This window comes from Azolla caroliniana, unplaced genomic scaffold (assembly GCF_043228905.1).
Source record: "Azolla caroliniana isolate FFs.n. ecotype wild unplaced genomic scaffold, voAzoCaro1.0.p SCAF_17, whole genome shotgun sequence".
In the NCBI taxonomy this organism is placed as follows: domain Eukaryota; kingdom Viridiplantae; phylum Streptophyta; class Polypodiopsida; order Salviniales; family Salviniaceae; genus Azolla; species Azolla caroliniana.
The window spans coordinates 13,992,703-14,064,791 of NW_028230452.1; the positions used below are offsets into that span (position 1 = coordinate 13,992,703).

A 72,089-nucleotide genomic window follows, 5' to 3' on the forward strand; every position below is an offset into this window, starting at 1 on the left:
TGCAATATACGACTTAACTGTGTACATCCACCAACTAAAGGAATATTTATAGGCCACCCGATACCAAAAAAGCTACACTGAATATTTATTTATTATTAATATATGCTAAGACATAGCATAAATGATAGTTCACATCATGACCTCAATACAAGATGTGGCACATGGTTTCCATTATTTATGAACCACCTCCTCGACCCATGTATATGAAGAGGATCCCACCTATTGTACATAGTTTTATCTAAAGCTAATATAATTCCCATTGTCTAGAATCTAACCTTCTATCTACTCTTCGCTTTTTATATTTGCTTGAGCATAATGATTAAATCAACATCTTAACCTTAGGATACTACTTTCCCCAAATATCAGAATTCTTTATAGTTCACAACAGAATAATCATACTTGAGTTTGATATTGCAACAAACCATATTATCAATTGATTGCTCTTGAATTCCTAATGTTGTTTGATCAATGTGTTTATTTGCTTTTTAAGCACAAAATGATGCATAGCGGATACGAACATATATGAATTAGGAGAGGATATCAAATGATATAAGTAGAGGATGTAGCAATAAGGAAGTGTACATTGGGTCCTTCTTTTGTAAGCTATTTAAGCATCACCTTCTGGTCTCTATGTGACAACCTTACCACACAAGTTATAACATTCTTGTCATTAGCTACCTTGTGTAACCTAAAGTTATAAATTTGTAAATCTTAATTTATCAAAGTATCTGTATAGAAAGTGAAAGTGAATGGCTTTGTGCCTCTTGTAGGTAGCATATTGTCTTGGCATAGTTACGAAATGTAATTGGTAGTTTATATAAAAAAACATTCCATACACAGTATACATAATTTATTATTGTAAACATGTCTAAATTGCACATAATGTATTAACATGTCTAAATTGTAGATAATAATACATGAATGAATGATTTTTTATCTACTAATTTTGAGGGATCCAAAATTATTTTGGTAAGATTGGCAAGTTAGTGTCTCATAAGTTTAGGCATGTCATTGAGAATACTTAAAGTTGAGGAGGACAAAGTTCAAACAATGGAAAGAATGGGCGAAAATATGATCCAGATAATATTTGTCGAGCAAGAACTTCATTAGCATGGTCAGTAAGATGAACCCCATCCCAATTGATGTATTCTGATGGATTTACACATGACAATGCAGAAAGAAATTGACCATGCACATGGTTGCTCATACCACATTGTACTCCAAAGTCAAAATTGTGTTTGCCACCAACTCCACAACATGCACGAGTCGTGTAGTTAAAACCTATATATCAAAATTTTAATTATTACAAAATTCACCATATTATATTTCAAGACCATACCAATTATATTAAATTGAATCAAATCCAATTATAGTCAAATGCCTATAATGTGTTACACAATATTTGTCAAATGCACTATACATATAGTACATGTAATATGTTCAACTTGAATATTCCTTTTGAGGAAGGATTGAATCATATGGTTTGGCAATATTGTAGTAGGTAAAGGATGATAATCACAACATCTAGATTAAGTGAAACTAGTAAAAAAGTGTGACCCATGATGTAGAAACTTTTTTTTTAATACATTCTAGTTCTGTTTGTTTGCCGATTATGTGTATTTGACTATTTTTATACGTAGATATTGCTTTGCATTACTATCTCGAGTGAAAACATTACAACATTAATGGCAAGATTGTTTAATTGGTATTGCTCTTCAAATCACGAAATAATGTGTGAAACCCTAGGGTTTGGTGGTGATCATATATTTGAGCAATATGTTACTTGCAGTACACATACAAAAAGTCATTGTACAAGGACGACCCTTTATATCATCTACGAGTGGTAAATGGGAGTCTGAGGATACCTTAGTAGTTATAATGAGTGCTAGAAGGAGCCAAAAGATGCCTTAAAAAGTCACAAGACTACACTGCAAGTTGGAGAATACTATAGCTTTATCATAGATGTGGCGTATACTACACAAGTTAAATAATGAAGACTATACTTTTTACAAAGTTGTAATGCGTTATAGCTAAAATAAAAAAAAGTAGTTGTGTCCAAGACATTGCTCTTCTTAGCACCTTTACGTGGTTTTGTGGCTTCATATATAATTGAGAATTGAAGGTACTGACAAAGACATTGTATCAATGGTGAATGACGAGTTTAGGATAATGAAGGAAATTAGTAATTGGGTGACAACTTTGATGACATATAAAAAGAAGGTAAACAATGCAACTATTGGATAATGGGATGTGTCGATAGGTGTCAATTAGTGTATGCATGCTAAATCGTGGCAAGGTAGGTAAATGAGCATCAGTAATGACTAGAGTTAAACCCATTACTCTATAACCAACAAAAATGACACTACACTTGTGCAAGGGAGGATGCTATCTACGAAAATTGAAAGGGCTTTTTAGAAACACAAGCAATTTAATACTTATAGTGGTCCCACTACTACCTAGCCCTTTAGTCTTTAAGTTTAGAGATACATAATGACTTTGGGAACCATATGAGAATGAAGCCTATCACACAATTGAGAAGTCTTAGAGAGAATGGGCTACAACACCTTTTTTTGTGTAAGAATTAGATGCAATTAGGCAGGTATACATACCATAGCGAGGGGCATGTTTGATCATGGAGTATTGGATGTGAAAAGTGTCGACGAATACAATGTCGGAGGTCAGTAACACAGATTGCAAGCGCCGGAGCTGCTCTCGAAGCAGACGATTGTAGAGTGCGACGGCTTCATTGTAGGGGCGAGCACAACCACACTCGTCTATGTCGCTCATCTTTATGTTGGCCGCATACTTTGTGAGTGTCATAGGCATGCACCCTTGTGGCCCCAAATCAAGGACCCAAATCCTCCTAGCCCCTTCATCATATAGTGCCTTACGAAAAATAAAAATTCCCAACATGGTTGGATCGATTTAGGTCACATCCAATAAGGAAGCATTGGTGACATAAAAGACTTATATTTAAACCCACATTATGATCACATAATAAGCTCACACTATACACATTTGTCATAATAGTGATGTCTTTCTTTTTTACTTACTTTAGTGAGTGACTTGACATTTAGCTTGTATTAGAGGAATGGGGATTATTTATAGGCCAATCTCTATTAATTCTCTAGGATTTTTTTTAAATCTTTTGGCTGTTTTTATGGACCTAAGTTCCCCTAAACTTTGCAATGAAACGAAGGAAACTCTTTCAGAATGAATTTCAGCAATCTAGCAAGAAGCTGAAGATTTGGCCCCTTTGTTTTTTTTGTGAAGTATTCTTAGCTCTAAGTTTCTAGATTTCTGAGGTTAAATCATAACCTATAAAGCTTCAGCCGAACCATTTACATTTGTATCTAAATTGCATCAAGATTCGGAATTAGACTGGTTTTCATTCGTGTGTGTATACCGTGATCGCATCGCTTACGGCATTCACTATCTTCGGTAGATAGCTCTTGATTTGTTCGGCGTCCATCTTGAGCTTCATGTAGGCATAGCTGAAATCGTTGCCTCCGATCCCGAGTATGTAGAGACCGTCCCGAAATGCCCTCACCTCCGGCAAATAATTCGTCCGACCTCCTCCTCCTGCACAAATTGATTCGATCAAATTTCATGGCATTCACCCGAAGAATTCATTCGATGAATATGGCCATTTCATCCTTCCTCCACAATTTGTTCTCTTAAATTGCACCTCTGGGATGTAAATCCATTCATCCGAGCCCCCGGATCCATGTCTAATGAATGGAAACATACCCTGAATCGAGAGAGGAGCCCAATCCGATCCATTTTGTATTCGTAACAAAAAATGGAAAATTACCCAATTCATTGCGTGCTCGGCGGGCCGCAACCTGCAAGACTTGTTGCTTGAAGACTTTGAATTGATTGACTTGAATCGCGAGGCTCATGGGGCTGATGAAGGAGCCGGGCATGGCGGTCGCCCCAGACGAAGCGAAGTTGGCCCCATCCGAGAAGTTGGAGTCCACAGATTGAAGGAAAGGGCTGAGGAATGACTTGCCAAGCCCCTGGGCTGCAAAAATCACAAAGCATTTTGGGAACAATATACTTACACACACACCCCTAAAGATTTATCAAAATCATAATGCCTTCCATTATCTACATATATATATGTGTGTAAATGTTTCCATTATATATGTAAAGTTTTCCATTATATATGTAAAGTTTTCCATTATATATAGTAAAATTTTCCATTATATATGTAAAACTTGTTTCATGGGGTACCGATGAAGTCGATGAGAAGCCTGCCATCGCTGAAGCGGTTCGCGGGCCTGTGGAAGAAGGTCTCTCCGTACGGGAACTGCTCCGAATGGGCGATGAATGGGAAGGCCGCCCGGACACCTCCCGTGTCGGACGAAGAATCCCCGAAATTGAATATGGCCGGGAACGCACAGCCAGAGGTACCATGGCCATACCCATTGGCATCCTTACTACTATGCCTACGATTAATGCCCGACAATGAGAATGTCTTCATTGACGATCTATCATCGCCATCATCATCATCTTCGTAGTTGATCGCCTCATTATCCATATGTATCATGGCATTGTTACTACTACTAATCACTATATTCGCATCATTGATGATTAGCATTACTAGTAGTAAGGCTATTATTGTATGTATGCTTAATCCATTGCATAAGTAGCTTGTAGTAGTTCCCCATGAGCTATGGTAGTAGCTAGCTGCCCTGTGACACCTATTGGAAGTTTCATAATCATGGGTCATTCTTCTATCCAATTAAATCTATGGTTTTGAATGATGGCCCCCCCTAAATTAAGTAGTGCTTCTAGTATAGAAGAAGAGGAGGAGGGGAAGATGATGAGGAAGAAGAAGAAGCAAGGAAGAACTGAGTCAATGGGGAGTGTTTTTACCATGTGAACTCATTCATGTGCTTGAAGAAGGTAGGTATCATTTACTATGCACATGAACTAGGTTATTATTACACTAAAGAGTAAGTACTTCGTTGTCTAGTCTTCACATTATTGTCATCCCAAGAGCCCGTGACAATCACAACCTATACATATATACCAAAAGAGTAGTCTGGTAGTTAATCGAAAAACAATTATATTTGTGGAGATTGTCGTCATGTCTGTACTTCAGGCCATGGCATTGTGGCAACATGCAATATATCTAAAGGGTACTTTGGTAATTGGGAAAAGATAAGGACATCTCCTGACGCTATTTGTTGTTCAAGTTGCACATGATTTCACGACTATATATGCGTGTGTGTGAGGGTTTAATAGCCAATGTATAACCATTACACGACTACCGGGAATAAAGTTAGATAGGGTATGGGGGCTTAGTAACCAACATATAATTAGCTACCATTCCATGTGAAACTACGATGAATAAAGCTAGGTCATGAGAGGAATAACATTGTACGATATTGGACATATAATTAGCTACCATTGCATGTGAAACCACAATGAATAAAGCTAGCTCATGAGAGGAATGACACCGTATGATATTGGATGACCAAGAGGTTCAATGAAGTGATAGAGTTGGATGTCCTTTGACGTATGAAAGCTCGTAGTTTTTCTTTTTGTTTCAAAGACGTGATTTTCAAAAGGATGGTTTCTCACTTAGAAAGCTTTCGTATTTACCATAACCAAACATGGTATTTCTTCTCTCCCCGCTTTCATGAACATCTTCTTGGCTTTGAAGTATTTCATTCCCCAAGAAGCTTTTGAGTTTTTCAATCATCTACAAAAGCTCTTTCAATTCTCAGTGATTCTCACAAATGCTAGTACATTAATCTTGTGACCCATAAAGAATAGGGAAAAGTATCAGGATACCCCTGGAAGTTCATCTATTTACCAGAATGCCCTTGGAAGTTCCAAATTTACCAAACTACCCCTATGTCCAAAAAATACACATTATAAAGTAATACTACACTCAAATCTACAAGCCTTATTTACCAGAGTACCCTTAAACCTAAACTTATTTACCATAATGCCACTATATACCTATTTTGACCAATTTATACCACTTTTATTTTTCAAAATACATCATAAATGAAACTAAATTATCCAAATTATATTATATATCAAAAATTTCAATTGAAAAGTCACCTTAAAATCCAATTCTATGAATTTACACTGAGTTATATTGGCTTAATCCCATAAAACCAAATTTTGTGATTGAAGTGACCAAATTTTAATCTTAAAACATTTGATCGCACCCCAAATTTTACCATTTGGATGCCATTTTGAAGCCAAAATCCATGAATTTGCGAATTCACAAACAATTTGCGGCCAAAATGTTAAACCAAATCTCACGAAAAACTTTACTACCAAAATGTCATTTTAAACGAAATCTCACATAACACTTTGCTATTAAAATGCTTTCTTAAACCAAATTTCATGATTTTAAACTAAATTTTGTTAGCAAAATGCAATCACAACTAAATCTCCTCAATCTCATCAATTTCAAAAATACTCGCAACCCAAAATTAATTATCGAAATGTAATAATTACATGTTAATTTTGACGCATCTACAAAAAGTGTAATTCCAAAAATATCCACACAATCAAATATATCTATGGACTCAACAAAATATCTAATAATGCACAAGATAACCCCATATCTTGATGATGAAGACGATTGATAAACCCAATGAAGAAGAAAGAAAAGAAAGACTATATTGTTAGGTACAAAGGACCCAAAGAATCGCTTAAGTAAAGAAATTTGTGTTTGAAAGGTATTTTGGTAAATAGGGCTTGTAGATTTGAGTGTATAATTACTTTATAAAGTGTATTTTTTTGGACATAGGGGTAGTTTGGTAAATTTGGAACTTCTAGGGGCATTTTGGTAAATAAACGAACTTCCAAGGGTATCCTGGTACGTTTCCCTAAAGGATAAGGAAAGGGATGAATAAATGGCAGTGACTACTCATGAAAGAGCACATAATAAACTCCAAACAAATGACAACAATGAAAGGCATTCGGCAAAGTAAAGACAAAATTCAAGGATATTAGAGTTATTTCCCCTTTCAATTATTCTCTTAGCAATTGCGGGAAAACTTTGGTTTATCGTCATTATGTTGGCCAAGGACAATAGAGGTATGTATACTATTATAGCTCCAAAGGTATTAGGGTTCAATATCTTTGGCGCTATCTAAACAAAAAAATCTAATATTATTGTCTCAAAATTCATCACATTGTTTTAATATTTTCTACCTCTCACCACAAGCTCTCTCTCTCTCTTTCTCTCTCTCTCTCTTAGAATTGCTTGAAAATCAAGCAAAAAGATCCAAAAGACACATAAAAGCAAAATTTTGTGTTTCAATTGGATGCAAGATCGTATCTAGAAAATCAGTTTGGAAGATGGGAAGCAACACACTTGCTTCATGATGCATCGCTAGATTCCTCAGTAAATGAGGCCTTTTGCAATGCCAATGTGTCATGACATGGGACTAATGTGGACTCGGCTTATGCTTCACACATTATACTACAAATTTATACCATATTCTTCACTGAAAAGGGAAACGACACACATCAATACATGTTAGAGTCATCCAATTATCTGCCATCTGAAACCATTGCTTCCACATGACTTAGATCACACACATTGTTATTTGAGACGTGGTGTTGGGGCACGACTGAAAAGGAAAATTGTCACGGACACACCAACCATGGACTACGACGGAGCATGGATGACGAAAGTGGAACCGGAAGTGACAAGGCTAGGAACTCTAGAAGTTGTGGGCAACAAGACTATGAAGATAGGAAGCTAGGGTTAACTGGAGAGCATGAAGACAAATATGAAGATGAAGGAGACAATATGGCATGCACTGAAAATACTAGATTGATGTGTCAATGACTGGTGTTGAATCCCTTGAAAGGGACCAAAGAGGTTACAAGCATTTATACAAGTTCTAAGATTGAATATCTCTAGAATATACCTTAGAATATTTCTACAATATATTAACAAAAATATGAGCTAAATTATACAATATTAAACTATATTCATGTTCACAAGAGTTTCCATATGGTCTAACACAACACTATGTACTAGGTGTGTTATAGGTCGGAGGTTCGAGTCTAGAATGTGACAAAAATGACACACATCAATAAATGTTATCTATAGAATCTGAAACCTTGCTTCCATGTGACTTAGTAGTCGACTATGCACACTTTGGACACATAAGTGATAGTAAGTTGTTAGATTTCTAAATGTCAAGGCCTATGGTTCAAGACTCAACTTTCATGCCTCTCAATATTACACCATACTTTTGTTTTTCCTAATATATTGGATGCCACTCTAGAATGGCCTCCTCCTTCTTCTTCTTCGCTCTCTCTCACTCTCTTAGAGAGACAATGCCACCAGGCATACTTTCAAGAGCCACGAACTAAGGGGTGGCTCTTTGACTCATTAGTGACCCCTTCCCTCATGTATGCATCAGTGGTTTGGGCTCCAAGGCTACCATCTTTCATGTGAACGAAATTAGAGCAACCATTGGTGACGATGTTATCACGTCAACTCTGAAGCAAATCGACAGTACTACATGACATTATTAGAGCAGAGTTCACTTTACCCCCGATGTTAGTAGACGCACTTTTCCAACTCGTCGTTTTTATTCATAGGATACATAGCCAACCACAAGATGGGATATCTCGTCAAGCTTTTGAGGCATCTTAATCACTATATCAATCTGGAGATACTAGCTCTTTAGTATAGCATTGTAGTGAGTTGGCTTCTTGCAAATGGCCTAGACATTAATAACCTACCTCCCCTTAGGTACAACCATGAGACTAATAACACTTTAATATCTCATGAGGATCGTAACAAAATAATACACCAAGAAATATAGAAAATTTACACTCGATATAAATAGATCAACCCTCTAGATCCACTCCCATCTAAAACGTTACATACTATAAGGAACACCTTCACACACTTCTGTAAGTTAGGTTTTATTACACGACCAAAATATCTAGATACATTCTTAACAAATACACTAAGGGTTGCCATTGGACAACTTAGAAGATCATCTCACCAACTTGAGATTGAGAATGTTCATACCAATGGAGTCCCTTGTTATGTACACATAACGTTGGTGAGGGTAGGTCACTAATATTTACATTAGTGAAGGGTATGTTCACTATTATTAAAAAGGGGACTAATGATTGGATAGAATGAATGATATGTGCATGCACTATCATGATTTAGACAACCAATGAATAGAGAGCCTTTTAGAAAGGCACATCTATTCAAGGGGCCTAGGAAAAGGTATAAATATGAGGCTTAGCTACCCTCATAGGAATCACGTCAGAAGGCTGCTGTCGTAGACACCGGTGGTGCGGGCTAGGCTTTCGTCTCGACGATCGTGTTTATCTCTTCCAAGGTATTAGTCATCCTAATATCCGGCGGTATGGGACGTCGGTGGTAGGTTGGCTATGTCTAGATCATAGCTCGGGGGTGGTCGGGTGGAACGGGTTCTTCTATCCAATCTATTTTCTTCCTTTTTACTTGATTTGGTCTATTGATTAGTAATAGACTCTTAACATCCCTAGAGAGGAAAAGATATGTAGATTATGTCACATGAAGATAGAGGATGAGTATCACTTTACATGCAAGTGTCCAACTTACACTGAGATAAGGGCAACACAAACATACTCGGCCCCTCTCCCACCCTCCACAAACTATTAGATACTCTAGACACAAATAAATTAGGTAGATATATCTTAGAGCTAAAACAATAGAGAGAATAAGCTACAAAATGTTAACAAAAACCTTTCTAATATTCACCAACATGTAAAGAATGAAAATTTTCAGGGATAGGGAGACAATGAATGTGGACACACCTACACCACTCGGCCTCTCCATTGTTGAAGTAGAAAACCAAAGAACAACTAAATGCCCTTGGATGTCAGGCTTCAAAGCAACTCGACGTGATGTAGAAGCAACCAAGAAGATAAGGGAACATGAGTTACACTACCTAGAAGCTATGGTTGGGGTACCACACGGCAACACGCCACACCCAAATCGAAACCCTTTGACCTTCCGTTTCTTTTTGAGAGAGTTGGATGAAAATGAAACTAGGCCTAGTACAAAGTCATTTCTTTTATATAATATGTTACCTACACCATAACATGCTTTGTACACATGCTATAACTCTTTTGGCTTAAGTTCTATTTTGACCAATTTTGGTCTTAGAAGGCGAACTTAATATATCGTTCTTTCTTTCTTTCTTCTTTCTCTAGACTCTCTCTCTCTCTCTCATATTTGTTGTTTCTCTGCAAAACATGTTTATGAGGGACTTCATCAACCACATACTCGTATTTCAAGCCATTATTTTACTACTAAGCCCCTTTTCTTAGGATCAGATGACTTCACATGTACTCTTGCTTGCAACTTACATGTTCTATCTTAAAATCTTTGTCATGTATTGTGTTGAGAACTTCATAGGAACCTATGGGGAATATCTACAATGCAATCTATGAATATGATATTAAGAAGCTCATATGAATCCCAAATTTGGTGCACATGTAACTGTTCTTATAGTAGTACAACATGTAACAGTTCTTATGGTCTCTTGTATTTGCAACCTAAGACGTAGAAGTAATTAATGGTTCAAAACCACAAGTAACCTATAAATCCCATTTTTCTAGAATAATAGGATTTGGTAACAGGAAATAGTCAATCATTGGGCGAAGGGTTCATGGTAATCTTATTCTTAATGGAATGATTGGAGGTGTGTATATGCATGAGCATGCTGATTTGTGTGAAACCATATGTCATGGACTCTATTTCTTCTAATTTTGAAATGCTTCGCTGTTTTTAAATGGTTTGGTGGTTCCGTTTAGGCTTGAGCTTCCTCAGCCGGTTTGAGCTCAATTAGGTTTGGCTTGGGCCTTTCGAAACAGGTTAAGCCTTAACTAGTTTAGAGATCAGTTTAGTTTAGGCTTGACAGGTTTGTCTTGGACGAGGTCAAACTGGTTAACTGAAACCTAACCATTGCCGATTCCAAGTCGGGATTGACAAAACTTGGGTTCGGGCCCGAACCGAGCCGTGAAACCGTGGTGTAACCGGCTCGGTTTATGTAGTTCTAGAGATAAGCAAATGGCTCGAGTTCGGTTCAAGGGTACCGTTTGCTGCTTCTCAACCCCAACAATTCCTTCTTTAAGTTTCTGTTGTAAAGAAACACCTGCCAACATAACCCTAATACTTGAAGAAAAATGAATTTGAGGAACAGATGAGAAGCATTGGATGATTTGCTTTGATTTGATTTAATTATATTTGATCTGATATGGTTTGATTGTATTGAAGAATGGCCATGGAAGAAGAGGAAGACGACAACCTAGCTGACACCTGCTTCAATCCAAGGACATGGCTCCCTTCACAAATCCTTCCTGCCCATTTGCTCTACGAGCAAATGCAACAGAGTGGCATTACTCCCAACAAATACATATACCCTGCAACCTTAAAAGTATGTGGCGACCTCCGAGAACTGAAACAAGGTAGGGTTCTGCATGATCATGTTCTTAGACATGGTCTTGAATCAGACATTGTCATTGGAAGTGCCCTTGTTGATCTGTATTGCAAGTGTGGAAGCCTCGATGAATCATCCCATTTGTTCCATAACTTGCCCATCAGAAATGTTGTCACTTGGGGTGCTTTGATCTCTGGCTATGCTCAGTATGGCTATGGTGACTCTGCATCTCAACTCTTTGCTAGGATGAAGATGGAAGGCATTAAGCCCAACAAGGTAGTCTTTTTGAGCATTTTGAAGGCTTTCGGTGCTAGTGCAAGATTGCAAAAGGGTAGATTGTTCCATAATGAGATCCTTAGAAGTGGATTTGAAAAAGATTTGGCGGTTGCAAACATGTTGATTTTCATGTATTCTAGAGGGGGAAATATGGAGGAGGCATACTCTGTTTTCAGAATGTTAAGGTTTCGTAATGTTGTGTCATGGGGAACACTATTAAGTGGGTATATGCAACAAGACCGAGGAGAGATTGTGCTCAAACTCATAGAAAAAATGGATCTTGATGGCATTAAGCCCAACACATTTATCTTTTCATGCATCTTGAAGGCATGTGGTGGCACTGAATCTTCAAAGCAAGGAAAGTTGGTGCATGACCAGATCATTAGAAACAAACTTGAGACCGATACTGTGCTTTCTAGTTGCTTAATTGACATGTATTCAGAGCAAGGGATTCTGCATGAAGGTCGATATGTGTTTGATAAACTAAAAGACAGAAATATAGTTTCATGGAATGTGATGATGTGTGGGTATGTCCATCACGGACACAGTCTCCATGCACTCAGCTTCTTTGCTAAGATGAACCAAGAGGGCGCAGAGCCAAACAAAGCAACTTACTTATACCTTTTACAGGCATGTGGTGATTCCGGAGGTATATTAGAGGGCAACATGTTGCATGCTCATATAGTTGAAAGTGCAACTGTAGTGGATGTGATTATTGGAAGCTCGCTTATTGACATGTATACCAAATGTGGGGGTTTAGAGGATGCTCATGAGGTTTTCTGTAGATTATCTAAGAGGAATGTGATCTCATGGAGTGCCATTATCAGGGGATATGCTTATCATGGACATCATCTTCATGCTTTGGAACTCTTTGAAAGAATGAAAGAAGAAGACATACAACCTGACAAAGTTACCTTTCTATGTGCTTTAAAGGCCATTGGAAACCTAAGGATGATGATACAGGGAACACTAATTCATGACTCTGTTATTCTAATAGGACTAGAATCAGATGTGATGATTGGGAATGGTCTTATGCACATGTATTGCAGCTGTGGCAGCTTTGAATCTGCTTGCAAAGTGTTTGATAACATGCCTAATAGAGATGTTGTATCTTGGAGTGCAATGATCACAGCACATGCTGCTCATGGTGACATTGCAATAGCATTTGGCCTTTTCAAGAGGATGCAACAAGAGAAAATAATTCCTGATAGAGTTACATTGTTATGCATGGTAAAAGCGTGTGGCATAATCGGAGCATTAGATCAGGGCAAGCTTATACATGACTATATCCAACACAATGGAGCCGATTTAGAATTAGCTGTAGGGAATGCACTTGTTGATATGTATGCAAGATGTGGGAGCTTGGAAGACTCATCGAGAGTGTTTCATAACTTATCGGAACCAGACATTATTTCATGGGGAGCAATGATTGCTGGATATGCAGAGCATGGTAGCTTTAATGAGGCATGGGAATGCTTGCAAGCTATGGAAAGGCGAGGGTTAGTGCCGAATGGTATTATGTTTACTTCCATTCTTTCAGCATGTGGTCGGTCTGGTAATATCAATACAGGGCATCTATATTTTCGGCTTATGATCGAGCGATATGGTATAATACCTACTTTTGAGCATGTTAACTGCATGGGTGACCTTTTTGGTCATGCAGGCTGCTTAGAGGATGCTATGCAGCTATTGCAATGTATGCCAAACCAACCTGACCTTACTGGGTGGATGTCTCTCCTGACAGCATGTAGAACACATGGTAATAGAGAAGTAGGGAAGAAATCCTTCTATAAAATATCAGAACAAGATCTAAGCTATGCAGGAGGATACGATTTCATGGCGGATATTTATGCCGATGGTGAGGACCGGGAAGTTGCATCAAAGATTCAGGAATTAAGGTCTATGAGTAAGGCCTGGAAAAAACCTGGAAAAGCATGGATGGAGATTGGGAACAATATTTATGAGTTTATTGTTGGGGATAAGTCACACCCTCGATATGAAGACATTCGATCGAAGTTGGGAAGTTTGAGTGGTTTGATGAAGAAAGGAGGGTATCTACCACACCTTGATGTAGTAACTGACCGATTGATTGGGAAAGATGAGGGGTTTAATAATGGCAGTGAAACCCAAATGTGTACTAACAGTAATATATTTTCAAACATTTCTAAAAGAGAAGAAGATAATACGTTAAATGTTTTTCGTGGTGTTCATTCCATGTGTATGTATGTGCATGTGTGAGTCTCTTGTTTATAGATTGTATTCTAATTGTAATACATTGTCGAAACGTTTTTTAAGAGAGAAGATGAGACATTCGGTGTTTAAAATCAAGAAGATAAATTCATAGCAAATGATTCTATGTTGGTCTTAGAAACTAGGATTTGATTGAATCTAAGTGTATATACTCCATGTTTAGACAATGTGTCATCTTGAGAGAACAAATCATTTCCATTGAGGATAATCAGGTGACAGAAACGGATTGCTTGTAAATTACCTTCATCCCATTCAAGTTCACTATGAAAAAACCAATATGAGATGAAATTATCCTTTCCGTCTCCAATTATTATTGTCGCACATTCACCTTTCTCTTGTTTTGTCCAAGATTCTGGGCTCCATTATGGGCCCCATATTCCATTTGTCTTTGCATATGTTTACACATATTGAGATCCATTTTGGATGTTTGATCCTATCTACAAAAACCTATGAAGTCTCTTTGCATCCACCAATATATTTTATAATATGGATATACTTTTTAGTAGATTTTAATCACCATAGTGGTAAAAAATCCCTTATATTTTAGTTTAAAATATTATGAAATATCTCTCCCATGGACATTTTGTAAACAATACATGACCATAACAAAATGGCATCTGACAATTTACATGCACATATGCTCTCTGCTTTCCGAATAAAGTAACTGATCAAAATAAGGAAGGATTTCTTTTTCCCTGTGATATGCCTTGCAGATAATTTATTCTACTCGATTTAGATGTAGAGCACAAACATTCTATAGTTGAACACTCAGCTGTCTAGTGAATGAATTTGTCTCAAGTGAGGTGCTCAAGTTTTTAATGCTACAGAATGCACTTAAAACAAATTCTGTTCACTCCAAAAGAATAACAGACAAAGATTATGTTCCATATTAAGTTAGATTAGGCCACTCATGCCTCAGAATAAACCACTGCCAAACACTGTACTTTGAAATTGTTGCCTTTACACATAAATTTTCCCGAAGGGATTGGTTAAACCACGCATGGACTCTATGCCCAAACATGATAAAATACACTTGGTTCTAATAAGATACACTCTTGAATCAATATGCAGTCATCTGTTATGGTGGGAACATTTCAAATCTGTTATACGATGTACAGGGGAAATACTTTCACATTGTGCTTTAGTACCATAATGTCTTATTTGACTTGAATTTATATTTCTTACAACTTGCATTTACATAGGTGACTATCCTGTCTTTCTAGCATTTCGAATTCAATTTGCATACCAATGTGGTCATTCAAAAGCGTGATTCCAATGCATGGTCTTGGACTGATAACCTCTATCAGAGTCAGTTCCAAGGCTTCGTACATGTTCCATATTTTTCTTCTGATGTTTGAGGAAGGATGCATAAACCCTAGCCATGACATCTGAAGCCTCTTATAAGATGTATAAAGACAATACTTGCACATTGTATTGTAGTACCTTTCTAGAGTTTAACGATTCAAGTTATCCATCACAAGATAAATTCCCACTCCGTCATATTGAGATCTTTGTGATTCCCACATTACTGCACTTTGGCTTTGGGTCTTGCGTTTGAAACTTTGGGTTCGAATCACACTTAAGTTTTGTATTCATTCACGAACGTGGCATTAACTCTGCAACATTTTTAATCTCATGGCTTGTACCTTTTCAGCATCCTGTTTCATGTTAGAGGCCGAATAGATATTAGCCATGAGGGTATAATGAGCATCATTACTATGTAGTTGTGATGCATTTTCAAAGGCAAACCTCCCTAGATCCACATATCCCCATTTCCGACATGCACCTAAAAGAGCAGCCCAAACCGGTGGATAGTCTGAACATGGCATCTTCTTAATTGCTGTCACTGCCTTATCTATATGTCCGGCCCGACCAAATATATCCACCATGCAAGTATAGTGCTCTAAATCTAGAAACATGCCATGACTTTGACTCATGTTAACAAAACATGTTTCTCCCTCATCCACCAAGCCAGAGTGACTACATGCATTGAGCAAACATAAGAAAGTGACAATATTTGGGGTTAGCCCTTCAGATACCATTTGTTTGAAACATGCCATCGCTTCTATTCCTTGGCCTCCTTGGGCATATCCCGAGATCAATGCATTCCAAGAGGTAATGCTCCGATTCGGAAGCTTTTGAAGCACTTCGTATGCTTTCAGAAGAGCCCCACATCTCGCATACATATCAACCAAAGCAGTGCCAAGCACAGCATCGTTTTCTAGCAACCCTTGCTTATCAATTTCATCATGGATCTCCTTTCCTTTGTCAAATGCTCCCATGGATCCACAAGCTTTTAAGACGCAAGTGAATGTGATTTCATCAGGCAATATGCCGTCTTGTCTCATCGATTCAAGACAATCTAGTGCTTCTTCAGCCCTACATTGTTGTAAATATCCTGAAATCAGTGCATTCCATGAGACTATATTTCGAGTCGACCCTAGATCAGAGAGAGCTTTTCGAGCTTTTACAAGGCACCCGCATCTCGCATACATATCAACCAAAGCATTCCCAAGACGGACATCATCGTCTTTCAACAAACGTTTGGCCATAATCTCATCATGAACCTCTTCACCCATGCAAAGCTTTCTCATGCGTCCACAAACTTTCAAAATACAAGTAAACGTGATAGAATTAGGTGCTATACCTTCATTCTTCATGCATTCAAAGCAATTTAATGCTTCCTCATCTTGCCCCAACCGAATATATCCTGTTATTAGAGCATTCCAAGTGGCCACATTTCGGGTCGGCATCTTGCAAAGCACATGCTTTGCTTCTATCAACACACCAAATTTAGCATACATATCCACCAAAGCATTGCTAAGCACAACATGTTTGTTGCTCTCCAATAAACCCTTATTCATAATCTCGCTATGAATCAATCTCCCCTTCTTTATGGCTGGAATGGATCCACAAGCCTTCAACAGAGAAGTATATGTTACAGAATCAGACGAGAAGCCATCACTCTGCATCTCATCATAAGCTTTCATGGCCTCCTCACATTGACCCAAATGGGTATACCCTGAGATGAGGGCAGACCAAGAGACACTATCCCTGAAAGGAAGGTTTTCAAGGACTTGGTGGGCTTTTGTGATCATACCACATTTTGCATACATACTCACCAGAGTGTTACCCACATAAGGGCTCCTCTCAAGTAAGCCCTTCTTCAGAATGCTTGTGTGAGCTCTCATACCTCTGCATAGATCTTTCTTCTGTGTGCAGTCCTTCAGTAAGGCCACAAAGGCCATACCTTCCTTGCATTGCTTCATGAGCAAGACAAGAGCAGCCCTGTTCTACTCTTTGAGTTTCCATGCTAATATTTATGTGAATCAATCAATAGTGGTCATTCATTACTCTTGTGTTTTTTTCTACACTAGTCCAAAGTGTCCATAGGATGCAATCGATCCGGTTCGAAACCTCGGATCGCCCACAAGAGACTCTTCTTGTTACGTTCGGACTCGGTGAATCAATATGTATGTTACACCCCTAGATTATGGGGGGGACAAGTACACACGGTCGAGACACCAATTAGGACACAAATCGTAGTTATATCTCATTATGAATACACAAGATTACAACCGTCCCAAATTAGGATAAACCACTCGGAGTTGGGACTGAGTCGGAACAACTCCCTGAAACCACCATAAGGGGGAGATGGCAAAATGATTACACACTTCTTAGATCTGAGATGAGAATGAGAAAGTGTGAGAGAATGGATATCAGAAAATGGTAATGTGGGAATAGTTACACATGAGGAAGGATCCGCCCTATATAGGCCAAATATGGTCGTTGGGTGGTCCCCTTGGGACTGCCCATTGAGACTATGTTATCCCATCCCAAGGTGGAGCCTTCTTTGGGACTGGGACTGGGACTAGCGCCCATGATGAGTCCCAACTCACATTGGGACAACTTATGGACACCACAATGTATCCTACACATATCCGATGTCCACAAGATGCTTTCTAGTTCGAAACCTCGGATTGACCACGAGAGACTCTTGTTACATTTGGACTCAGTTTGGTTTTTCAATACACTTGGATTACATACATGCCTTTCTCTCATTTTTCCTCACGCACAAATTCGTATGTGTATGAAGCTTCAAATTTTTAAACATTCAAGAGTTTCAATAATAATCATACCTTCAATTTAGTGAATCTATAAGCTATAAGTAGAGTTTTTGTGGGGCCGGTTGAAGTCTATTAAATGGCAATGCCTCAAAATGGAATGACCTTGATGTCTTATGGAAAAAGTGATGGACAATAAGCTTGATGATTTTGTCAACTATTCTTTAATTATTGCGATATGTGTGCCAATAAATGCCGTGACAACCCTAACATATAATCATTGCTTCCCATGTCAATGAAACCCACAATAATTAAAGAGTCTAATATGTACTTCTATGATGTATCGTTAAAAGTTTCAAGAGTGATAACAAATTTCTATACTAAACAATTATGTCACTTACATTTCTTGTTATATGAAAAGAAGAATTTTCTTTTTCTTTTTTTCCAAAAAAAAAAAGACTCCTTCCATTAGTTATACAATTTTACAAATGAGATTATTATGTACAAATCTCTGTAGGGACGCGATAGTTCCATCTTATGTGGATGCCCACTAACTCAAGAAAGGGAGAGAACGACCATTGTTGGATGAAGGCTATTCGTTGTCTTTCAACTCCATCGGAGCTGCCCTTGAGGCCATCATATTGGCTCTTTAGAGTGGCTACAATTTCACTCCATATCTCTTGCAGTAACATTGTTGGATATGCGGTTTGGTTGGAGAAGACCCGTCTACACCGTTGTTTCCATAGAATCCAAAGAGTTATTGGGCTGACCAATTCCAACACAACTTGAGATTTGTCATTAAGAGGACTTGAGTGGACTTTGGCGAGGGTGGAGAAAGAAGAAGAAGAATTTTCAATATTGTAAATAAGGAACATTGCATTACTTCAATATATTCCATAAGCTAATTATTCTATATGGTAGAAAAGACTACATGGGAAACAAAGTTATATACATTTACATAATAATGTAAACACTTTTTGCTAGCATCGCTTGCTCTCAAAATGGAAGTGTCACTCTAATCTTCACTCCATTTTGAATGTGAATAGAAGACATCCCCAAGTACAACCTTGCATCGAACTTCACACTCAAAATACTAAAAATTAAGTGTTTACTAGGATCAAACCACAATAAAAAAGGAAGTGCACATAAGCCTTGAGAGGAAAGGAAAGGCAGTGTCAAAAGAAGAACTTTAGTGACCATTTTATATGACATTTTTTGCCACTCCTTCCATGTCTTGCATGGCGAAGCAAGTTGGTGTTTGAAATTGTAGCTTGAATTTTATAGTGATGAAGAGCTTTAGTTGCCAGTTTCATTACACTGTTATTGCTTCTTCCATGTTTTGCACAACAGAAAAAAGGTGTATGAAATTGTAACTTCAATCTTATCATGAAGAAGAGCTTTTGTAGTCATTTGCATTACACTTTATCACTTTTCGTTGCTTCTACCATGTCTTGTGTGCCAAAAAAAGGTGTTTGAAATCGTAGATTGAATCTTATTGGAAAACTAGCTCTAGCTCTTCTTGATGAACAATTATGGATAATGTGGAAGTTACTTCCTTGTTTATAAGGAAAACAAAAGGTGTTGGATAAACTAGTTGTTGCCATCTTAATTTTAATATTTACACCAAAAAAACTTAAAAGGTGACTCAATTGATAGGTAGCTATAAAGCTCATTTTGTCTGGTCATAGTTCCATTGATCATGAAAATTTATATTTCCTCATAAAGAACTAGACCAAAAAGTCCTTTGTGCACACTCAAGAATCATGCACTTTGTCAAAATTAGTGCAATTCATTGAGCGTATACTAGTCCCTTCTGTATTTTGGGATTCTTTTCCTTTGACATTTTGATGTGTCTCCACATTTATGCCTACACATACTGGTCCCTTCCGTATTTTGGGATTCTTTTCCTTTGACATTTTGATGTGTCTCCACATTTATGCCTACACATACTGGTCCCTTCCGTATTTTGGCATTCTTTTGCTATGACATTTTGACGTGACTCCACATTTATTCCCACATATACTAGTCCCTTCCGTATTTTGGCATTCTTTTGCTTCGACATTTTGACGTGTCTCCATATTTATGCCTACACTCACTCATATCACCAAGGATGCCATGAGATCTCTATTGTTGTCGCGTCTCGTCTATTTTCTCATGATTTTAAAGGCAACTCTTTGAAAACATGCTTTGAAATAGTAACTTTAATACCCTCATACCCAAGGTTTCACCTTTGATGGTAGTCATATAAGGATATAACAAAAACTAGAGCATACCTCCTTATTCACACTTATTGGGTAGTAATATATTATTATTGGTGTACCCGGTTGAAGCTTGTCATGAATTGGAACAAGTTCATCATATCCCTCCATTGAAGCATTAAGTGGCTCTAGCGATAGCAAGTGAGGATAGCAAGTCTCACTTACGACACATTATGACAAAAGAATATTGACCAAACTATTCCACAATAAGTTGGGGCTTTTAAAAAAAGACTCCTTTGACACCATGAACAAGAAGATGGTTTCAGGTCTTCCATGGAGTTAGAAATCTTCTCGACTTTGAATTCTTCTGCCCACCATGCATGATTAATCTGAAAGATAGTGTGGCTAAGATATTCTTAACTTCTAGAATCAATTATGAGTCCAAAAGAATGTCTTCACAAGAAACCATTACAAAACTTATGTAGTCCATCCCACCAGTTGACATTGACCCTCTCTAGGAATTACTTAATCCTTCTATTATGGACTTGAAATGTCCAAGATTTATGCAAACTAGACAAAAAGGTTTGTCCTCTCAGCAAAATTGATACATCATATTGCATTGTTTGGTAGTTGCATTGTTATGCTATTACAATGGATATGAAGTATTATGTATGATACAAGTGTCTACACCAGACAACAAGAGTCAATGGTGTACTAATTTTTACAGGTAAAAGATACATATGCATATTCACATGGTTTTCCTTGGATGAATGTAAAACCCACTGAATTTGAGCTACTTCTAATTTGTGTAAGAATAGGCTATTTTTTCTTGCTCTTTGCAAATGAAGCTGCACTTCCTGGTGCCCCGACTCCTCGCTTTTTCTTATTAGTAGGTACTTGTGTCTGCGCTTCAAAGTTATCAAGTTCCTCAACAGCTTTCCTTTCAGCAACTTCACAAAATTTCAAAAAAAAGAGAGGCAACAGGCTCAGTTCAAATTCAAACCAAGAGTGAATTATCAGAATGCCATAATTCTGAAGAGCCATTCCAAGTTTTCAAAATAAAACAGGCAATGATGAATGAAACTACAAATATATCGATGCATCTTACTCATCATAGGCGATACACATGACACTCTTGGTACATTTGCATCACAATCAATGGGCTTAAGTAGGTGTCCATTTGATGATGTATGTGGTGGAAACGAATCTTTATATTCTGGAAGGAATTTGTGATTCACAAAGCTAGCTGAAAGGATCTGCAAATTTGCATTAACATCATGTTCATTCATTGGTCTTGATGCATTCAGTGATCTCGGTACTGTAGGGTCTTGATGGCTTTGTAATCTAACAGCTGTTATGAAAAGAATATACCAAATCTTAACAGCTGAAGTTTTATACATTTTTCTTTCCCAATGTGATATAACTGTGAAAACATCAAAAGTACCCCTTATGTATGGGGGGATACTAGAATACCATTTAATTCAAAAAATCATCAGCAGATCCCTCTGTAGTATCAAAATTCCTTAGGGGGTATTCTAGGGACTGTTTTAAAACTTAAGGGTACACTAATGAAATCTCCAAAATGAGTATGCAAAAAAACCCTGACCGTCAAAATGTCGCCTTTGCTTTTCCATAGAATGGAGCCTTGTCAAAAGTTGAAGCATTTCTTCCCTGATTGATCTCTGCCTACTCCATACCACTTTCTCTGCAACCATCCTTTCATGCTTCTGGTGTACCATAAGAATATTGTGTGCAATTAGCATATTATCTGAATTAAGACAACAATGTGTAAAATGGCTGATCATCTCACTCAAAAATGGAAAATTTATCTCAATCAGTACATATCCACATATTGAGACCTTTTACTTAATCAAATTCCAACATTATTGATGAAATAATTCAAATATGGTATCCATATCTTCCTATCCAATCCTTCTACATCACCAACTTACATACATTTTCATGACACTGTTGATGATAAAATAATACCAACAGAAGACACAAAAAATACACTACTCTGAAAACCAGGGACACCAAATTTCAAACTACTCTACGAGACAAAAAAGAGAAACGGAGATGAAAGAATCATTTCCAAACCTTTATGTTTGCAGTATCTCGCTCATAATACTGAGTTGAATCTGTGATTCTTGCAGACCGATGTGCAACGTAGAAATCATGTGGATGTCCACCCTGATTTTCACATATACAAATAACATCATCACAATGGTGTAGAAACAGAAACAAGAAAAAAACTTGAGAGTATAGTCGCAATATGTCAAGATAGTAATGCAAAGGAAGTATGATGATTGATAATGGACAATGTATGATATGTAATATATGATGGAAATTGATGCATGATGGGAAATGCAAGACCGTGAATATATATTATGGATCATGAACGATGGGCATGTCGATGTATAATGCATGACGCAAATTACCAATTCCCATGGCTTGCAGAGAGCATTCATGAGAGCAGCAGCTTCTAGATCAACCTCCATTTTCTCACCCTTAGGAAATGTGGTAGATTGTCTTGGTTTTTCCCTGCTACGAAAAGAAAAAAAGTAAAAGAAAAGAAAAACTTATTTCTGATCAGAAGAAGGAAAAGAGATTGGCCGGAAGAAGAAGAGGAGGATTGAATGAACAGAAGAAGAAGAAGAAGAAGAAGAAGAAGAAGAAGAGATTTGACTTACATCGTCATCTTCGTCTTGCAGGGGGTCTGGTCTGTCTGCAAGGTTAAGCTTGGCGGATTTGGCCATGGCGGAAAGACCCCTGTTCTTTGGTCAGATCAAGAGCGACACGTCTTTTCCCTGTCAACAAACAACACCTCATATATACATACATACATATATGTATATATGGCCTTGGCAAGCTTTCCTAATTTAGACCCCCATCTTTGCCATTTTTAGACATCATACAAATTCATACTCAATAAAGACGACCAATACATATTTGGTGGTGGTGGTGGTACCTAGACTCCACAGGGCCAAGCCTCCACCAAAATCTCACTCTAAAGATCCGTCCATATTTTTACGCTATCACCACATGTCGCATATTGGCTTGACAATATGTGTATGTGTAGAAAGTTTACGTATGCAGAAGCTAACGACAGAAAGCAGCCGGCTCAACCGGGCTACCAGAAGACAGTTAGGTAAACACCGAGATTCGGTGAGAGTGAGAGTGAAAGAGACTGAGTGATCAGACAACAACAAAATTCTATTCCAAGTAAAGACTCAGTACATATAATGTGCTCAATGAGCACTTTTATACAAGCCCTTCAAAGGAATAATAGAAGTATGACAAGTACTTCGATGCTCATCAATGAACTACTGACACTATCAGCCTATAATATTCCTATTTACTAAAATAGGAATATAGGCTCCTAACAGCCTGTTAGCTCCTAGCCGATCCGGCCAAGCCGATCGGTCTCTATCTGATTTGGCTTTCGATTTTTTCAACCGATCCGGCCTAGCCGACCAGTCTCTATCTGATTCGGCTTTTGGCTTCTTCAGCTGATCTGGCCTATGTTGAGGTTGTCTCTCAACAGTATGTATACGTATTTTACGTCATCACCACATGTGGTGTATTGACTTGACTATACATATACGTATACATATTTTATGCCATCACTATAGGTGGTGTATTGACAAGACTATACATTGGCTTTACTATACATATTACATATATGTATTTTACACCATCACCACATGTGGTTTATTGCCTTGACTATACATTGGCCCAACTATACATATACGTATACATATTTTATGCCATCACCACATGTGGTGTATTGACCTTACTATACATTGGCTTGACTATACATATACATATACGTATTTTACACCATCACCACATGTGGTGTATTGACTTGACTATACATTGGCCCAACTATACATATACGTATACATATTTTATGCCATCACCACATGTGGTGTATTGACCTTACTATACATTGGCTTGACTATACATATACATATACGTATTTTACACCATCACCACATGTGGTGTATTGACTTGACTATACATTGGCCCTACTATACATATACATATACATATTTTACACCATCACCACATGTGGTGTATTGACCTGACTATACATTGGCCTCACTATACATTGGTTTGACTATACGTATATGTGTATCTATGTTACACCATCATCACATGTGGTGTATTGATCTGACTATATGTATATGTTTATGTATACACACAACCTTCTTTCAACCTCATTGTATGTCAATGACACCTTCATTGAGTAACCACAACCACTTGCAATGTCGTTTAGATCGGAAATTATGGCCCTTGAAATCTCGCATCATTCATTGTTGAAGTATGTGTGTATAAGTCTGTGTGTGAACGTGCATGGCATGGAGTAAGCCACATCCTATGGATAATTAAAATGCAATACCATGGATTTTGATATTGCCTTCAAATTTGGGTGGTCACATTCAACACCAATGTTTTGGATATATAAGCTATGATTATTGACGATAGTATACTCTCCTCTTATCCCTTACATTGTTTTCTCGAGGATGTCAAAGTTTTGTTATGTTGAGAATGTCATTTCTTACGTTGATAGAAAAATCTTATTGTGTCTCTCCTTGTCTCTCTTTGGTTCACCCCCTTTTCAACCCACATGGAATGAACCACACCATGGGGATGAGAAGATGATGACACGAATGATGGTGGTGATCACCAAATGAGATGGTAACATAGATAGCTATGCACACCACAAGTTCAGGTATAAACCACTACCAATGACAATAATGGTAGTGGTACCATAACCACCTAGAAAACGCAAAGAGAATCAATGAAGAATTGTGAATCAATGTTTTTTTTCCTCCCACACACATTATGATATTAAGAATGCACCCCATATTATCAAATGTTATCTCTAACTGTATTAATATAGCAATTCTTTGTCCAGTACGTATTTTTGCCATTGTAGTGGATGTCACCATCAATATCCCAATAGTATAAAACTGTTGTCACTGGGCTACAATTCCATTTCTTTGGGAATGCCACAACCATTAGGTCTTCATCATTATTACCACCATGGAGGCAAATCAACATCATAACACCTTTCTTTCAATTCACGATTAGATTGGAACGCCACATTCTAGTTGCTCAAACTGCTCAAGAGCCGACTGCTGCAAAGATTTGGCCTACATATCATGTTCCCCATGTAATTATTACCAAGTTTTGGCGGGAAATATGGAAACAACACCACGTTCCAATGACTAGTAATACATAGGTCACTATCGGTTGGAGTGTGGCAGTGTGGGATCCTTAGCTCTCCTAGTTGTGTAGCATGCCCAAATGTAATAGAGTCAATCCGACCTGCTTTTGGTATTGCCCAGAGACCCATCGAATATGACGTGGGGTTGGCCGCCTATTGCAACTATGCCTGGTGCAAGGTACAATCAAGTGGGGGAATGTATGTTAGTTATCATGGCAAGCCATAGTTGACAAGTATGAACGGAGGAGGGGATGACACTAGTGATAAAGGTACAAGGGATTTTGTTTTCTACCATTGACAATATCCACTCAACTCCTATTAACGCCAAAGCTCAAGTTGTGTTGGAATTGGTCAGCCTAATAGCTCTTTGGATTCTCTGGAAACAATGGAGTAGACGGGTCTTTTCCAATCAAACCGTGCATCAAGCAATGTTATTGCACAAGATATGGAGTGAAGTTGTAACCACTCTAAAGAGCCAATACAATGGCCTCACAAGCAGATCCGATGGAGTTGAAAGACAACGATTAACCTTCATCCAATAAATTATGGTCGTCCTCTCCCTTTCTTGAGTCAGAGGGCCTCCAATAAGATGGAACTATCACGTCCCTATTGGGATTTGTTGTTGAGAATCGAACCCAACTTCTCCAATGAAATGGCTTTCACACTAGCCATGGACATACTAGGCTAGTTTTGTAAATAGTAAAAAGAGCAGTTGCCCTAGGCTAGTTGGTATTTAAACCAACCTCTTGTAACCTAGTTACTGTTGGATGTAATTTTATTTTTCACTAATATAGCTTCTTGTTCTAAGCTCTCTCTCTCTCTATGATCTCTACTTGTCTTACGTACACTTGCACACGTCACAAAATGTGAATATCAAGGTTTGAACTTGTGACCTTCAAACAATGGTCTTACACTTCAACCATTGCACAAACTCATTTTCATTAATAAATACATTTTCATATTATTATTATTCAAGAACTCTAGAGCACTAGACACATTAAATGACCGCCAAATGGCATGCACCATGTATGCCAAGTGGCGCACAACATGTATGCCAAATGGCGATCATGCACATTCTGATGTACAGTATATAAGTCGAAGATCTGCTTAGCATGGTTTACACCATTGCTAGAGAAGAAATCCCCAATACTAGAAAACTTTGATACCTTTATCAACGAATTCCAAGCTAGTTTTGATGATACTGATAGTGTAAGAACAACAATAAACAAGATACATAGGTTGCGCAAAGGAAATTGGCCAGCCTCAACTTACGCAGCTGATTTTCGTCTTCTTGTTTGTGATATCCCTTGGGATGAAGCAGCGATGATGGACTTGTTTCGGCATGGTTTGCGTAATGATGTTAAAGACTTGCTCTTAACATTTCATGATGAACCCAAATCACTGACAGAAGCTATTAGCCGTGCAGTTCGATGTGACAATCGTTTGTTCGAAAGACGTTCTGAGCGCCAACAAACGTCGACACGCCTTAGATCTGAGCAAACATATGCCTCAACATTAGCCTCACCACCTTTAGGACCAGTGCAAGTTCCTAATCCTAATTCTTTTAATGGACCTACTCCATTGGAGATAGATGTAGCACGTCGTCGAGGTCCTTTGTCCGAAGCCGAGAAACAACGACGTCGAGCAAATCGACTTTGCCTATATTGTGGTGGTCCAAGACATATAGCAATACATTATCCACATAAACCAAAACCTAGTTCATGCATTGCGACTCATGGAACTCGTCGTCAAAGGAAGGGATGATGTCACAAAATGTGAATATCAAGGTTTGAACTTGTGACCTTCAAACAATGGTCTTACACTTCAACCATTGCACCAACTCATTTTCATTAATGAATATATTTTCATATTATTATTATTCAAGAACTCTAGAGCACTAGACACATTAAATGACCACCAAATGGCATGCACCCTGTACGCCAAGTGGCGCACAACATGTATGCCAAATGGCGATCATGCACATTCTGATGTACAGTATATAAGTCGAAGATTTGTGTCTGCAGATCTTCGACTTATATACTGTACATCAGAATGTGCATGATCGCCATTTGGCATACATGTTGTGCGCCACTTGGCGTACAGGGTGCATGCCATTTGGTGGTCATTTAATGTGTCTAGTGCTCTAGAGTTCTTGAATAATAATAATATGAAAATGTGTTCATTAATGAAAATGAGTTGGTGCAATGGTTGAAGTGTAAGACCATTGTTTGAAGGTCACAAGTTCAAACCTTGATATTCACATTTTGTGACATCACACACACAATTCACCTCCACTGCACAACATCACCTACTTCTCTAATTTCTTTACATGGTATCAGAGAGTGTGGTTGTTTTATTGAGCTTATTCAACTATGGTGTGTCTAGTGTGGTTGTTTTATTGAGCTTATTCAACTATGGTGTGTCTTAGATCGATGATCAACAGAATGAGTTCAACAAAAGAGAAGAAATTGACAACATGAATATTTAGATTAGAAGTGCTCTGTACATCACCTACTTCTCTAATTTCTTTACATGGTATCAGAGAGTGTGGTTGTTTTATTGAGCTTATTCAACTATGGTGTGTCTTAGATCGATGATCAACAGAATGAGTTCAACAAAAGAGAAGAAATTGACATCATGAATATTTAGATTAGAAGTGCTCTTCTTATAGAGACTCTTGACATGACAAACTTTGCATCTTGGGAATACAAGATGTATCAATACCTTGTCGGTCAAGGATATTGGAGCTATATCAAGGGAGCTCACGAAATGCAACCCAACCCAACACACGACGACTATCCAGCCTGGGAGTAGGCCGTGAGTCGTGTGTTTTATTGCCTTGCATCATGTGTTCATGATCACATGCTTGGCTATATTCAAGAGGCAAAAATGCCAAATTGAAAAGAAGCATGGGGCAATCTCAAGAAGATTTTCATAGCCAACATGGCTGCACGAAAGCTCAAACTCTGTTAGGAGTTAAACAATATGCAACAAAGGGATATGTCGATCACCAGCTATACTTGAAGATCAAGGAGCTTTGTGATGGAGCTTTGTGATGCCCTCGGATCGATTAATGTTATCATCGACGATGATGGAATGGTGCAAATATGCCTCAACGACTTAGCACCACGATTCAACGCGATCAGATCGACCATTCTTGCAAGGGAGAAACTTCCCTCCTTTTTCAACCTTTAGTCGATACTGTTGGTTGAAGAAAATCATGTCTGACAAAGGAGCAATGCACTCAATGGTCAGTTGCTCTACTCCTAGTTGGATGAGGGAAGAGCATTCAGTTGAGGAAACAGAGGTCAATTCGGCAGAGGATGATAGGGTCAGCGGACCCGAGAATGCAATACCCACCACTGACAAATAAACCTACCTCAAGAATTTCTTGCATGTCCCAACCATCACGAAAAACCTGGTCTCGGTCGGCCAGATTGTTGAACAAGGCATGCAAGTACCATTCAATAATGATGGGTGCTTTATTGAGAAAGAAGGCCAACTAGTAGCTCACAGTCAAAGAGAAGGCCAAAAGTTCGTCCTCGAATCGAAGGAGGTGAAGTTCTTTATGTTTGCAGAAGGCCTCAAAGTTGAAACCGACTTGAAACTGTGGCACAAGAGAATCAACCACATCAATCTCCAAAAGCTCCAGAACATGCAATCCAAAGGAGTCATCATCAGACTCTCGAATTTTACAGAGAAAGAGAGCACGGGTGTTTGTGAGGCATGCCAATTTGGCAAGCAACGCCGACATCCATTCCCAAAAGAAAGGAATGTGAGTAAAGCAGACTTGGACGTAGTCCACTCCGACGTATGGGGACCGGCTTAGATAGCCACATTCGACAGATGTTGATATTACATAACGTTTATCGACGACTTCTCCAGACACGCTTGGATCTATCCCATGCGGCACAAGGTGAAGTGTTTGGACACTTCCAAACATTTAAGAATGAAGTCGAAAAAGCCGCAAGGAGTATTTCTCGGGCAAATTTAAAACGTATCTCCGAAAGGAAGGAATTCGATGAGAATTCTCATGCCGACACACACCTCAGCAAAACAAAGTAGGGAAAAATCAGTCACTACGAAGAGGAGTGCCGAAAGAAGAAATGAGAGTTGGCTTCGACCAGCCGATAACTCATGAACTATACCACGAATTCCGATTATGATGATCATGGCGGGATGTTCGTAATGAGGCATAGAGCGCATTCAATGTCGGCACAAGGCCTGACTAGCATCTCTTCTTCAGACAATGTATGGTTTGTAGACTCTGGAGCGTCCAATCACATGATGTCCCACGAAGATTGGTTTCAAGAGTTGAGAAAGAAAGCCCGATCGACCCGGCTATGTCGAAACCGGAGATGACACAACTCACCCAATTCGACATATCAGAAATGTTCCATTCAGGAATGATGACAAACAAACCTACCTCAAGAACATGGTTGTTTACGTACCTGTATTTAACGTTTAAATACGTATAGTACCTCATCATTTGTATAGTACGTACTATACCTCAATGTTGTTCAGTCAAATATCATCATGTACATTTGTCCAATACAATATTTAACGTATTTATAAAAAAACAGGTATAATACGTATTCATAAAGAAAAAAAACCCTAACAAAAAGCAAAAGAAAAAAAAGATTTTAGTGAAAAAGAAGCCAAAGGAAGGAAGAATAGAAGAGACGACGAAGTAGTAATATACTAAGGTCTCGTTCTGTTTTTCTTATGTAGACTTTTCAAGTAATATACTAAGGTGTATCTTACTTTAAAAAAAATAAAAATAATAAAAGAGACGACGATGAAGAAGAAGAAGAAGAAGAACAAGAAGAACAAGAAGAACAAGAACAAAGAAAAGAAGACATAAACCTATCTTGAGTGTGATAATCGCAGAAGATAGAAGAAGAAGAAGAAAACGAAGAAAAGAGAAACCTATCATGAGTGTGATAATCGTAGACGATTCCTCAATCTATGAAGGTATAATTGTAAATAATTACAATTTGAAGTAGAACATCGTGATACACACTTACATTGATTTATAGAATAAGGGAATATCGACATTCATATTACTACAAGTATTTTAGGATGTGAAATGTTCAAATGTCTTATATGCATTTTAGGATGTAGAACTATACTGTACAATGTACATCACAAAATTTTGTAAACATAGATTTTTTTTTACAATATTATAGATATTTTTTAGAAAGGTAAATAATTTTCAAATTCTAGAAGTATTTAACGTACTATACGTAAAATACGTATTTTATAAGTATTTAACATACTAAGAAAACGTATTTAACGTATTTTTAAATTGGGAGGTACTATACGGGTATTAATACGTTAAATACGTATGGTATCCATACCGTACCTAACGTACCTAACAACCTTGCTCAAGAACTTCTTACATGTCCCAACCATCATGAAAAACCTGGTCTTGGTCGGCCAAATTGTTGAACAAGGCATGCAAGTACCATTCAATAATGATGGGTGCTTTATTGAGAAAGAAGGCCAACTAGTAGCTCACAGTCAAAGAGAAGGCCAAAAGTTCGTCCTCGAATCGAAGGAGGTGAAGTTCTTTATGTTTGCAGAAGGCCTCAAGTTGAAACCGACTTGAAACTGTGGCACAAGAGAATCAACCACATCAATCTCCAAAAGCTCCAGAACATGCAATCCAAAGGAGTCATCATCAGACTACCGAATTTTACAGAGAAAGAGAGCACGAGTGTTTGTGAGGCATGCCAATTTGGCAAGCAACGCCGACATCCATTCCCAAAAGAAAGGAATGTGAGTAAAGCAGACTTGGACGTAGTTCACTCCGACGTATGGGGACCGGCTTAGATAGCCACATTCGACAGATGTTGATATTACATAACGTTTATCGACGACTTCTCCAGACACGCTTGGATCTATCCCATGCGGCACAAGGTGAAGTGTTTGGACACTTCCAAACATTTAAGAATGAAGTCGAAAAAGCCGCAAGGAGTATTTCTCGAGAAAATTTAAAACGTATCTCCGAAAGGAAGGAATTCGATGAGAATTCTCATGCCGACACACACCTCAACAAAACAAAGTAGCCAAACAAAAGAATCGGCACATAGTAGAGGTGGCAAGGGCAATGATGAATGAGAAGACCGTGCCGAAGTCGTACTGGGCAGAAGCAGCTAACACAGTCGTATACCTCATGAATAGGTGCATAACCTCTGGGGTACACGATATCACCCCTTACGAGAAGTTCTTCGGGAAGAAGCCAGATTTCTCTCACGTGAGGATATTCAACTCAATAGCTTATGTACATATTCTCGACGAGAAGCAACAAAAACTCGATCCTAAGTCAGAGAAATGTATCCTCGTAGGGTACTCACTCGAACAAAAGGGGACAAATGTTACAATCCATCTACCCAAAAAGTTCAAGTGAGTCGGGACGTCGTTTTCAACGAATCAACATCTTGGTAGGAACCAGAGACGACTCCGATTCTAACCACAATCGGCCTAGATTCGGCCGACCAAGAGCTAAAGAACGAAGATCGACGCAGGCATATGTTCGAAGAAAGTTTGATTACGACCAGACTGAGTGGACCTCAGGAACCACTGAGCGATCAAAGCACATCTCGGTCGAGTTCGAAGTTGGACAAAGGGAAGGCCAAAATTCCCAAATACGAAGATCCAATCGACAACGAGTCAACTCACTCCCTTGATAGTGAGTTCGAAGACCTTGATGTCCCTATTATCCGAACAAATGGAGTTAAGAAAGTCATATCTGCTACAAAGCTCCATTGCTCCACTCGAGAGAAAAACCCAGTCAGCCGATTCAGTTACGATGAGTATATGGCATATCATTATGCCTTTATGATGAAGGTGGCGACAGTTCGAGAACCGGAAACCTATTCCAAGGCAACCAAGGATCCACGATGGATCGAAGCCATGAACAAAGAAATACAGGGTCTAAGCAAAAATGAGACATGGGATCTTGTTCCCCATTCTCCACACAAGAACACAATCGGCTATAGATGGATCTTCAAGGTAAAATATAATGCCAACAATTTGGTAAATCGCTACAAGGCACGACTCGTAGCTAAGGGATATGCTCAAACACATGGAATTGATTATGAGGAGGCCTTTCCCCCGGTGGCAAAGATGACAATTGTTTAGACAGTCATTGCTCTCATAGCGGCAAAAGGGTGGCACCTCCACCAAATGGATGTAAAGAGCGCCTTCCTACAATGTGAATTAGAAGAGGAGGTCTTCATGATTCGACTACCCAGTTTCGAATCGAGCAAACACTCAATAGCAGTTTGGCAACTCAAGAAGCTGTTATATGGACTCAAGTACGTATGTGGGATGATGGATTATGGCCTCATGTATAAGTTGGATATGATCATTCGGCTCAAAGGGTACACAAATGCAGACTGGGCCAACTATAAGGTTGATAGACAATCAACGTTAGGATTCGTATTCTCCGTCGGTAGTGGAGCGATCTCCTAGAGCAGCAAAAAGTAGCCGACAATCACACTGTCGAGCACAGAGGCCGAATACAGGAGCGCGTCCGTCGCCGCATACGAAGTTGTTTGGTTGAAGCGTATATTGAAGGATCTGGGTGTTCCCATCAAGGATCTCATTCACCTATACTAGGACATCATGAGCAATATTCATCTAGCTCGGAACCCGGTGTTCCACGCGCAAACTAAGCATATTGAAGTACACTATCACTTCATCCCAATGCACATTCAGGCCGTAGATGTTGACCTACAACACATCAGCACGAACCTTCAGGTTGCTGACATCTTCATCAAGGACTTAGGAGTCGACAAGCTCGGGAAATTTACATCAGACCTTGGTCTCACAAAATCTACATTGCGGAGCTTGAGGGGAAGTATTGAATAGTAGCCGACCAGAGTAGTCGAACAAGGAGCACAAAGTAATTGAAGAGTCAAAAACCGAAATGAGCTGAACAACAAGACAATCTCTCCGACGATCAGAAGTTTTCGAGGGGGTGTGTTGAGAATCAAACCCAATTTCCCCAATGAAATGACTTTCACACTAGCCATGGACATATTAGCCTAGGTTTGTCAATAGTAGAAAGGGCGGTTGCCCTAGGCTAGTTGGTATTTAAACCAACCTCTTGTAACCTAGTTACTGTTGGATGTAATTTTATTTTTCACTAATGAATGTGAAACTTGGTAATGTCAATGGGTGGTTTTAGAGTTGTTTCATGGAGCAGTAAAAAGCAACCAACAATAGCACTACCTTCAACGGAGGCGGAATACAAAGTAGCATGCATAGTGGCATGTGAGGTAGTTTGGCTAAGAAGAATCCTTATGGATGTGGTGGTTCCAATAAGGATGACAATGGTATTAGGGTGTGACAATCAGAGTTGCATGGCCATTGCCAAGAACCTTGTCTTTCATGCACGTACTAAACACATAGAGATTCAGTATCACTATGTGGGGGAGCTAATAAATGATGAAGCTGTGTTGCTTAAGTATTGTCCAACATCTGAAAATGATGCACACATCTTCACAAAGGTGCTTGGGGTAGAACAACTACAACAACACCTTCGATGACTAGGAGATGGCCCAATTCCAAGTCAACTCAATGGGTTGACCATTTAGAGGGTTTGTTAGATATAATCAATGATCCACCCAAAGTTGTCAATTTATCCCCATATGTACTCTTAGAGTGCACATTTTGTGATAGCGTTGTCATATGGTTTTTCACACATGATATGAAAACTATTTAAAATAAATAATAAAAAATAATAAAATAAGTATTTTATATTAGATTAGTGTCTTGTTATAGAGATATGAATGTACTCAAGAGCTTCAAAACGCATTTTACTACATATAAATTAGACAACTACATATCAAGTTATGTGAACATGAAGTTTAAGAAGATATGGAAAATAGAACTATGATTTATCTCACATAGATAGGAAACTTAAGGCCCTAGCTATATAAGCACATTGAGATCCCTTATTTTTCATTTGTGTTAAGAGCACTTTGTCCACTTTGTCTAGATGGATGATTGTGGCCAAGTTCCCAAAATCTGATTGGCAATAAAATGGAACCGGCCGGTAAGCGAATTGGAATGGGTTGGAAATCAATTCGGAACCGGCCGGTAAGCCGGAAACCAAACCGAAATCGGCTGGTAAGCAAACTGGAACCGGGGCTAGTAAGCAAATCGGAAATGGCCGGAAAGCGAACCAGAACTAGTCATGCATCAAACCAGAATCGGTTGGCAATCAAACCGAAACCGGTCGGTCATCAAACCGGAACCGGACTGGACGGATTGGATGGGTGGCAATCGAGACGGACATATGATAGGATCATGTGGCTAATTAAAGTAAAGTAAAGGAAACTAAAGTAAAGGCCATGTGGACGGTCGCATGCAACTAAAAGAAAAGGCCATGCAATGCAACTAAAAGTAGAGGCCATGCAACTAAAAGTGGGCATGCAAAGTAACATTGAAGGCTATGATCAACGGAGAACTGCATATAAATTCCATTTTTTTTCATACACTCACTCTCTCTCCATTTTTATTTTCTTTTCCTTCTTAGCTCCCATATCTTATCGAAGCCATAACACTCAAAAACCCTAAATTTCCTTATGGAAGCCATAAACCCTAAATTTCCTTACGGAAGTCAAAAACCCTAATTTTCCTTACAGAAGCCATATCTCTCATAAAGCCTAATTTTCCCTACATAACCCATAACACTCAAAAACCCTAATTTTCCCTACGGAATCATATCTCTCAAAACCCCTAATTTTTCTTTTCTATTAATCTCAGTAAACCTAAAACTTCTGAATCCCAATCTTGGGACATATTGTAATTTCTTTTCCTTTGCTAATGAAAAATTACTACATTTCCTCTTTCCATTAATTGTTAAAAATATAAAAGCACAAATGTGATATCCTTTAGTCGGAGGCCCCGGGGTCCTGCCTCAAGTTCACATATCCTCGTCGTATTTTCGCGACAACACTCCAAATGAGGAGTAACTATTGTGCAACTTGACCATATGGGTTGATAAGGTGTCAATCTAGGAAACCGTAGATGAGTATGACACAATGTATTGAGGAAAGAGCGAAGTAGGGCTAATAGGATTGGCAAATCGAGTCAACTAGAATAATATTTTGTGGGCAAGTTACGATGTACTTATTCTTGAAGTATGTGCCATTGACTTTAAGATAAGTACTATCTAGCACTAGCTTGTATTTAGGGAGTTGGGTCATATTAAATGACAAGTCAGTTGACAAAAAAGGAATATCTCCACTACTATCCACTGACTTGCACATTTAATGTTACACTCAGACCAAACAGAGAATATATATCCACTCTCTTACATAGTGGTTGTGACCATTATCGATCCCCATTAATTTTGTAGTGAGCTAGTCTAGATCCCATCTAAGCTCTAAGGTGTGAGTGAATGGGTGAACTACCATTGTCAGCTACTCTCATAAGTAATAGAAAGTTTGTTTTCATATATCCATCTTTGTGATTGTAACTCTACATGTCTATCTAATCAATTCTCAATATTTCTAACAAATCTACTAGTCCTTTAATCTCATCATTGTCATGATATTGTCGCAAAAAGGATTTTAACCTGGACCTTACGATACATGGGTCAAGGCCTTACTATTAAGATTATTTCACTTAGGTTCTAAAATTTTCCGGTATGATATTGTCCCAAAAAGGATTTGAACCTGGACCTTACGGTACATGGGTCAAGGCCTTATTATTAAGATTATTTCACTTATGTTCTAAAATTTTCCGGTATAATCTAGAAAATTCATGAATATTTTAGAATACTCTAAAACTTTCCAAAATATCCAAGCATACTCTTGAAGGCCCTATAAATAGAGGCATATTGTACTATTCAAACCAATTCGGTATAATGCCAGCTTTAAGCCTCTAAGTTGTTCCTATCTTTGTACTCAGTTTCTATAATAAAATTTCCTTCTCCCCCTTTTCTCATATACCCTTTGTCTCTGTCTCTTTGTCTTTGTCTTTGTCTGTTTGTTTGTCTATCTCAATCCTAGTAGTTTTGAATTGAATTTCCCATATTATTATTATCTTTCATTCCACTAGTACTAATGGCCTCTAGCACACAAGAATACTAATCCGTCCTTTTAGAGCTTTAGTGCTTGAAGGGAAACTTCATGAGGAACAAGAAAATCAACGTTTGTTGGGTAATATACAACAAATCACCATACAAAAGAAACAACAACAGGAGGAGTTGACGTTATGAGTGCAACAGTTGGAAGCAATAGTCATGCCTTTACAACAAGGAACGAGAACTCAAGGGATTCTCAAAGAACCCAAGATTAGGCTTCCCATGAAGTTTGATGGAACGTGATCATAGTTTGGAGTGTTCCTCAATCAGGTATGCTTAGTAATTTAAATGCATCCTTCTCAATATCTAGGTGATGCATCACGAGTGGGATTAGTAGGCACATCATTAAGCGATACAACATTAGCTTGGTTTGCCCCTTTGTTGGAAAAAGGATCTCCTTTGTTAAATAACTTTGCGGAGTCCATTAGTGGGTTTGAAGCATGTTTTGGAGATACTCCTAGTAGTATGATGCGATAATCAACTTTTCGAGTGATGTTTAGAATGACAACAACAAATGGCAAGGACAAGCTCAAAGCCCATGTATGCATCAATTGTAACAAAACCCTCCCCAAAGGAATCATATAATACAACTTCTGCAAATGCTCTAACACCAATGGAAATTGATGCAACATGTCGTCATGGAGCAAACCACCTATGTTTATATTGTGGTAGCCTAGGGCATATTGTAGTAAATTGCATGGAGCAAACCACCTATGTTTATATTGTGGTAGCCTAGGGCATATTGTAGTAAATTGTCCCCATATGCCCATACATAAGGTAAAGCAAGTTGCTACTATTTATAAACCCGAGTCTATTTCATTGGGAGTACCTAATAGTCTTACTAGTCCAAGTTTATCAAATAAATTTGAGGTTCTAATTCAACTAGACGATGAGTTAAACGATTAAGTCCAGCCAAAATAGGGGCCATTTGGTTGGACAATCCAAGATGGTAGAAGAATTTGAGCTTCGTGTTGTACTAGATAATTTGATACGTGCAATTTTTGAGAATCAAACTCAACTTCCCTAGTGTGGGAACACACCTTAGGAATACCCAAGTTTGTGAACACCCCACCACTTTGTATCATAACTAATGTGTCATAGGAGTTAAGTCCTATGCCACATAGTTACTAGGTAGTTAAGTCTCCGCCTCCTTCCCAAGAGGTGGTTGTAGTAAGAGAATATAAAGACAATATGACTATATAAGCACCTTCTCCTCTTCTTTGTAATGGTTGGTTGTCTTTCCTTGTTAATACAATTTTTGCGTTTTCTGCATACCTTGTGTTTATCACTCACTCATTCATCCACTCACTCACTCTCACACACACACTCTCTATCATACACACACACATCTTTTCCACCACACAAAATTACACCCGATTCTTTACAGTAATATCTTTTAATATAATTAGTCGCCCTAAACATCCAATTTCCTTGGGGTTGTCGTGGTTCAATATACATAACCCCAAAATTGACTAGAGAATTAGAGAAATCAAGTATCGCCAATAAGATAAGATGAAACCTCAAGCATTTACACATAGGATTTCAACTATTTCACTACAACAATTACACAATGAATGACGAAAGGAAGGAATGGTCTTATTTGCAGTATCAATGAAGCCTTCCAATACCGCTAAAGGATTTAACTTCCAAAAAAGTATCAAGATTATGCCAATGTTTTTGATAAGATAAAAGCTAATACACTTCTAGAGCATCAACCATATGATTGTCCCATTGATTTACAACCAGGAAAGGAGCCACCATGGGGAACCAATCTACAATTTGTCACCAACCGAGCTTGAGGTTTGTTGAGCATACATTGAGGAAAACTTGGCAAATGGATTCATTCGACACTCGAAATCTCTAGTTGGTGCACCCATTTTCCTTGTAAAGAAAAAAGATGGTTCACTTCGTCTGGTCGTGGATTATCAGGGTTTCAATAAAGTTACTATCAGGAATAGGTATGTAGTCCCCTTGATCTCTAGTCTTTTAGTACAGATTAGTGGTGCAAAATATTTCACAAAGATTAATCTATGAGGTATGTATAACCTTGTATGGATTTGGTTGGGAGATGAGTGGAAGACAACTTTTCGCACCTGATACAAGCATTTTGACCAATTACGTCAATTGGTCTCCCAAATGCACCAACAATTTCAACATATTGCTAATAACATTTTTCGAGATCTCTTGGACAATTTTCTAATCATCTATTTGGATGATCTATTGATTTATCCAAAAACAAAAGAGGAGCATGATTCTCATGTTTGTCAAGTTCTAAAATGACCATGGGAATATGACCTTTATGTAAAACTAGAGAACTGAAGTTTTGATTGCAAACATGTGGATTACTTAGGCTATATCATCCCTCTTTAAGAAATCTATATGGATCAAACTAAAGTCCAAACAATGTTGGATTGGAAAACCCCACGATTTGTTTGAGATGTGCAATGTTTTCTAGGATTTGCAAACTTCTATTGCAAGTTCATACAAGATTACTCAAAACTTATTCTACCTCTCACACAACTCACAAAGAAAAATCAATCATTTGTTTGGTTTGTTGATGCAAATAATGTTTTTTTGGATCTCAAGGTTGATTTTACATCCACTCCTATTCTAACTCATGTTGATCCACAAAAACCATTTATGAATTGGATGCATCAGATTTTGCACTTGGTAGCATTTTATCACAGCAAGGTGATGATGGGAAGCTACATGTAGCTACTTTCCATTTGCGCAAATTTGATATTGTCGAGATCAACTATAAGGTACATGACAAGGAGCTATTAGCTACTTTCCATTTGCGCAAATTTGATATTGTCAAGATAAACTATAAGGTACATTTTCTTCATCCAATTGCAATCCGACCTCGCCATGGTTATGAGACATGCTCCTTGTTCGTCTTTTTGTCGTTTCAGCACTGGCACTTGGAATCTTCTCTTTTATTATCTTGATTGTGGCCTACCTTAGATGACCTGTTTAGTCAAGGAGAAGTCATACACTAGTATGTCAATGTTATCAAGCATGAGAGTAGACATACTTGGCAGATTCTTTCTTCTTCGCTTTTAACTCGTGCTTTCGACATCCTTCACCATCTCTAAAGAGTACTTACTAGCAAATGCATCAGGGGATGATGTGTGATACCAATGAATTACAATAGACTTAACTTGATTGCCATGGTAATCCTTCATTGTTTCTATGATTTTAGCAATCCAAAAAGGATGTTTCAACCCATCATCCTTAGCCAAAGTTGCAACCAACATCCCAACTTCTAGCTCATGCAAATTACCTTGCCATCTTGCCCTTTTTGCACACGATATTCTTGGGCCCACATAAATATCTCTCTATCATGTGTAAACTAGATTATTGAGTTTAGAATTATGAGCTGACAGATTAGGAGTCATGGACAACACTGATGGCGCACCAATATTCCACGTAAACGGATATTGGAGGGGCCAATATTCAACAATGTAGTTATCCAAGATCTTATGTTGATGGCTCAAAAATACACCCCACCATTCAACATTCTGATCACTAGCATACTTCTTAGTGCGCTCAATATATTTATTTTTCTCGTCGAAGCATTGTATCCAATATAACCTTTGCTCATCCTTTGAACCACTTGAAGCCAATGTTTTATGGTCATCATATGGCATTTGTTCTGCACCACATATATTCGCATTTGGAAAATTAAGAAAGAGCCTACAACCCTCTTGTGGCTCCCATTGTTGCGAAGTGGAGTATTGATTGGCATACAATAGCGTTGTGTTTTTGCTTGTAGAATTTCGTTTTATGAGGAAAGCATGCTTAAAACTTACATTATTAAGAGGGGCAAGAACCCTACATTCAGCCCTATCACCATCCATGCAAAAGCGTTTAAAGTCATACACCTCATTCAAATGATGTACTTTAGGCTTCAGGGCATAAGCTTCAATAATCAAGTTTGATAGCAATGGAAGAGTGAAAGCATCACATGTTGCTAGTTTTTTTGAAAACCTACTAAACATTTGATCTATATGATCATGGGTATGTCCAACAAGTAAAAGTTGACCTTAATCTTCTTAAAAATTCCTTTCTCCATTAGCATGCTTAAGTAGAAAAAAACAATCAAGTTTTTGTTTACTCTTGCAGTGTTGTCGAGCTGCACGTATAGGACAAGCGGGAGACAACCTGACCAGGATTGTAACACTCTACGCATGACCGTAATCGTAAGATTTGGGTCATTGTGGATATTAGGATAAGTTAAGAAGATTTGTGGCGTTATTGTTTGACAATATGACAAGCAGCCTACCAAATGCATCTATACAAGGCATTCATCTCCAATGTCCTTCAACAGTCTTTGAAAGTGAGGCAAAGAAATCTTCTTTTGATCCATGCCATCTATGATCATGCACATATACTGCTCAAGTGATTGAAGGGCTTTTTGTCGGTGATGCATAGCTTTAGAACGCTCGAAGGCTTGGCTTTCACGATGTTCTCTTAATAGACTCTTGTAGTTATTTCTTTCTTTCTCAGATTTCCTACCTTTTGCCATGCTTTTTAAACTTGCACTTATTGAGCAAACACCCATATGAACTTTGCATGGTATATAACCACATTGTTAAATTGTAACTTCCATAATCGATTAAAATGTCGATATTGTATATACAATACACCTTCTAACAGCATGCCATCCTTATATGCCTGGTACATCTCACAACGAGTGAAGTTGTCAAAAAAATGTAATCGTCCAGTAGGAGGCATAATGTGACATTGCTTGGAGAAGTATATCCGTCCATCGAATAGCATGTTGTCCAATCAAACCCTTACATCTAGGCGCATTATCGTCAAATGGTATCCACAATCCCTTCATTAGTCTATTGTGAAATCTGTGGAGCCTCATGCTACTAATGCTATGTGCAATCTTAAAAGCAACTCAACAACACTTAACACTCATGCTTAGAAAATATTCAGCATGAGTTGAATGAACCCCTCCGGTGTGATCATTCACTAGTTGCATATGTGAGATAAGAAAGTTGTCTTGCTCCTCACCATTAAGTGATAGATACTTCTCTCGCATTCCCCTTAAGTTTGACTTTCCAAATTTAGATAGACATAGATTTGCACAACATGACTTGTTTGCATCCAGGATAATCTGATGATCAGAACACAAAAAGTTAAATCTTTTAATACTGACTTGTTTAGGAATTCTTCTAAAAGTGTGAGGTTGATCTGCAACTACGCCAACCCTTTCACTTGCACTCCTCCCGACAACACATCTGTTAAAACACTCAATTGAAAAAAGCGAGTCTGAACTTTGCCCCCTCATTGATTTAGATGTTCCACATTGACTATTTTGACGACTTTTGTGGTTATACTCCTTGACTGAAAATAACGAGTTGTCGGATAATGCAATAGGTTCAATAGAAAAGAAGGAAATTTTAGATAAAATCTAAAGGCCCTAGGTCTGGTCACATCGTTGTTACCAAATTTAATACTCAAGCTCGAATTTTTTTAACAAATTGAGGTAGCAAGAATAAAATAGTCAAGCAATGTCGATATTATTAGAGAGTTAGGCGATCAATTTCATAAGACATACAAACCTAAATGTCAATTTCTTAAAACACCCTTTTTCCTTTTTTTGAAAAATTTCTTAAAAAGAATAATTTTTTTCTTTAAAAAAATCATTTTCTGACATAACTATAAAAGGAAAGGTCTTGCCCTATTTGTCATTATTGTGTTTAAGGAGATCAAGAGCACAAGAGCACTTACGACCAAGCACTTGAGTTTTCTCGCATTTCAAGCACACCTACTCAAATAAGCAAACATGAACAAGGGGAAAAAAATTGCCAGGTAGGCCTATTCTAAGTTTTTCATTAGATTCTTAAAGGTTCTCAAAAGATGCTTTTTTGTTTTTATCTTAATTTCCTAAATTAATTGAAATCGTTTTTAACCTCTAGTGCACTTTCAACGAGAGCTCCATGTAGTGCACTTGCAGAATTTGAAAAGCAAAATGAAGATCAATCCACATTGTATTGTCGTGTCATTTATAGTAATGGTAGACCCAGATCAATGCCGAACTATAACAGACTTTAACTACAATTTGGCAAATGATGTATATCTAGAAATTGGCTGACGAGTCCCAGATCTATATGATCCTTTACATTGACGACTTGCTTATCGCCAACAACGATAAAGCAGAAAAATGGAAATTGAAACGGAGCCTTCATGAAAAATTCTCAATGAAGGAACTCGGAGAAGCCCAACACATATTGGGCATGAGGATAGAGTGAAATCAGACGAAGAAGATCCTCCGGCTCTCCTAATCTAACTATATCCGAAAGTTGCTAAAACACTTCAATATGGAGTATGCGAAGCCGGAACTACCATCACTTCCGACGTCGTTCCGACTATCAGAAAGAGACTCTCCATCCAAAGGAAACCTGAGAAATTGCTCATGGGCCACATCCTCTCCGCGTCGGCCGTAGGAAGTCTCATGTACGTGATGGTGGCGACTCGACGATAGAGAGAAAGAAAGACAATGTGTCAATTGCTTTTGTCAACATTGTTGTTACCACTACTACTATCACCGATGATACATATTGACGACCAACGTTGACGAATTGCCTGCCCCCTTGGAAATATACCCCCCTTTCCTTTCACATTTCATTACTAAAGGACTTGGCCATTGGAAAAGAACTTCAAATTGACCAATATACCCCTCTCACACACAAACATACAGTTAATATACATTCACACCTAAACATCACTTATAAATAGAAATTTTTATACACAAACACGCATGTGCTCATCAACATAAACATACTCCCTCACAAACACACTCACTCATCCTATATGTTAATATATATTTAACATTTACACATACAATATGCATGTACACACACACACACACACACACACACACACACTTCCACATGTACATAAACAATTATATGCTTCCACATATGGGAATACACATGCATATGCACACATAAAAATATATACAATCATATACACATACAAACACTCAAATGTGTGTATGCAAGGGAAGTATATAAGTACTCTTATATGCTAAAGGTCTATGAAGAATTGAAAGAGGTTGGAAGTCACTTTTACTGACAATTACGAAGGTTTTGAAGTCATCAACTTAACCACCAAATCCATCTAATGGGTTTGGTCGAAGATGTGTGGAAAGCATAGTTGGATGTGATCAAATGTAGATTGTTTGCTCAACACATGACTCAAATAAGTGTTAGACAACTTCCTATTTCGAGTTGGAGGACACTTATGATTCATATCCTCGTCAAATGTTGTGGTTGAGTGAACTATTGGGTTGGATGTGTTAGATATAATCAATTATCAGACTGAAGTTGTAAATCTATCCCCATATGTGCTCTTAGAGTGCACATTTTGTGATAGCCCCCCAAATGAGGAGTGGCTAGTGTGCAACTCGACCATATGGCTTGATAAGGTGTTAATCTAGGAAACTGTAGATGTGTAGGACACAATGTATTTAGGAAAGAGCGAAATAGGTAATAGGATTGGCTAATCAAGTCAACTAGAATATTTTGTGGGCAAGTTACGGTGTACTTAGTCTTGAAGTATGTGCCATTGAATTCAAGATAAGTACTATTTAGCATTGGCCTATATCTAGGGAATTGGGTCATATTAAATGACAAGTCAGTTGACAGAAAAGGAATATCTCCACTACTATCAATTGACTTGCACATTTAATGCTATACTCAAACCAAACATAGAATAAAATCCACTTTCTTACACAGTGGTTGGATCGATCATCAGTCCCCACTAATTTTGTAGTGAGTTGGTCCATATCCTATCTAAGCTCTAAGGTGTGAGCACATGGGTAAACTACCATTGTGAGCTACTCTCATATGTAATAGAATTTTTGTTTTCATATATCCATCTCTGTAATTGTAACTCTATATACCTATCTAATTGATTCTCAATATTTCTAACATGGTATCAGAGTGAGGTTGATCTAGATTAGGTGTATATGGGTAGTTGTTGTCTAGCAGCACAGAGAAATAAAGAGAGAGAGAGAGAGAGAGAGAGAGAGAGAGAGATAGATTATATTATCGTCTTCGGAGGTCAAATATGACCTATGAGACCACGTGATACGTGTGAAAGTGAGTAGTGACCCTCGATGTTCAAGAACTTTACCAATGAATGTTGCAATCGAGAGTGCACATTGTGGTTGTGAGAGGAATTCATGCAAAGATTGGGCTCGATCGAAGAGATGTGGAAAGCATGGTCGAATATGATCAAAGGCAAAGCATTGTATCAAAGTGTGATACTCAGACTCGCGAACTTGTTTAGGGCAAAGTGTGCATTACCGACCACTCTCATCACTTGTACCCCAACGCCCTGTTTCACATCGCAATGCATGTGAGCTAAGTCACATGGAAGCAATGGTTTGAATGGTAGATAACGGTATGGGCTCTAACATGTATGGATGTGTAGGATTTCCCCGTTCCGCAAAGAATATGGTTTTGTAGTTAGGTGCAACATGTGTAGTATAATGTGTGAAGCGTGAGCCTCCACATTTGTCCCATGTCATTATACATTGGCTTTGCAAAAATGCCTCATTTACAGAGGAATCTAATGATGCATCATGAAGCAAGTGTCTCGCATCCCATCTACCAAACCATTTTTCTATATCTTGCATCCAACCGGAACACAAACTTTTGCTTTTATGCGTCTTTTGGATCTTTTTTCTTGCTTCACACGCAATTCTAGGAAGTTGATGTGAGGGACTTTTTTGAACCTTAAGCATGTATTCAACAACCCTTTCCATGGCCATGATCTCAATGGGAAGCGATCCCGTCTCAAGGAGGAGAAGGGTGTAGGGCGTTTGTTTCTTAACTTGTAGAAACTTGGTACCAATGCTTTTGGACATTTTCAAACTCTTTCCACATAGATTTAGGGGAGAGAGAGAGAGAGAGAGAGTATCAATGGCCTTGTCCGCAAATGTTGCAGATGCTCCACTACACATTCGTCCACCTCCATTGTCTGATGGAAAGCTAGATGGAACAAACTACACTCTATGGAAGTCCAAAATGTCTGCCATTTTGGACTCCTACAAGTTGTTGGAGACAATCATGGGACCCACAGGAGGAGACCTTGAGCCCATGACGACCTTTGACCTTGCACACCCTACCACATCAATCCCTCCAAATGTTGATCTATTTCGAGCTTGGAAGAGAAGGAATGTTGATGCGTTGTGTACCATGGTCACTGGTGTATGTGACTTTGTACTGACATTAGTGCAACATACAACCAGGGCACATGAAGCTTGGAGCATATTGGCCAGCCAGTATGAAACCAAAAATTATACAAGGATACAGAACCTCGAAAATCACCTTGCTACAAAGAAGCTCGCTGATGGAGAGAAAGTAGAATCCTTCGTAAAAAGGATTAAGGATCTTCAAGATCGGCTGGCGGTTGTTGGAGTAGCTATCTCTCTAGAGGATATGGCTCATCGGTGCATTCAAGTACTTCCTTTCAAGTATGATGGCATTGTGATAACATTGAACACTCAGGTTCGACCCACTCCTTTAAAATTTGATGAACTAAGTGCAATGTTGCTTGAAGAGGAGCTTCGGCTGAAGACAAGAGAAGGAAGGGAAGATTTGGCATTTGTCTCTAGGACTAAGGGTAAAGGGGCATCCAATTCAAACAATGTGAATAGGATACCAAAGAAGAAGAAGTTCAATGGATTGTGTTTCTATTGTGACAAGAAGGGTCACACAATCAAGGATTGTTGGAAGAAGATGGCAGACGAGAAGAATGGTTCTAGTAAGACTTCTTGGAGAGAGGCCGAGTCCGCCAACAATGTCGTAGATGAGCTTGAGTTATGGGTTGCAACTAAAGAAGCGTGTTCTTCAATTGACACTCAAGTTGTCGACGACTCTTGGATTTTCGATAATGGAGCGTCCCGATATATGACCAGTAATCGTGACTAGTACAGCTGTTGGACACCTCTACAAGAGCCCATCAATGTTGTGGTCGAGAATAATGCTCGATGTCTAGCCAAAGGAACCGGAACCGTCTCCCTCAAAGCAACGACCGACAGGACAAAGCATCTCTCTCAAGTGTTGTACGTGCCAGATCTCAAGAAGAATCTATTGTCCATTTCTGCACTGACCGACAAGGGTCTTGATGTTCGATTCAAGAAGTCAGGTGTAGAAATAACAGATTCTGCTGGCAAGGTTGTAGGAACAGGGGCAAGGCACAACAATCTCTATGAGCTCAGCGCGTTTACGATTTCTACTGATCATAGCACAAGTACTTACACAAAGAAATGGCATGAGAGATTTGGGCATCTCAATGTTGTTGTGTTGAAGGAGATGAAGAAGTCGAATATGGTAGTTGGGTTGCCAACCCTATCTGACTTAAGTCATGTTTGTGATGCTTGTATGATGGGCAAGCATCAAAGATCAGCCATTCCAAAAGAGAGTCAAAATCGGACAAAGACTCCTCTACAACTAATACACATCGACCTCTCTGGAAAAATGGTGACTCCTGCAATGGGTGGATCTCTCTACTATATGCTACTAGTCGATGACTTCAATAGAAAGATGTGGGTTTACTTCCTTCGGGAGAAGGCTGAAGCTTTTAAAATCTTCAAAAGATGGCATAAGTTTGTCGAGCGAGAGTCTGGAAAGTTAGTGAAGGAGTTACGCTCTGATCGAGGTGGAGAATTATTATCAATAGAAATTATGTGAGTACTGCAAAGAGCATGGAATTAAGCGCCAACTTACAACTGCCTACACCCCACACCAAAATGGTGTTGTTGAACATCGAAACTGAACTATTGTCGAGATGGCTAGGTGTATGTTGAAGGCACAAGCACTGCTTGACCCATTCTGGGTTGAAGCAGTGAATACAATAGTTTACATCCTCAATCGGAGCTACATGAAGGAACTTCAAGGGAAAACACCCCAAAAAGCTTATTCAGGCAAGAAACCTTCAGTGCTGCACTTCAGAACCTTTGGGTGTACGTGCTACGCACATGTTCCAAATGTGAGCAGAAAGAAGTTGGATGCTAAAAGCAAGAGGTGTATCTTTCTCGGATATAGTGAAGAGTCAAAGGCCTATCGACTCTACGATCCAGAGGCAAGAAAGATATTGACAAGCCGCGATGTGGTGTTCGATGAGGAACGACCACAACTAGTTGAGAACAGCGATTCTCAAGTTAACTCATCAACCGAAGAAGTATTCCACCCAATCCATTTGAACCATCTAATGGTAATGGCTCACTAGTTCAGCCTATGCCAGTCCCACATGTAAAGAAAATACCTAAGTGGGCTCTACAACTCTTCAATGACCATACTCCTAAAGTTGAGTTTCTTGAAACTTCAACTGATGGATTACAAAGATCAAGAAGAATACAAGAGCAAGGGAGAACCTCTTACCACATTAACAACATGGCTCTGATGGTGGACATCATAGGCTCAGTGAGTGAGCTAACCTCGGTGGAGGAAGCCATGGCCGACCCGAAGTGGAAAGAGGTGATGATATCAGAATACGATAGCATCATGAAAAATGACACATGGGAGTTGGTAGAGAGGCCAACAAAGAGGAAGGTGATAGGCACCAAGTGGGTGTGGAAAGTAAAGTATAAAGCTGATGGTTCTTTGGAGAAATTCAAGGTTAGGCTAGTGGCATAAGGATACTCCCAAATTGAAGGGTTCGATGTACAAGAAACATTTGCCCCGACAGCTCGCATGACAACAATTCGAATGGTCATAGCATTGACTGCTTCTCGAGGATGGCCGATTTATCGAATGGAGATATTACTTTTTTGTCAACTGACTTGTCATTTAATATGACCCAATTCCCTAGATATAGGCCAATGCTAAATAGTACTTATCTTGAAGTCAATGGCACATACTTCAAGACTAAGTACATCGTAACTTGCCCACAAAATATTCTAGTTGACTTGATTAGCCAATCCTATTACCTATTTCGCTCTTTCCTAAATACATTGTGTCCTACACATCTACGGTTTCCTAGATTAACACCTTGTCAACCCATATGGTCGAGTTGCACACTAGCCACTCCTCATTTGGAGCGCTATCACAAAATGTGCACTCTAAGAGCACATATGGGGATAGATTTACAACTTGGGGCTGATCCTTGATTATATCTAACACGCCCCCTCAATGATCAATCCATTGAGTTCACTTGGTATTGGGCCAACTCCTAGTCGTCGAAGGTGTTGTTGTAGTTGTTCTGCTCCAAGCGCCTTTGTGAAGATATTTGCAACATTTTCTGATGTCAGACAATACTCAAGATCCATAATCTCATCATTTATTAGCTCCCGCACATAGTGATCTAAATCTCTATGTGTTTAGTACGTGCATGAAACACTGGCAATGGCCATGCAACTCTGATTGTCACACCTCAATACCATTGTCCTCCTTATTGGAACCGCCACATCCATAAGGATTCTTCTTAGCCAAACTACCTCGCATGCCGCTATGCATGTTGCTTTGTATTCTGCCTTTGTTGAAGATAGTGCCACTGTTGGTTGTTTTTTACTACTCCATGAAACAACTCCAGAGCCTATTGAAAAACAATGTCCAGAAAGATTTTCTGGAATCACTATCTCCAGCCTAGTCAGAGTCGCAATACCCACTAAGTTCGTCAATTGTTGGCTTGTAGAAGATTCCGTAATTTAAAGTACCCACAATGTACTTTAATACACGTAGTGCAGCTTTCCAATGAGTCTCCTTCGGTTTGTTGCTGAATCGACTCACCACATTGACTACAAAACAAATATCCGGCCTAGTGTTGCATAGGAAAATTAAACTTCCTACTAGTTGTTTATACTTCCTTATGTCAACCATTGGTGATGGGTCTTCTTGGGATAGCTTGCAGTTTGATTCCATCGGAGTCGACTTCGACTTGCTGTCTATCATTCCAAAGGTCTTCAAGATCTTTGTTGCATACTTTCTTTGTGACATGAATATGCCAACCGAGGTTTACCAAACCTCAATTCCAAGGAAGTGGTGTAGAATCCCCAAGCCTGTCATTTCAAACTCAGTTTTCAAACACTCTTGTGTTTGGCCAATACACTCTTCTAAACTGACCTACACATTTAATGCTATACTCATACCAAACATAGAATAAAATCCACTTTCTTACACAGTGGTTGGATCGATCATCAATCCCCACTAATTTTGTAGTGAGTTGGTCCATATCCTATCTAAGCTCTAAGGTGTGAGCGCATGGGTAAACTACCATTGTGAGCTACTCTCGTATGTAATAGAAGTTTTGTTTTAATATATCCATCTCTGTAATTGCAACTCTATATACCTATCTAATCGATTCTCAATATTTCTAACAGGATGGTTGTATATTCTCAAGTGTTCAACATACGACTTTAATGCTCCTTCATTGTGTGTTATACTCTAGCTCCTTTACGAGATACATGTGCTCATAATTTCTCTTTGCCATTCAAAGCATAGACTCCAATTGGCTAGATGGACATCAGGTGTCTCAGAACTTGATGTCATGGCTTTGACTCTTGCGATTCGAAAAAAATCCTTTCGCCTATAATTTGTTCTTGCAAACTCCAATTGGTGACCCAAAATATTCCTTGTGATTTTCATGAAATTTCTAAATGCTCACACAATGAACAATTTAACATACAAAATCAAATGTTGCCTCTTATGAATCGACATGGGATTTATATTCATATTAGCGCTCAAACCTTCAATCCCTAGTTTGGAAAATCACTAACAATCCTAGTTCAACCACAAATAACATACGTTACAATCAAAATCCTTTCCAGATACACATAACTCGAATATAAGAGAAATACAATAATACACAATAATCCGGTGGCTTCGCATGTGCCCAATCACGATAACGAGAGACAAGAGGAGGGTCTCTGATGCTGCGCCACTACTCGAGATACGGGAGGTCTGCCGGAGGCTTTTAAGTAAGCTTGGGAATTTTACCGGCATATCATCATATCGAGAAAGAGAGTGAGTGAGATAGACTCTGATGACACCCATTGTAACTTCTAAGTAGTGTTTTTTCACACACATTTTCGCTAATATAATTAATTCTGTGTTTTCACCAAAGAAGAAGAGAGATTTAGAGAGAGAGAGCTGGAGAGATAGAGAGAGAGAGACACACACACACACACACACAGACATTGAGAGAGAGAGACACACACACACACATACAGACATTGAGAGAGAGAGAGAGAGAGAGAGAGAGAGATTGAGAGAGAGACAGAGGTCGAGAGAGAGAGACAGAGAGAGAGACACACACACAGACATTGAGAGAGAGAGAGAGAGAGAGAGAGAGAATCTGTGTAATAGGACGGAGGCACAGGCGATGATGGTGCACTCTGGAGAACAGGATCTCTCTCCAACCCTTGCGGACGCAGGACAGGCGGAGGAGAACCCGCTGAAGGATTTCATTCCTCTCGTCGGCATTGATGCAGACGAGGAAGAAGGAGATGAAAAAGAAGAAGAAGAAGACGAAGCCGAAGATGAAGGAAAAGATGAAGTGGATGGTGTCTCTCGTCTGTCGGGTAAGTCTTCTTGCCTTAAAGTTGATTTACGAAGGCACCAATCAGACAGAAAATTAGCAATTGTCCGTTTTTTATTTAGTTATGTATCATCTGTGACTGAAATTCGTGATGAAGTAAACGGTTAACCGATAACCCTGAATCTCAATCTCCGATATGCTGTTTGTAGGAGGGAACGTTGATTCAGAAGATGCGACTTTTCAAGGAAGAGGGGCATCATCCGAACTTTTGTTGGAAGCGAGTATCAGGGAAGTTAAAGCAAATGATGAGAAAACGAAAGAAATACATGGAAAGGTGAAAGAAAATGATGCCAAAAGGAAAGTAAACCATGATAAACTTCTTGAATCACAAAGACACAGTGATAAATATGATGCAAATTCTACTCTATACGAGAAAATCGGTATCTCCGATGCAACATTTAAAAGAGAAAACATCGATAGAGCAGATGATGAGATCTGTGAAGACATGGAAGTCACATTTACATCCTATGAAATGGAAAAAGATGACGACAGAGCTTTTGAATTGCAGAGAACGAATGATACATGTGATGCTATTAATACCTCTTATGAGACAATCCTTGTTCCAAACCAGTCTGAACTTGTAGATCCAGTAACAGATGGTTGCTGCAATGTTTCGATCGTAGAAAATGGAGGCTTTCTCAATGGGAATTCAGATGATGAACAGATTTTGCAGGATGATATTATTGGGAGCGGAAGTGAGCGGGTAGTTGAAGATGTTGGTATTACAGATGGTAAGTGTCCCATCTGTCTTTGTTTCTTGGTAGAAATTGTTGTCTATTTGCCTTAATGTTACCCTAATGCTCATCCTTCTCTTCTTAACACCAAATCAGGAAGGTTAAATCTGAAGCGCTCCCGTTCATCTTCCTTCAGCAATACTCCATCGGTCCAAGTGGTCTACAATTGTCTTACTAGGTGTGTGGTATTGTGCATGATGAGTGAGTTCTCAAATTCATTTCTTAACATACAACATAGACTAGCGGATACAAACTTTTGTGTAGTGCTAAATATAGAATGTACTTCTTGTTGAGCTGTCTTATGTTGTTACAGTGAGAGCAAAGATAAGTTGAAAGAGCTCTTAAGGCAATGGGCTGAGTGGCATAGTACACACGTTAGATCTGCAGAGGTATGCAAACTGATTTCTCTAACACGATTACTTTATCTTGCTCTGATGACTAGGGATCAAAATAGAAATCAAGAATCCCAAGATGCACGAGAAAAGCTTTCATACAACATGCATGTGTCAAGTTTGTGCTAAATCGTTTTTTTTTGTGTTGATCCCTTAATATATGGCTAATGCTAACGAATTCTCTTTCCCTTGTTCCCGTTACCAAGTCTGAATTAAAGAGTTATATACCTGTTACTAATAAAGACTTTAGGACTCTTTCAGCATAACAAATAATCTGTCTCACTGTTATGCCATTGTGTGTGTCAATATTGTTATTCTCCTATGTAATAAAATCGTTCTTATACAATTGTACTTTAACCTCTTACAATGATGTTAGGAAGGTTTTATTGAGATATTTTTGGCTATGCATATTTCTCTACTTGGGGTTGTGTTGGCTTAAATTTTCTATTTTGTAAGTAAAACAAATAAGTTTATGCATCTTCAATTCGAGTTTGTGCTTTGCAAAGAGAAACTTGCTTATCATGATGAGTCTACCTCAAGCTATCAACCTGCCGTGCTGATTGGTTTAGCTTTAAAAGTAATGTTATGAACTCAATAAATGATACCTTTCCACACATGGTAGGATATACAAGTCATATTATGGAAACACAGATTTATCACATTTTAAATACTAGTCTGTATAAACTTCTGCAGCTATTCCCTGGTGCAATTTAAATTTATGATGTATATAGTGGAATTGATGGTCTAGTATCCTTTGGAGGTGGCACATTGGAAGTGGAAAACTTAGATTTAGATCTTCGGTGTGTGAAGATAAGGCGTTTGTTTTAATTGGAAGGTTTTTTGTTGTTCATTTTAGTTATCTGGATAATTTCAACTGTTATTAGGCTTCACTCAAGGAGAAATCTTCTCTCCTTGGGTAGGTTGTAATTTTTCTCATCTAATTTCGTATTTCAACTTTTTCATCAGATTCTGCATAAACTTTATATAATAGGAAGGATTTCCCATTGCTTTGTCTTCATTGAATCATATTACTCTTTTTTTATTTGAATTCTTTCTTCAGGAAATTAATAAAGATTCGTTGGAAAGCGGAAATGAGATGTATTTTCCAGCATTGCAAGTTGGTGGGGAAAGGAAAACAGCAGTGGTATGTTTGTTTCTTGACCATGGAATTTGAGGCTACTACTGTATTTAGTTCTTAATATTAAAAACTTTTGCATTACGATGACAGCCATTTTGGATGGATAAACCATCAAAACATGCTCGAATAGATGTTGCAGTCGACACAACCGATATAACCCAGAGAGATGTGCCATTGTATGATCGAGCAGGGCTTGGAGCATTGATATCGGAAGAGGCAGAGTCATACATTGAAGGGTAAAGAATAGTTTCAAAATGAAAATGCGTGATTTTTTTTATGCAAACATAACATATTCTAGAAATTCCAAGTTGTAAAGCACTTGTGTGAAAGAGTGAGCATATATTCCCGTTTTTCATTGTAAATGTCAGAGTTTTGAAACCCGTTCAATAGATGACAAATGTTGTTGTTATCACTATTTTCTGTCCTTTGTTTATTTTGTAATTCTAACCTACGGTTATTTATGCATGTGCAATTGAATATGGCCATTTTAATATGCTTTTTTGTTCATTTTGTTTGTGACTTATACTATATTATAGGCTTACAAGTGCTATATAATTCAGGAATCTCGAACATATTGGTGAAGGCTCTAGGTGTTTCAATTGTGGATCATATAGTCATGCGATAAGAGACTGTCCAAGACCTCGGGATTATGCTGCTATAAATAATGCTCGGAAATTGATGGCAGAGAAGCGAGGGTCAGCCAGTGGTCCTCGAACCGCATCTAGATATTATCAGCTTTCTCCAGGTGGAAAATTTGAAGATTTGAAACCGGGTGTTATTGGAGGTGAAACAAGGCAACTGCTTGGCATTGGGGTATGTTGTGATTCATGAAGTCATGTTTCTTTTCTGATAAAACATATTTTAAAATGTGGTAGTGAATGAAGATTTCCACTGTCAATAGCTACTATAAACTACTTTTATGCACATAAGAAGTTTGTTGCTGGTAGTACATACGTGTTCTTTTTGTGAGTCATGTATCTAGGTATGCATGATGAACACCATGTCTTGTACATGTTGACCAAGGCATGCAGGATTTCAGAGTCAGCCTTTAATATTCTGCTCATGCTTTATTCATGAACAATTAATATCAACTCCAATGTATTCACTTTCTTTCCAGTCTGTAGATATATTGAGTAGTAAGGTTTTATACTGAGTAGTAAGGCTTGTGCATGAAATTTGGACATATGATATTTCTCAGATATTCCCCCTGGGTTTTGGGTACCCCATGATATACCGTGTATGGCATTTCCTGGGAGTCTTTGAAGATTTTGTTTTCTTAACCTCTGCACATATATATACATTGGAAATAATAAGGGATAGGGATATAAATAAGAAAGGAGCAGACTATCCTTGCATGACCTTTTAGGAAATGTTGTTTGCTAGTAAATTATGAGGTACTTATTATATGTCGGAGCTAACTTTATGTGGGTATTTTCTTGCTCGGCAGGAGTTGGATCCACCCCCATGGCTCAATCGGATGCGAGAGTTAGGCTATCCTCCAGGATATCTTGGTACGTCCATTATTTCCCTCATGTGGATAGAAATTCTCCTTATCACTCATGTGTTTGTGGGATTCAATCTGAACTTGAAGAGGCCTTCCTGATGTCTTATCTAAGTTATATGTTTTTGATGCACGAGATCAATAAGACCTGGCTAGACTCCAAATGTATGCATTTTCACCATATCTAAGCATTACAATCACATATATCTTGCAAGTAACTAGATTTGCATGGAATGTGGATAAGTTAGGAAACTGTTATGCTTTCGACATCTCCTACATGATTTGTTTGGAATAGACCATAGGAAGAAAACCCAGAGCTATATGGACATGTGGACACTTTCAAGATGCCAAGTCGTTGAAGCAATGCCATGGCTAGAATTCTTAACTAGGGCTATAAGGCTGTCAGAAACTACAGCTCATTGTTGAGTCAATTACAAGATTTTTAGTTTAAATTTTATTTGCTTACCAGAACTCTTGAAATCGAGTAAGATAATACTGCTTAGTCAAATGTGCAACAGCCAAGGGCCAATGTGCCCAAGACCAAATTAACTTTGGGCGACAGCTTATTCAGGAATTCGGCCCTACATAAAGTTTCTTAAAATTTGTAAGTTAGTGAGTTGGTATGTTTATGAAGAGATGGACACTTAACAGCATGGGTAAGGGTTGCTGCATAGTTAAATAAACATTTTGATGTTCCCGAAATTTAGATTTAGGACTGCTATGGAGACATGTAGAATGTAAGTATATTCAGATATCCAAGTTTATACAATCTATCATACGCAGATGAGAGTGGGCTGGAAATACTGGAAGTTGGTTTTACTTCAGAGAAATTTTATTTTCGGATGTAAAATTAATTTTAATAAGTCTAAAATCATAGGGAGGTGAAGGTCTACCTTGGTTGGTATTTTATTTCTTTTTGGAAGTTCTATGGGCTGGTTTCAAGATGCTTAAAATGTGATCTGTGATGTCAAGATAATAGCATCATGAAAATATGTATTATATGGTTCTGCCTAAGCTTAGATTGCTGAAAAGAGCATTCAGGATTGTCAACTTAGAATTGGCTTGTGGTTTTGTTACTTGTTTTCACATCCAAGAGGGCTTACAGCTTTCAGAGGACAGCTTGACAATTAATTTATTCTGTGGAAGATGTATGCAAGAAAACCTTATATAATCTCATGGATTTTTGATAGATAAATGAATTATAGTTCCATAACTTCAAATAGTTTTTATGAAAACTATTTTATAAAGGATGCTTTAGTAATTTATTAACTATGTGGTCCCTATGTACTCGCAGAAGATCAGGATGAAGAACCATCTGGTATTACTATCTTTGGCACTGATGAGGATGGTGCCAATGGAATTTGTATTGGGGAAGATGGAGAGATAATTGGAGAGCAGAAGAAGAGATCATCCAGGAAGAAAATGGTTGTTGACTTTCCTGGTTTAAATGCCCCTATACCTCATGATGCAGATAAGCGAATTTGGGGTTCTTCAGCAGATGGTAGTGGTCGCCATCAGGGGTATATAAATGATGACCTGGATAGTGCTACCCGAGACTCTGATCGTAGAAGTTCAAGAGCTCATTCTCCTTCTAGGGATAGAGCCAGTTCTAGGAAATCAAGTATGAGAACTCATTCTCCTAGTAGGGATAGATCTAGTTCAAGGCAATCCAGTCCTCATTTGAATAGAACATCTTCAGATTCTGCAAGAAGTCCTATGACGTCTTATGATGAGTCCTATAGCTTACCACCATTAGCAGGCACTTATCCTATATCTAGACATAGTCCCATGCATAGCATGCGGCCGTATCACTCCCCATCCACGCCAAGTCAAAGGTCACAATATGGTCAAGATTGTGGCCATGATGCTTTTGAGTTTGGACGTAAAGCCTGGGCAAAGGCTCAAGATACTTTCCGCTCGTCGTCGAACCATGGTAGACGTTCTCCTTCTAGACGACGTTAACTACGTTCTTTGAAGGTCTATGGCTTGTACAATTGAGTAGAGTTCTACACTGTCAAAACGTAGGATTGCAGGGGGCTGTGGTAAAAAGTAACTGATGTACACCTTACGTTTTGGAGTAAATAATATGCAGTGCAGTAAGTGTGGTAGATGAGTGGGATATCACCCATCTTGCGCTGACACTATGTAATCGCTAAATTCTTGTATTTTAATAACTTTGGGATCCAGATCTGAGGGTCCATCAATCAGCTGGACTGCCATTAGCCTTTAATGAGCAATGTTGAATTTGATAGCAAAATCATTAATGCGTTTTTAGGAGATGAGACGGGTTTGTTGAATCAGTTGAATCTAGACCAATGTGAAATGTAGATTAGAACCTAACCAAAACTAGCTACAGTTTTGCAGTTGCAGATTTGAGAAATTGCATAATGCTTATTTAAAAAGGAGAAAAAACATTTCATTTTAAATTTATGTAAAAATATCAATTTGTTTTGAAAACATATAACTCTTCAATGATTGGCAACCCTTTAAGGGTCAAGTTTTCATATATGAACAAGGTGAAATATATATTTTATCTGTGTCATGTGTATTCATTTGAAATAGTTACTATAAATTTATTTGCTTTTAATTGGAATGGGTAGTGATGGGTTGAGTTTGAACTAGGAATTGCCATTCAAACAGTTTAGGATTTAGGGTTCGTATATTTCATTTAAATAATAAGGCAACTTCGTATATTTCATTTAAAACAAGTAATTGTAAAATTTCTGATTCAAACCAAACTGAGCCATGAAATTGTGGTGTAATGGTTTAGTGACTTCAAAAATTTGGTCTGGGTTAGGTTTAGAAATTCGTAAACATATTGGCTTAACAACTCAATGGTTTGAGGGAAGGTTTCTGACATATTTCTTAAATATATTTGTTATAGTGAGGTTTTATCTTTGAACCTCAATGGGAGGACCTAAACAAAAGATTTCGATAGGCAACCCTAAGGATGTGCATGAAAATTCATACGTAGCATTGGAACATGCTCTACTAGTTTCATGACATCAGTTGCTCTAAAGGAGCAAGTGCACCCATGAAATTGTTCATTGAATTAAAATGGTAACATGGAATGTGAAAAGGGCATGTTCTCCTAATAACAAGTATATATTCTAGGAAACTTTGTTAAGTTGAGAATGGGATGTATTATTTGTAGTTGAGCATAAGCGTCATGAGTTAGCAGGATCCATAGTTCATTTGTGTGGATATTCATCAATTTATGCAGGATATCTTAATAATCATTATTTAGGTATGGGTATTAATCGTGCGGGATAAATATATATCTTAATAATCATTATTTAGGTATGGGTATTAATCGTGCGGGATAAATATATATCTTAATAATCATTATTTAGGTATGGGTATTAATCGTGCGGGATAAATATTATTTGCAAGTGGTTCATATTGATCCTTTTGGTCAATTTTTGGGTTCTAGAAGTCACTTTTTTTAGCGAGGTTATGTGGGTGGTTGGCATTTATGCCCCTAGCCAAGCCACTCAACCTATTGGGTTATGGGGTTCACTCCTTCAATCCCTATATGGGCGGTCTAGGATTATTTATGGGTGATTTTAATATGTGTGTTGATGCATCTCAATCTATGTCTGAACATTCAATCATGGATGATCCGGAGCAACTAGCCTCACGAGAGAATCTTGAGAAGGGGATGCTTGTATGGAATCTTGAGAAGGGGCTATCCATTAGGAATGAATGCTACAAATGGTTAGTTGATTGAATGTATGTCTAGTAAGTTGAGGGATAAGTTCATGTATTGGAAGTCACAATCTTGGTCATTTCATGTACGCTTGAAGGTTATACAATGTATTATGGAACCCATGATATTATATTACTTGCCATTGTTGCCATGGACAAAGAAGGCTTTGCATTCTGTTTTGTGACCTCTTCAATATTTGTTGTGGAAGAAGCGGGATAAGATGAGAATCACTTGGGTTGCGGGAATCATCTAGCAACCCCTAAGCGCTTGGGGGAGCTGGAATATTGAACTTATCTATGCGTATGATGGCTCATAGATTTTCATTATTACAAGACATGTGTTGAAACTCACAACCATGGATATTTATTGTTCAATATTTCATTGAGAACAAGGTTTTAACACATGGGAGGACAACGATTAAGGCTTCATGGTGGCAATTACTGAATGGATGTATTTCACTTAGGATTTCAAGTTGTTCATGTGTTCAACACTTGCTTACCTCATGGCAAGAAGCACTCTTATTATGTGTATGGAAACCATCATCTAGTAGAGAGCGTTGTAATTCTTTGCAAAAAGAGTTACTTGTGTCTTCTCAGTTATTATGTTTGCCAGTGTTAAGAATTAGGTAATAATTAAGTATAGTTTAATTAGTGTCTAATTATGTGATTAAGTTAAGCGGAAGATTATGTGATATGTGTGTGTATGTGTGTGTGTGTGTGTGTGTGAGAGAGAGAGAGAGAGAGAGAGAGAGAGAGAGAGAGAGAGAGAGAGAGAGAGAGATACACTTATGAACAACACAAGATGGGGGATGAGTAAGTATATTAAATTAGCTTCAACATCATCAAATCCAAAAATACCCATAATGAGGTATATATACATCTCATGTGCAAAGGTGCACATGTGTGAGTGAAATATAGGTACTAACGTGTAAATCCTATATTAAATGTACTTAGGAGTGGAGGATCTAGAATATCCCACTACAAAGTACAAGGTCCTATTTAAGGCGTTATAGTCAACACTTCTAACTAGATTCTATTTAGGTAACTACAAAGTTACATGGTTGACTAACTAACTAAACTAAGTTGAGCTTGATCTCTCAACATGCCCCCTCAAGCTCAAGTGCAAGGCGTCCAACATCCTCTTTGGCTTTCGTCGGCTTCGTGTGCTTCCGTCCGGCCTTCCGCTTTCTTCGTCGTGGAAATCTCGGTTCCTGCCCCTCAAGCCGGTGATGAAGGCTTGTAGCATGTGGGTGAAGGTTGACTACTTCCACCCATCATTGGTTACAAGCCACTTCGGTGGAGCTCTTGGGCTCTTGTTCGGCCGCTACGTTCATCGCAAAGGCGTAATGATGGGCCATATACTCGTTGTAGCCGAGCCGAGTGACAGGATTCTTCTCTCTAGAAGAGCGTCGAAGTTTTTCGCTCACCGATGTGAGCGCCTTCTTTACTACGGGTGTACGCATGATGGGTACACCAAACTCACTTTCTAGTAAGGGAGCCGATCCATCGGAATCATTATCGTCAAGGCGGTCGACTTCGTATTCGGGCATCTTACCTTTGCCTTTGTCCAAGTTCGTACTTGGCCGCGACATGCTTGGGTCACATGGGGGGCTCTTTTGGCCCACTAGGCTTTGCCGTAATTGGACTTTCTTCAAACATGTGTTCAAAGTGATCTTCATCCTCTACCTCTTGTTCGGCTGATTCCGGGTCGAGTAGAGTCGGAGTCATAGTTGTCTCTGGTGCATACCAAGATGCGGACTCGTCAAAGACTACATCTCGACATACCCGAACCGCTCGGGTAGAAGGGTTGTAGCACTGGTATGCTTTCTCCTCAGACGAGTATCCTATGAGGAGACATTCCTCCGACTTCGCGTTGGGCATTTGTCGTTGTTCGTTCGGGATGCGTACATTCGCAATGCTTCCGAACACCTTGAGGTGCGACAGGATCGACTTCCTTCCAACGAGGAGCTCGTATGGAGTTAGCTCATGCACTCCATTAGTGGTGCATCGATTCATGAGATAGACGTCCGTGGATGCCGCTTCGGCCCAATAGAAAGTCAGCATATGTTTCTCATGCATCATGGCGCGTGCTACCTCAAGTATTTGTCGATTCTTCCTTTCGGCTACTCCATTTGGTTGGGGTTTGTGTCGGCACGAGAATTCTCTCTGAATTCCTTCACTTTGGAGGTAGGAGGTGAATTCATCGAAGAAGTACTCCTTGCCTCCATCCGATCGTAGGCATCGAATGTGCCGACCGGTTTCTTTTTCAACTTGCCCCTTGAGCTTTTGGAAGTGGGAGAGCACTTCACTTTTCTTCTTCATTGGGTAGATCCACACGTAGCGCGAGTAGTCGTCGATGAAGGTTACGTAGTATCGGCATCCGTCGATCGTCGGTGTTTGAGCCGGTCCCCATACATCCGAGTGTATGACGTCGAGGAGGCATTTGCTTGCGTGGATCTCCTTCGGGAATGGGAGTCGATGTTGTTTGCCGAGTTGACATGCTTTGCATACTCGGTCGACTCGAATGTCGGAAGTCCGATGACGACTCCCTTGGTTTGCGTCACTCGAAGCCGTTGGAGGTTTATGTGGCCGATTCTCTTGTGCCACAACTCAATGCTTGTCTCGGTTTTGAGACCTTTGGTGTACATTGCTGATTTCAAGGATGAACATTCGGCCGTCTCTCCGCTCCTTAGCTATGAGTCAGCCATCTTTCTCAATGAAACAACCTTCGTTGTTGAAGCGGACTTGCATGCCTTGCTCCACGATTTGGCCGACCGAGACCAAATTATTCGTTATTGTGGGCACATGCAAGACATTCTTGATGCAAGTTTGCTCGCCTTCTTTCCCGAATGGGACATTGCCGATGTGCCGAATGGGGTGTGTGGTGTCGTCTCCCGTCTCTATGAAGCTAGTCGATCCGGCGTTCGTAAATCGCGAAACCACTCTTCGTGAGATGTCACGTGATGTGAGGCACCGGAGTCGACGAACCACACGTCTTCTGAGTTGGAGGTGCTTGCGGAGTTGGAGGCCGACATAGAGTTCGTTCTATGCCTCATTATGAATAGTCCGCCGTAATCATCGTATTCGGAGTTGACAACGTAATTCGTGTGTTGTCGACTTGTGGAAGCTGACTTGCTTCTTCTTTTTCGGCATTCCTCCTCGAGGTGACCGATTTTGCCGCAATAGTTACAAGTTGCGGGCCTCGTTTGCCGACCATGTTCAGCGTGGAAGCTCCCCCTTCTTCCGAAGGTTCCTCAATGGTTTCCGTGAAGGTTTGAGTTCGATTCGTGTGATGGGTCGAATTGACCTCTTCTACTGCTGTGACCTCCTCCTCGGCCACCATCCAAATTTGAGAAGAACATTTGTCCTTCCGACGTCTTGCTTTTGGTTCGGACGTGGTTCTCTTCGACCAATAGCATTGATTGGAGGTCGAAGAATGAAGGAGGGTTTTCTGTCGCCAAGATTGTCGTTCGTAATGGATCAAATCGTTGTGCGAGGCCGCCCAAGCATACTTGAACCATCTCATCTTCATCGACGTGTATGTTGATGGTGCCAAGTGAGTCACAAATGCTCTTGATCTTGGCCGTGTAGTCCGACATGAACATATCTTCTTCAGGTTGCTCAAGATGAGCTTAATACCGAGGGGCCACTGGATTTCGAGCGGGAAATATAGCTACAGACGGAGATTCAGGTTATTACAATGAACCTAGACCTTTTAGGGGTCAATCCTGTCACTGATAACAATGTTCCAAACCTCCAAGTAAGTTAGTGATTCTTGTTTCTTCTTGCTCATTCTTCCTCATTCTAGGAATGATAATTCGGTAAAATTTTTAGTTGCGTGCTAGGAACAATACACAAATCAAGAACATGTAGTTAGATGCCTTAAGAAGCAACTAGAATTTGTGGAGGGGATGGTAAGGTGTAGACAAGAATTCGACCTCAACATTCTTGCTCCCTTACCAAAAGTAGTAGAACTAGGCAACCATAAATTGACTATTCAAGAATGTTGCATCACTTGCGGCTTAGCCATTGAGGACACAACTGCTACTATGTTGGTACACCTACGAGCATGCCACCATACATATCGTATCGCTTGTTTTGCATATGCCTATTGCATTGCTACAATATGTTTGGGGGATTGCAATACAACTCTCCATGATGATGTTGAGGAATAGGTCCCTCCGGATGGGACCCGGATGAGAACCAGACAAGGTAGATCAGACGGGATGAAGGGAGGAACCTAACCGGATGGATCTGGAAGGTATTCGGATATCGGATCGGATGGATCCAGAACGAGTCCGGCCAGATCCGGAATGAACCAACAAGTAGGAAGATATTTGTAAATATGTTCAGACGTGACCATTGAGGTCATATTTGTAAATAGCCCATAAGTTATATGAGTATAAATATAACTAGGGAAAATAGTGTTAGATAGATGTTGTTATCATTATTGTTGTATATAGATACAGAGAGTGTGTGAGAGAGCGAGATAGACACATAAAGTTTTCTGTTGTAACTGCTGGTTGGCGAAGATAGAGCTCGAGGTCATTGCCTCCAAATCTCCCATTGTACCTCTCCTTCTCATAGTGATAGTTGGAGTCTGTGGGCTCTGGTGGTTTTTCCCTATTAGGGTTTTCCACGCTAACATCCTGTGTCGTGTTGTTTCTGGTTTTTGTTTCTTCAATTGTGTGATTGAGACTCGGTTGTGACCGAGCTTTATTCCTAACAAATTGGTATCAAAGCATGGAAGATCCATTCGGCGGCATGTTCAAGCGCACTGGCTCCAACTACTCAGCGTGGAAGTCGAAGATGAGGGACATGCTCGTGGTTAAAGATCTCTAGTTGCAGGTACAATTCGGGGACAAAAGACCAGACAAGATTGATGCATCAACATGGGAGGTGATGCATATGAAGACGACAACCTATATTCGATGCTTCATCGACATGAGCCTGTACAACAACTTCAATGAAGAGAGCAAAGCTCATGAACTCTGGGAGAAGATACGCATCATGTTTGAGAACAAGAATGCCGTAAATTGAGTCTCGGTCTTCCGAAAGTTGGTGAGACGCAGATATCAAGACGACTCCAATATGGCGGAGCACATGAATGCCTTCCAGGGGCTGATAAACCAAACAACCTCGTTGGAAGTACCCCTAGCCGACAAAGTACTCACGTTGTTGTTGCTCGGTTCCCTCCCGGATAGCTGGGAGACATTAGTTGTCACTTTGGGCAACGTAGGCTGAAAGGAAAAAATCTATCCCTAACAAGGGTAAAATCAAGCTTGCTAGATGAAGAAGCTCGCCGGAAGGACCGAGAATCTGGAACTGATCCAAAGGCCTTGGTCACAGAAGATGACCATAATTGGGGAAGAGGCCGGAATCGAAGTCCCCAGAACCATGACAAATCGAGGATGAGGTCGAAGTCAAGGGGGAGGCCCACTTGCTTTTATTGCAGAAAGCCGGGGCACTTCCAGAAGAATTGTCGACACTTCCGGAAGGAGAAAGTAACCGACAATGCCGACTCTAAGAAGGGTCCGGACTAGAGGAGTTCGGATTGGAAAGGAACGACGGCAATTGCGACAAGTGAAGAATTGTTGCTTATCACCGAGGAGAGCGAGCTACACCTTGTAAGCGACGAAACGATGTGGGTTGTTGACTCCGGACTGTCGTTCCATCTAACCCCCGACTAGAAATGCTTCACATCTTACACAACCGGAGATCACGGTTCTATCCGGATGGGAAATGAAGGTGCATGCCGAATTATCAGCATAGGAGACGTGTGTTTGACGAAGTCAACGGTGTCGTGCCTTTCGGCTCCAGATCGTTGCATGAGTCAGGCGGGAACCATTGAGGTTTTGGACTAGGAGAAAAGGAAAATCTAAGGCAATGAAGAATATGAAATATGTTGTAAGAAAGAAAGATATGAAAAACTCGTGAATCCCATGAGTATAGTGTATTAGAGAGTACTAAGATTAAGAGAGAAAAAAAATAGTTAGCAAATTCGTGAATCCCACAATTATATTATATTAATCCACCTTTGTAAAATATTCAACAACCCCCCATACATCTTTCCCTCCTCCTTATATAAGGATGGAAGAGGCTAAGCATAACTTCATGCTTTTTCTAAAGTGTTCATGCACACTAAATGTGCATGAGTTGCTTTTTTACACTATGCTTTTATTTCCTAAATATAGTGCTCATGCTCGTTAGATGTGCATGAGTCATTTTTTTATTGGTGTACATTTTTCTTATAAATAAAGTATTCACGCATTCTAAAAAATGCATGACTTACCTTTTAATAAAGGTAGACGTAAATAAAGGTTTTATGCTTATTAAATCTATATTTAGAACACTTAGGATAAGTTAGTATAATGGTAAGGTTGGGGTTTGTCCATGTGGAGGTATAGGGTTTGAATCTTGCCATATGCACATAATAAATACTTTTTAATATTTTATTTATTATACGTACTTTAAATCGGATATAGTATTTTACATATTTCACGTAGTGTGTGATTCACACTACGACAACAGTGTGCAAGTTGCTGTTGAAAGATATACGACACATTCCGGAGGTTCGGTTGAACTTGATATCGGTCGATCGGCTAGATGATGAAGGCTACACGGGTAGCATCCGGAATGGACTCATGAAGTTTTGCAAAGGAAGCCTGATCGTAGTCCAAGCTTGGAAGATAAACACGTTTTACCTTATGCATGCCCGGATATGCCAGGAAGAAGTGAACATGGCATCCGACAATGCCGGTGAGCTGTGGCACAAGAGGTTGTGCAACAATGAGCTAGAAGGGAATGCAGAGACATGTCGAGGACAACCACATTCTAGAAGTGAAAGACGTGCAACTTGAGATATGCATCGACTGCTTGGCCGGCAAGCAAAACCGAACCTCCTTTCGTACATGACCGCCGATGAGACGGAATGCACTGCCGGAACTTGTGCATACCGATGTATGCCAAGTGGACACGAAGTCACACACTGGGTCGTAGCACTTTGTGACGTTCATAGACGACCACAATCGAAAGTTGTGGGTTTCACCGCTGAAGACAAAGGACCAGGTATTATCCGTCTTCAAGGAATTCCACGCGAGAGTGGAAAGAGAAACCGGCCGGAAGCTGAAGGCAGTTCGAGCGGACAATGGAAGCGAATATCGGGGGCAGTTCGAGGAGTATTTCCAGTCAAAGGGAATCCGGCTCGAATTCACCATGCCGAAGACACCGGAGTTGAACGGATTGGCCAAGAAAATGAACCAGACTGTGATGGAGAGCGTCCAGAGCATGCTAGCACATGCAAAGTTGCCCAAGAAGTTTTGGGCTGAGGCACTGATGACAACAACCTATGTGATAAACAAATCACCCTCAGCATCCTTGGAAGGAGACACGCCACAGAGAGTATGGATTGGTAAAGACGTGTCTTACTGGCATTTGAAGGTGTTCAGGTGTCTAGCTTATGTGCATGTACCAAAGGACAAGAGAGCGAAATTAGATCTGAAGGCCCGACCATACATATTTCTTGGATACGGAGATGATGAGTTCGACTACCGAGTGTGGGACTTGGTTAACAAGGTCTTCCGAAGTTGAGACATAGTCTTCGTAGAAGACGAGACTATTGCCGACTGGGAGTCGGAGAAGAAGACAACTAACTCTGGGTCGACCGATAGAGATCGGTCAGAAGATACAAGGACCCATCTGGACGGAAGCCGGATGACACTCGAAGAACTGGCCGGAGTTGGACAAGAAACTGAACCAACCGAAGAAGAAGATCTAGACACCGGAACCGGACAAGACCCTGAATCGGATTCGGATAAAGAACAAATGGAGGAACCGGTGGTCGAAAACCAAGGATGTACCTCTAAGAGAGAGGACCCCCCGGAGATTTTCGGATACAAAACATGTCTTATTGACCGACGAGGGGGAGCCGGAAAGCTTCGAAGAAGCAAAGAGAGACACCCATGGCCGCAAGTGGTTAAATGCCATGAAGGATGTGATGGATTCCTTGCATGAGAACCACACATACGAGCTGACGGAGCTTCCTAAGGGAAAGAGAGCGCTCCAGGTTAAGTGGGTGTACAAGTTGAAACCGGGAGATGCCGGAAATCCACTGAGATACAAAGCCTGGATCGTGGTGAAGGGGTTTCAACAGAAGAAAGGAGTGTATTTTGACGAGATCTTCGCCCCGGTAGTGAAGTTGATATCCATCTGGATGGTGTTGAGCATTGCCGCGAGCATGAACCTCGACGTAGAGCAACTAGACGTCAAGACGACGTTCCTACATGGCGACCTTGAAGAAGAGATCTACATGCAACACTCGGAAGGTTTGTCAAGAAAGGGAAGGAGAACCTGGTGTGCCTATTGAAGAAGAGCTTATACGGATTGAAGCAAGCCCCCTAACAATGGTACCGGAAGTTCGACTCTTTCATGACCAATTAAGGATGGCCGACCATTGCATATTCGTGAAGAAGTTTGACGGAGGTGACTTTGTGATACTACTATTGTATGTGGACAACATGTTGTTTATTGAACCAGACCGAATCAAAATCAGAAATCTGAAGAATGCCTTGAACCGGACCTTCTCAATCAAAGATCTGGGTCCGGCAAGACAGATGTTGGGGATGCACATAGTCCGGGATCAGACAAAGAAGCTATTGTGGTTGTCATAGGAGAAGTATGTGACGAAGGTGCTTCAAAGGTTTAGCATGTCGAATGTTAAGCCGATCGAGTCAACACTTCCAGCAAATTACAAATTGTTTGGAAAGCAGAGTCTAAAGACAAAGGCAAAGAAGTGGGAGATGATGAAGATACCATATGCCTCTGCCATACGAAACTTAATGTACACAATGATGTGTACCCGACCGGATATCGGATATGCAGTCGGAGTGGTCAGCCGGTTCATGAGCAATCCGGGAAGGGAACACAGGACCGCGGTCAAGTGGATACTCCGGTACTTGAAAGGCACCTCGAGTATGTGCCTCCGATTCGGCTCAAGAAAACCCAAACTTGAAGGATTCACGCATTCAGATATGTCAGCTGATGTAGAAACCAACCGATCAATGTCCGGATATGTTATGACATATGCAGGGGGAGCTGTATCGTGGTAGCCAAGGCTGCAAAAGTCCGTTGCACTATCGACAATGGAAGCGGAGTACATGGCAATCCTAGAAGCAGGTAAAGAGGTAATCTGGATGAAGGACATCATTGGAGAGCTAGGGATTCGGTAGGAGGAATTCCGACTCTACTGTGATAGTCAAAGTGCCATCCACCTCGCGAAGAACGCAACCTACCACTCCCGGACCAAGCACATCTAGAGGAGATATCACTGGCTCCGAGAGAAGGTAGAAGATGAAGAGTTTTTGCTCACGAAGATCCATACAGAGGAGAACAGGTCAGACATGTTGACCAAGGTGTTGGCTGCCGACAAGCTGGACCTATGCCGGAGACTAATCGGACTGATGAGACATCCCATGCAGGAGTGAAGGGGGAGTTTGTTGAGGAACAGGTCCCTCCGGATGGGATCCGGATGAGAACCGAACGAGCCAGATCAAACGGGACGAAGGGAGGAACCGAACCGGATGGATCTGGAAGGTATTCGGATATCGGATTGGATGGATCCGGAATGAACTAGTGAGTAGGAACATATTTACAAATGTGTTCAGACGTGACCATTGAGGTCATATTTGTAAATAGCCCATAAGTTATATGAGTATAAATATAACTAGGAAAAATAGTGTTAGATAGATATTGTTATCATTATTGTTGTATACAGATATAGAGAGAGTGAGAGAAAGAGAGACACGCACACAGAAAGTTTTCTGTTGTAACCGTCGGTTGGCGAAGATAGAGCTCGAGGTCATTGCCTCTGAGTCTCCCATTGTACCTCTCCTTCTCATAGTGATAGTTGGAGTCTGTGGGCTCCGATGGTTTTCCCTATTAGGGTTTTCCATGTTAACATCCAATGTCGTCTTGTTTCTAGTTTCTATTTCTTCCATTCTGTGATTGAGACTCAGTTGTGGCCAAACTCTATTCCTAACAATATGATTGGGGAAAATAGACAGGTAAATTTGCTTCCTGTCTCTATAAATAGGTAATAGGTAATAGGTGTCACTGCTAATTAGTTAATTTGTTGCAATAGTTAGAAAGTGGTAGGTAATTAGCTATTTCATGAAGGGTAGACGCTAATTAGTTATTGCACAACAATAGTGTAGTAGCTAATTAGATACAGTTGTAAAAACGTAGTAGCTAATTAACTAAGCAATCGCTAATTAGCTATTGCCGATCCATAGTATGGTAGCTAATTAGCTACATTAGTACAATAACGGTAGCTAATTAGCAGCTAACTAGCTACTTCGTGAAGGGTAGAAGCCAATTAGCTACCTAGCTTCATAGAAGTAGTTAAACACCTACAAAGAAGTATGGAATAGCCAGAGGGAAGTAGGTAACCTTCTACAGAGAAGTAGCTTATTAGCAAAAAAGAACACACTAAGTATGCTAAGGTTGTCGACCTAACTGGGCTAAGGAGCTAAAGAGCTAAATAGGTAGAGAGTTGGAGCATGCCAGAATTACCAACCGCTAATTAGCCGATATATGTTGTTGTAGAACCTCATGGATTAACTCACTTGCATGAGGTGTCTGGTAGAGATGACGGTGTCGTGAGGATTTTCGGCCATGGTGAGAAAACCAAGTGGGATGGATAAAATGGGGATGTGCAACATTGCAGATGCACTTGGAAGATTTGTAAAAGAAACAAATGTAAAAAAGGAAGGGTAAATGTAAGGTGTTAAAAGTGCACTACAAAGATTCATAAAGTGTAAATGTGATGTGCACTTATGTGCACAAGCACATGTAGACTAAAGGGAGAGTACATGAAGTACGGGTGTAGTGAGTAGTGAGTAGTGGGCATAGTGTGTGTGTGAGGAGAGGGAGTTAAGGCTCCATCAATCTCTCCTCATAAGATCAAGGCCAATTATTCCCCCATTGAAAGAAGGGGGGGTTGACCTCTTCTTTATGTAATGTGGCCTCACCCCTTACTACTATAAAAAGGAGTGAGGGGACATTTTTTAGGGGCTTCCACTTTTTGGGTTTCTTTGGGTTGCCATTAGGGTTTCGGAATTTTGGGTTTTAGGATCTTGTTTTAGGGTTTTCATTTGTCTTCTTCTTCTTCTTTTCCCCTATCCGGTTAGGGTTTACATTCGGCCTACACGGCCACAGTTGTAATTGGTGTGGTACTTTCCATAATGTATCTTGTCTTGTTTAGATCTTATTCACTTGAACCTTAATCTCTCGCATCTTAATCTTTCTCTTTCTTCTTGGTTGAGCTCCCAAGCTTCTCTCCCTCCTCTTACTCCCTAGTCCAAGACCCTCGTGGTCCCATCCTATTCGACATGCACGCACGGATTTCCACGACAACGCAACAACCGATGAGGAGATATTTGACCATCTGGCTGAGAGTAAGAGTCGTGCTATCATATCTCCTTCAGATGAGCTTCATCCTATTCTTTTGGAAGATTGTAGTGAATTGGGCAAGGTTGTGAAAAGTAATGAAATACTTGACCCAGTGTGTAAATCTGAGGTTCATAACAATAGTGTTTTTGAACACTTGAGGCAACATTTCTTCGACTCCTAGAACCTTGAAACAACCCCATTGAGCCTAATTGTTGATAATGTCCCACCAAATCCCACTCTTCCTAAACAGTTAGCACAAGAAGCGGTTGACGCACAAGAAGCTGTTGAGGAGGTTAATAGGTTGTCAAAGGAGGACACACTTGCGCAATGGGTGAAAGAAGCAAGGCTAAATGGGCAACCTTCTAGAAAAAGGCTAAAGAAGCGGCCTCGATTGGGGACAAGACCAATTATTCGGTCAAGGGCTCTTAACGCTATGTTTAGTGGGATATGATAATTAGCTATTTTCCTTATGAAAATTAATGTATATGATCTATTTGGACAAGTAAAACCATTATTGGTTGTTGCTTGATCCCCATCATGTAATGGAACTCTACAATGAATATTAAGATAATAATTTGATTTTGTTGCAAAATATTTCATGTTCATAATGTTGTTTTGTAAGACTATTAACTACTTTGTGAGTGTGAACATACTGGTGTTTTCTGATTTTGCAGAGTCTAAAGGGTTTGAATCTATTACTCCTAGGGCCAATGGCAGTGTAGAAACTGTTGATGTTGTTGCGTGTTTAGAGGGCCCCATCTTGAAAGGTGAGGAAATTGGGTTTCAAACCCAACTTACCACTAGAGAGGTGAGGAAATTGGGTTTCAAACCCAACTTACCACTAGAGAGGTGAGGAAATTGGGTTTCAAACCCAACTTACCACTAGGGTAAGGTAATTACGAGAAAAAAAGAGAGTGAGTGAGTGATCTTTTAAGTCAAGATATTTTTGAACACCTCTACCTCGACATATGCACTAATAAGTTATAACCTCATATGCACATGATAAGACAAGGAGGGAGACCTAACACTGAGAGGTTGTGTGTCTATTTTTTTTCCAAATAAATTCCCATTAATGTAACTTTAATTTTTAGGTCAAGTATTATCGATTGTTTAGTCCTAAATCTTAGAATAATTGTTAGTTTTTATGCTTTTTAGATTCAACATAGTAATACTAGAATCTTGGCCTAACGTAGCTTGCTTTGCGCTAGATCTTTCAAGTGATGCTGTGAAATATCTATTTATTGAACAAAGATTAATGGAACCACTAAGGAAGAAGTGGAAAGATGACAAAATTAGAATACTACATTGCAAACATCAATGCTAAATATTGGGCTCTATATAAGGCAACAAAGCCTATTGATCATATTCAACCTTACCTCATTACGAACATGAATATTAACTCTTGTAGAGCCTTATTGAGTGTCCCACTAAAGAGAACTCCTAGAAGGTTGACCTTATATTTGCATTCCTTATTCACACATCGAGACTTGGTGCTTTGAAGTATAAATATCCCTTCTTAGGGAGACACATCAAGAAAACTTTTGTACATTGGTCCCATGGGTCAATATTGGCCTCTCTATGGACGCTAAAACTATCTATCTATCTATGTGTAAAGAATTAGGTAAGTAATTAAGCAAGGATTAATTAGTATCTAATTATGTGATTAGTTGATAAGCGGAAGATTAAGTGATATGTGTGTGTATGTGTGTGAGAGGAAGAGAGAGAGAGAGAGAGAGAGAGAGAGAGAGAGAGAGATACAGTTATGAACAACACAAGATGGGGGATGAGTAAGTATGTTAAATTAGCATTATCATCATCATCAAATACAAAAATACCCACAATGAGGTATATATAGATCTCATGTGCAAGGGTGCACATGTGTGAGGAGAATATAGGTACAACTTTGTAAGTCCTATATTAAATGACCTTATGGGTCAATATTGGCCTCTCTATGGACACTAAAACTATCTATCTATCTATGTGTAAAGAATTAGGTAAGTAATTAAGCAAGGATTAATTAGTATCTAATTATGTGAT

At 39.3% G+C, this 72,089-nt stretch overlaps 5 protein-coding genes across 7 annotated transcripts; 2 read left to right on the forward strand and 3 right to left on the reverse strand.

Moving 5' to 3' along the window:
* Positions 1 to 838: 838 nt before the first annotated feature.
* Positions 839 to 5,005, reverse strand: LOC147853218 (GDSL esterase/lipase At3g26430-like). Of its 2 annotated transcripts, none has more exons than XM_087333521.1 (5): positions 4,237 to 5,005; positions 3,815 to 4,024; positions 3,407 to 3,573; positions 2,610 to 2,886; positions 839 to 1,281 (listed from the first exon to the last, which is right to left on the reverse strand). In XM_087333521.1, the coding sequence occupies exons 1-5, from the start codon at positions 4,733 to 4,735 to the stop codon at positions 1,022 to 1,024; spliced, it is 1,413 nt and encodes a 470-aa protein (XP_087189647.1). In that variant the 5' UTR covers positions 4,736 to 5,005; the 3' UTR covers positions 839 to 1,021. The 2 variants fall into 2 exon arrangements, with proteins under 2 accessions (XP_087189647.1, XP_087189646.1); XM_087333520.1 differs by having other exon boundaries at positions 3,407 to 3,582; positions 4,237 to 5,004.
* Positions 5,006 to 11,134: 6,129 nt separating this feature from the next.
* Positions 11,135 to 13,973, forward strand: LOC147853219 (pentatricopeptide repeat-containing protein At2g33680-like). The gene has a single exon (XM_087333527.1). It carries the CDS (start codon positions 11,283 to 11,285, stop codon positions 13,956 to 13,958), a length of 2,676 nt encoding a protein of 891 aa, XP_087189653.1. The 5' UTR covers positions 11,135 to 11,282; the 3' UTR covers positions 13,959 to 13,973.
* Positions 13,974 to 14,983: 1,010 nt separating this feature from the next.
* Positions 14,984 to 17,313, reverse strand: LOC147853220 (pentatricopeptide repeat-containing protein At2g13600-like). Its single transcript, XM_087333692.1, has one exon. The coding sequence runs from the start codon at positions 17,237 to 17,239 to the stop codon at positions 15,581 to 15,583; it is 1,659 nt and encodes a 552-aa protein (XP_087189818.1). The 5' UTR covers positions 17,240 to 17,313; the 3' UTR covers positions 14,984 to 15,580.
* Positions 17,314 to 20,815: 3,502 nt separating this feature from the next.
* Positions 20,816 to 23,043, reverse strand: LOC147853221 (uncharacterized). 2 transcript variants are annotated; one of them, XM_087332823.1, is made up of 6 exons: positions 22,923 to 23,043; positions 22,671 to 22,773; positions 22,330 to 22,422; positions 21,839 to 21,959; positions 21,341 to 21,583; positions 20,816 to 21,182 (listed from the first exon to the last, which is right to left on the reverse strand). In XM_087332823.1, the coding sequence occupies exons 1-6, from the start codon at positions 22,928 to 22,930 to the stop codon at positions 21,052 to 21,054; spliced, it is 699 nt and encodes a 232-aa protein (XP_087188949.1). In that variant the 5' UTR covers positions 22,931 to 23,043; the 3' UTR covers positions 20,816 to 21,051. The 2 variants fall into 2 exon arrangements, with proteins under 2 accessions (XP_087188949.1, XP_087188948.1); XM_087332822.1 differs by having other exon boundaries at positions 22,671 to 22,776.
* Positions 23,044 to 50,849: 27,806 nt separating this feature from the next.
* Positions 50,850 to 57,129, forward strand: LOC147853222 (uncharacterized). Its single transcript, XM_087333157.1, has 9 exons — positions 50,850 to 51,114; positions 51,281 to 51,862; positions 51,962 to 52,043; positions 52,179 to 52,254; positions 53,318 to 53,401; positions 53,486 to 53,631; positions 53,956 to 54,208; positions 54,843 to 54,906; positions 56,191 to 57,129. Exons 1-9 carry the CDS (start codon positions 50,916 to 50,918, stop codon positions 56,856 to 56,858), a joined length of 2,154 nt encoding a protein of 717 aa, XP_087189283.1. The 5' UTR covers positions 50,850 to 50,915; the 3' UTR covers positions 56,859 to 57,129.
* Positions 57,130 to 72,089: the final 14,960 nt, after the last annotated feature.

Coding starts and splice junctions, on each gene's coding strand:
- LOC147853219 (XM_087333527.1), top strand. CDS start 11,283: ATGGCCATGGAAGAAGAGGAAGACGACAACCTAGCTGACACCTGCTTC.
- LOC147853220 (XM_087333692.1), bottom strand. CDS start 17,239: ATGAAGCAATGCAAGGAAGGTATGGCCTTTGTGGCCTTACTGAAGGAC.
- LOC147853221 (XM_087332822.1), bottom strand. Junction 22,423..22,670: donor TCTGCAAGCCATGGGAATTG/GTAATTTGCGTC, acceptor TGTGAAAATCAG/GGTGGACATCCACATGATTT. Junction 21,584..21,838: donor GCAAAGGCGACATTTTGACG/GTCAGGGTTTTT, acceptor TTTTCATAACAG/CTGTTAGATTACAAAGCCAT.
- LOC147853222 (XM_087333157.1), top strand. CDS start 50,916: ATGATGGTGCACTCTGGAGAACAGGATCTCTCTCCAACCCTTGCGGAC. Junction 51,863..51,961: donor AGATGTTGGTATTACAGATG/GTAAGTGTCCCA, acceptor ACACCAAATCAG/GAAGGTTAAATCTGAAGCGC. Junction 54,907..56,190: donor CTATCCTCCAGGATATCTTG/GTACGTCCATTA, acceptor ATGTACTCGCAG/AAGATCAGGATGAAGAACCA.
- LOC147853218 (XM_087333520.1), bottom strand. CDS start 4,735: ATGACCCATGATTATGAAACTTCCAATAGGTGTCACAGGGCAGCTAGC. Junction 3,583..3,814: donor CCGAGCACGCAATGAATTGG/GTAATTTTCCAT, acceptor CAATTTGTGCAG/GAGGAGGAGGTCGGACGAAT. Junction 1,282..2,609: donor CAAACATGCCCCTCGCTATG/GTATGTATACCT, acceptor TTTGATATATAG/GTTTTAACTACACGACTCGT.